The sequence below is a fragment of the Plasmodium coatneyi genome, chromosome 3 (assembly GCF_001680005.1).
Source record: "Plasmodium coatneyi strain Hackeri chromosome 3, complete sequence".
NCBI classification, from domain to species: Eukaryota; Apicomplexa; class Aconoidasida; order Haemosporida; family Plasmodiidae; genus Plasmodium; species Plasmodium coatneyi.
In genome coordinates, this window is record NC_033558.1 from 1,086,154 (window position 1) to 1,147,333 (window position 61,180).

Genomic DNA, 61,180 nt, shown 5'->3' on the forward strand with positions numbered 1-61,180 from the left:
TGGATGGATTAAAGCAAGAACACGAAGCGATATTACCAGCCAGTGTAAGGTACACCTATTGGGTAAAAAGAGGGAATGAGCGCACACCAGAAAAGGAGATTCTGCAGTCCTATTATAGATGCCTGTTGGGTAATGTGACTATGCTAAACATGTTAGGAAAGCATTGTAGTTTTAACGAAGTAGTACAAACAGCTAAAAGTGGTGCGGAAAGTATAAGGCTAAGTGTTGGGGATACAGGGCCTGGGAATGTATTATGTAAGGGAGTAGATGTCGGAAGCTTAAATTTAGCGGGAAAGTTAATATGGGAACAGGTTAGTCAATGGATAAATGAATATAAGTGGGAAGGGAACAAGTCCCTGGGGTTGTTGGAAGTAATAAGAGGACACAGCAGACTGCACAGAGTAATGCGCAGAGGGAATAGTTGCCCAGGGCAGAGAGAAAAAAGGGAAATTAGGAGAGGAACCTTAAAAACTTTAGAAATAAAAGCAAACGACGGGGAAGGCGTCAATCTGCAGGATGAACGACAATCTGGCGGAATGGAAGAGTTGAATAAAGTATTGGAGGGTGTGGAAGGAAAGAAAAAGGGAGAAAATGAGAATGTCTTTGTACAACGGGTAATGAAATTATTAGAGGAAAGACTCGAACAACATATGCCAGATGTTCAAAGGAACAAAGCAAAATCAACAAATGAACGAACTCAAGTTTTAAATCAGCCAAGGAGCGAACCAACAGCAGAGGATTTTGGTCTTCCTAAAGTACAATCACTCCAAACCCCATCCGAACCAAAAGGTAAGAAACACATTTAAGAAAAAGAAAAAAAAAAAAAAAAGAAAGAGAAAGAAAGGGATGAATATTAAAGAAGAGAAAGAAAAGAAGAAGGGAAGAAAAAAATATTTATGGGAGGAATGATTCTACCCTACTGTTTATGCTCATCCCTCTATTTTTCCTTTTACAGGTATTGACTGCATCAAGGGTGAATTTTGCAATCGTATAAAATGTGTAGCGAGGAAGTGGTGGTGGAACAGGGAAAAGAATAAAGTTTCATTCAACGGAAATTGGGTAAAGATTCCTACAAATGATTGTAGTCCAAAACAATATAATGAATAATATACCTTATAAGTAAGAACGACCGAGGGCCTAACATAAATGTTGTACGTGTACTGAGTAAATATATATGTTCGTTGCTTTCTTTTTATTAGCTAGGAAAATTTTGGGATACGGACGTCAAGGGTGAATTAGGAAGGCTTTCTGGGGATATACTTAAAGAAAGGGAACATATGGAACAGTATTGTAGTGACTTCAGTGATGCTAATAAGAAGGCCTGCGAGTTTATTACTGCTGGTTTAAAGCATATTTACAGTATTAAACAGGAAAGCGGTGACAAGGACAAAGAAGACAAGCAATCGCCAGATAATAAAATATTCAAACAAACCATGTCTTGTGTCTTATTAAATGCATTTGCGGATAAAATTATCGAACTAACTAAGGGTCAACCATGTGGTATCACAGAGGAAATTATAACAAAAGCATTTAGTAAAGGAAATGGACAAATTTATAAATGGTGTACTGATAAGAGTAAGGGTGATTGTGTTGAGTGTAAAAGAGATAAGAATTATGCAACTTGCACAGTGGAAGATAGTAGAAATCAAACCAATGTAAAGGGGAAGGCGAATGAACTCCTCAATGGAAAGCATCCCAACTTAACAAAAACTCTGTCTACTATAAATACTACACTTAACTCCTCCTTATGTGAACGCGCACAATGTGTAACAGTAAAATGGTTCGCAAACAGAATGGAGAAGGGTGGGAGACAGAACTGGGTAAGAAGTATTAATTATCTCTACGGTCAACGTCATTTCAATGGACCATGTGCTTTCTACATATGACAAAAAGAGAGGGGGAGCGAAGGACCATAAATCATGCACATAATTTAAATGTATACATATATATTCCATTCCTCTTTTTTCTTTTCTGCACAGTGCACATTTTGGAAGGAGAAGGACGTCGGAAAAGTATTGAGGGATCTGTCTAAGGCTATGACCAGTAAGAGCACGAGCGTCGATAATCTATGCGAAGACATTAAAGTGGCAGATCAAACAAAGAAGGATGCAAACAAAAAGGTTTGTGAATTCATTGTTAGAGGTTTAAAACATACTTATGAAATTAATGAATATGGGACTTGGAAGGACGCAGGTGCTCCGAAAAAAAAGAAGGACAACCAACAATTTTATCGAACTATCGGATGCGCCTTCCTCAATGTGTACGCTGATAGAATAAAGTACAAATGCCAAGCAGCAGAGGCGGGCATAAATTTTGCCTTTAGCAAAAGTGAACAAATTAAGAATGAAACAGATCCATGTAAAAGTGATGGTAATTGTGTTACTTGCACAAGGGAAAAAAATTTTAAGTGCACACTAAACGTGAAGGATGATCTGTTGAATAAGGGAAAAAGTGCAAGGTGCGAAGGGGACAGACAAAATATACATAAGAAGTTGGGTGAAATGCTCGACCCAACGACGAACAGGGATGGACAAGTACAAGACGCTCTCCCAAAATTAAATAAAATATGTCCAGACCAACCAGCTGCCACTAAAACACCTACCTCAGCAAAACCAGCAACACCATCACCAGGTAAGAGTGCACCACCTTCTAAAAAGAAACCTACTGAGGAGGAGTGCGAGAATAGAATGGTGGACGATGGTGTAGATATTACTGCATGCTTAGATATGCCTGACGATCTTCCAACAGTACCACCCGTTACTAATCTGAATGAAAAGCACGAGGCCGACCACATGGGGTTCACTGTTGGTGAGCGAGGTAGTAAAATAGGTGAGATTAATATAACTAAAGGTACAACACAACTATCTTCGGAACCCACCACTCCTACAGATCCAGATTCCCAAGCTCAAACTCCAAGCACAGGAAGAGAACAAAACCAAACTTCTTCCAGCTCTACAGGCACTTCTCAAGGTAAGGACACAAAGGAAGAGAGGTACTTCCGGAAGGAAGGGAGGTGTAACCTTCCTTCCACATAACAACCAACCTACCACCAACAAGCACTAACAACCCACCTACCACCACCGTAACAACCTTCTTTCCCTCCAACATTCCATAGTAGTATGCACTCGGAAGGGTGCACCCACAACATCTTACGTAATGCCATTTATAATCATATTAAAAACACTTACCTTCTCTTCCTTCTAAACCTTTAGGTGTAGGTGGTCCCAAGGGAGACAAAGGTGATCCAGTTGTCCCAACAGTGCACAACAGCCTCGGGCCATCAACATCACTATCGGGGAGTACTACAACAAAAGGGAGAGGGGGTGCCGAAATCACCCCCCTTCTTCCTGCCCGACTCAGTCACACGGCAGACCACCCTAATTTTGCCCCATACCTTCCTACCATTCCTTTCTTCATTGGTATTTCTGCTATGAGCTACCTCCTTTGGAAGGTAAGAACAAGAAAGAAAAAGAAAGAAAAAGAAAGAAAAGAAGAAAAGAAGAAAAGAAGAAAACAAGAAAACAAGAAAAGAAGGAAAAAGAAAGGAAAGAAAAAAAGAAGAAAAAAAAAAAAAAAAGAAATTAATATTAGAAGAAAAAAGGAAAAAAGAAAGAGAAGGAACGAAAGAAATAAAAGAGAAAAAGGAAAGAGGAAATTAAATGAAAAGAGTGAACGAATGAGTGAGTGCGTAAGGGTGTACAGGATTTCATATTTATGGTGCGACACTTAACATTTAGGCTGTGTAGGATTTCGCATTTTAGGGGGTGTGTAGGATTTCACATTTTTAGGGGGTGTGTAGGATTTCGCAGTTTAGGGATGTGTGTATAGAATTTCGCATTTTAGGGGTGTCTGTATAGGATTTCACATTTTAGGGTGTAAGACTTCACACTTAAGATTAAGGTTCAATGGTGTAGGAACAACAATGTGGCTTGGTACTTTAGCTGTTTTAGGGTACAAGGACAACAATGAGGCTTGGTGTTCAGCTGTTATAGGGTGTACGGACAACAATATGACCTAGTATTTAGCTGTTTTCGGGAGGGGTATAAACCTAATGCGTGAATGCAATAAGGAGAAAAAATAATAAAAGAAGAAAGAAGGACGCACCTTGCTTTTTGTTCATACGTTAAATGTACAATTCGCCCTTGTTTTATGCTGATGGTTCTGGTTTTAATTGGCAGTTTTTCGCACCCTAAAAATTACTTACGCCCCTTTTCTTTTTTTCCTTCTTTTTTTTAGTATTTTTTCTTCGGTAAAAGAAGAAAACGTCACAGAAGAGCTCACCAAGTATCTGGTCCTCCAACTTTGGAAGAACAACTCCTTGCTCATATGGATCAGCACGATGGTCCACATGAATATGTCTTAGTAAAGGAACGTAAACAACTAAGATCAACACCAAAGAGAAGGAGGAAAAAACGTGCTGTTCGTCGTTGTGGTTGTGTACGTCGCCGCATGATTATTGATATTCATTTAGAAGTCTTAGACGAATGTCAAAAAGGGGACACCAAACTGGTTCAGGAAGACTTTTTTGAAATTTTGGTTCAAGAATTCATGGGAAGCAAATTTATAAAAGAAGAAAATATTCCTAAGGAACAAGTTTCTATGGTTGATGTTCCTAAGGAACATGTTCTATGTTCAGATTCCGGGTTTCTGGAAGGAAGACTTTCTTCCTATAGAAGTTGTTCCTGAGGAAGGTGTTCCTAAGGAACAGGTCCAACGTTCATGTTCAGATTCCATGTTTAGGGTGTAGTATAAATATTTTTCTTTTTTTTTTTTTTTTTTTTCGTTTTGTGTATTAAATTGTTTACATTCATTTGTAATTAGTATAAGTGGAAGTGAAGAATTTTTTTCACTTCGTTCTTATTTGTTAGCAGCTTGCTTATTGAAGTTCCAATATGTCCATTAAATTTTTTTGTCATAGGTTTTTACCTTTATAAATTTTTTTGTTTTAATAATTTTATTTTCCTAATTCCAATTATGAACATTTGAAAAGTGTTCCCCAGTTGCGCGGCTTTGCGAAGTTTCAGAAAAAAAAGTGTGTTCTTACAAAAAAAAAAAAAAAAAAAAAAAAAAGGAACTGTGTACAATTACACAAATTTTGAACCATGTAACTGTGTATGTATACGAAAGAACCAAAATTATAAGGACAAATTGGAACAACAAAAAAAAAGAAAAAAAAAAAAAAATTGAATTAATTCCTAATATTAAAAAAAAAAGGAAAATAATAAGTCTACCCCTCTAAAATTTAAAAAAAAAAAGAAGTGTAAGTAGGCGTAAGATTCCACACTTAAGGGTGCATGATTTCGCACTTAAGATTAAGGTTTTAGGGTATAGAAACAGGAATATGGCCTGCTACTTTAGCCACCGCAGGGGGGAACTACACCCGAAGGGTGTATAGAAAAAAAAAAAAAAAACCATCAATTGAATCGATGTTTCGAACAAAAAATTAAAAATTAGACGCGCAAAAAAAGAAGTTTGAAAAAAAAAGAAATGGAAAAGTGTACACACAAAATAAAAAAGGGGGTGGGAAGCACAAGAACCAAATAAGGACAACCCAAATAAGGACAACCCAAATAAGGAGCAACCAAATAAGGTGGAACAATCAAAAAAATAAAAAGGGGGGGCTTGGCTTACTGCTTTTTTTTTTGCGGACAAAGTTGTCGATTTCTAGCGCCCCACCAGCACATCACATGCATCACATCACACATGTGGGCTTCTTCTTCTCCTTGCAAATATAAGAAGTGTTCTTACAAAAAAAAAAAAGAAAGAAAAAGAACTGTGTACAAATTTTTACCATGTCCCATGTGTGTTTATGCAAAAAAAATAAAAATTATAAAAGACAAACTGGTCAACAAAAAAAAAAAAAAAAAAAAAAAGAAAAATTGAATTGAATTAAATTGGATTAATTCATAATATTAAAAAAGAAGAAAGCGGAAAAAGATCAAAAAAGAAAATAAATGCTATCCTTGCCTTTTCTTTCCTCTCCATTTTGTTGCAAAAATGGCAAAGGTAACTTAAAATTGGACAGCGCCTCTTCCAATATTGGAAAAGAGGAAAGAAATTCAACGCGATCGTTTTTTGAACATCCATTTTGACTTTCTAACGGAAAAACTGTCAGCAGTTTGCTCTTCTTTTTTTTTTTTTTTTCTCCTGCCACCAATTTTTTCCAAACACTTCCCACCCAGTTTCTGCCATTCGCTTTGCCCATCGATCTATTGAAGCACAGTGGGCGTAAATTGAAAGGACCCTTTTTTAGGGGAACTGTAGAGAGGTCCCTTCGCAAAAGTACAATCATTGGTACGTAGGCATTTAATATGTTTTGCAAACGATCCACGTCACAAATCGCGACAAAGAGAAGCATGTCGCTTAAGATATGTGTGATGCCTCCCTTCTGGGAGGCCGTTTGACCTTAACACAATTGGTACATTACTTTCATGGACCATTTCGAAAGGGCAACGAACATGAAGACATGAGCACTTGCTTATGTACACATCTGCAGGCTTACTCCGGTTGATTTAACTTTTTCAAGCCGGGTCGAACGCTCCGCAATTGTGATAAGACCTGCTGGCAATTTTTCTTTTCCCTCCTTTCGCAAATATAGTCGCCCTGTGGACATGTCAATAGTGCAGTGCGTGAGAAAAAAGGCAAAACAGTTGACTTTGATGTTAGAAGTTTAGGATTCCCCCTTTTCACTGGTACGGAGTTTAACTGTACGCCCTGCGCATCTCCCCTCCTGGTAGTGGTGAATTATGAAAGTGGCTTCTTTCCTTTTTTCTCATGAAACCAAGCAAAAGGTTAAAAAAAATAATTATAAAATAAAGTTATAACGTAATAACATGGTAGGCGGAGGGAATTAGCATAGGGTTAGCGTTGCTCAAAATGGAGACGCCCCCACAGGCGTGTGTAGAACGGGGTTCCCCTTTCACGACGTTATCATCCTGTAAACATCCAAATGGCAATTTTTTAACCTTTCAGTAATGCCATTATCGCAGAAGCTCAGGCGAAATGAATGCTTAAAGCATTTGTACAGCTCTTCCGTGTGCGGTAGGCATTCCCGAGAGATCCTGTAATGAGGGGAAGACAAGGGAGGTTTTTTTTATTATTGGGGTGGTGAGGTATGCAAAGGTGTGGCATAGAACATGCTGCTGCCATGTCCGTTCGTTTGGTTTGTTTTTTGTTCATTTATTAATTTTTGCTTATTTATTTTTGTTTATTTTATTTTTTTTTTTTCGCTGTTTACATTTGCGTTGTCGTGTTTATCGCCCTGTCCACGTCACTGGTGCACATTTCCTTCGCGTTGTTGCTGCGCCAGTTCGCCTTCATGCACATTTTGTAATCGTTGTAATCTCTGCGAGCTGTCAACGTGTTCTGCGGACAGCAAAAAAAAGAAAACGAAAAGGAGAGGAAAAAAAAACAATATGAGCATACGTTTTATAGCATGTGGGGGCGATGTCGCCGACTTGAAGATGGACGTACACACAGTCGCCCCAGATCGAACGTATGCCATTCATTTTTTGTTGCAAACCTATACAGAGGTACGCTGTCCCTTCTTGAAAAGCTGTCAACAAATGTGCGTAAGCCTCCAGAGGCATGAATACATGTGCGCCTGTTACGTTCATTCAGAAATTCAATTTTTTACGCATGCCCTATTTCGCAATTTTCAAATTTGTACCAATACGCTGCGTACTTACCACACTCATATTTCCTCTGTTTCTCTGAACAATCACACGCGCAGGGTAAAAATGACCAAATGATTGCTCGTTAGTATATGCACTGGTTAGCCTATTCGTCCAAGCGCTAACTGCTGGACGTTTAGGAGATCACAATCCCCACAAATATCAATCCCTTTTTTTACGTGAAAAATGGGGAGTGGGTTTTTAATTTTTTTTTTTTTTTTTTTTTTTTTGCGTTTTCGCTGAGCTGTTATAGCGCCGTGGTGGTTAAAAGTGTTCATTTGAGAGTTACACACATGCAGTCGAGGCGGTAAAAAATGTTACATCAAAGACGAATTTTTTAGGACAACTTTTGCCACTTCAATTGTGGGGGCATGCTTATCCATTGTTCCTGTTGAGGCAACACCCAAGCGGAAAGGAAGGGAGCCCAGAAGTCTCCTCTCCCCTGTATTAAAGCAAAAGGGGGCATTTGCCTGCGTGGAGAGGAGTAAGTTCAAATGAAAACGTGAAAAATGTTCCTATTTCCGCAGCTGCCACTCCAATTTGAAAATTATTTTCCCCTTTATTTCCCACAATTCATGATTGGGAGGGTCTATCACGAGAGGGGCATCTCGTTGGATATTTTGAGGCACTTTTTCCACCTATTTTGTGACAATTTCATACATGTTGGAGGTATCAAAAAGACGGGATTCTGTTTCGGCTCACGTGGCACAGCAGGGTAAGCACGTGCGTGCCTGTGCATATGTGCACACATGTATATTTTGTTCGGAGGGGGGGCCAAAGTTATGCCATCTGCAGGGGGTCATAATGTGGCAGTGCTTGAGAGTCACATGGCCCCCCACACCGGTTGACCATTCACACATGGTGATCTCACGAGACGACCGTGTATGCGAAGTGAACTTTTCTTTTTGAAGACGCGGGTGCTATTTATTCCCTCCAGTTGAGAGGCCCTCTTAGCAGCGTTCACCACAATGTTTAAAAAAAGAGTGTCTCTATCTTAGGGGAGCTTCCTCATGTTAGTATACTATCATTTGATGGGCATTTTTATAGCTTTCCAAGCTCCGCCATGCTTTACACCGTTGCCATAATGAACCAAACGTTTTTTTTTTCCTTTTCTGATGAATCGGCCGCGTTGCACATTTAGTACGCCACGCCGTAAGGACAGATCCACGTAACGGGAGTTCCACACCGTTTGACATGCTTGTCATGATGGGAAAAAAAAAAAAGAAACTATGCTTATCTGGTGAACAGTAAAAAAAAAAAAAAGGGGGGGGGGAACTTTTCCTTGCAGCCCCAATGGGTAAATTCTTTTGGGGCGTCCATTCTTGAAGGACGTTTTGGATAATAATAATCGTAGTTGTAGGACACCCTGAAGCTGCACGACAGTCTAATGGAGTTATAGTTTGCTTTTCATTCCCTCCAAGTTGTCCTCAATTTCACGGATCACATAATTTCGCTCAACCATGTGAATAGCATCGTCGTTTAGGATGACTCTGCGGAGATGATAATTTAGGAGCCTCTTATAACGATAAAAAAGCGAAGCATTCGTGACTATTTGTCCAGTGTATCTCATGCGGGTTGCTTCCCTCATGGCAGCTGACAGTACAGTCCTCACAATGGAATTTCCTTGAACAAAAAAACTGTCCTTTATAATATTTCTGGAAGGAATGGGGATATGTTCATACGTTTTAAAATTGCAGGAATTTATCATATCGTTGAATAGGTACATAAATTTATTTTTCATTGTTCCATTTTTCTTTATCAAATGGATGGAAGATTTTTCGAAAAATAAAAATTTCAAGGAGCTATAAATTGAGAAGAGGAGCCCATACGTGGTGACATCAAATTGTAGTTTGTAAATCAACCTATTGAAGACGAAGAGAGTTACTAAGTAATTTCTGTGGCGCATGTCCTTTATGTAGTATATGTAGTCATAGATAGTGTTGTGTGTATTTTTGTTTTTCATATCTTCAATGGATAGGTAATGTATGAAGGGATTGTACACGACATTTATTTTCAAATTTAGGATGGATCGGAACAGATTTTGTATTTGGTAGTAGATGATTTTTTTTTCATGCAATTCTTTGAAGTAGTAGTAACTTTTTTCGATATAGAAATAATTATGCTTTAGGAGTTTAATCCACTTGTCTTTTTTTTTCATATCCTTAACTGCTTTGAGTGAGAGTAGTGTAGACATGGACATGATGTGTTGTGTGCATGTTTCGTTCGCGTCTGCGAGGGTGATGCCCATTTCGAGGGAGCTCAGAATTTGGTTTAGATTCCCCACCGTGCGGAAGATTATATGCTTTACCAGCATGTTGCACCTGGTGTTGCGAATCATTTGGGTGAGCTGCTCATCCAGATTTTCAGCATGCAGGGTGTGGTCACTCAATTTGGCGTCATCTAGAAACGGCTCACCTGAGATGGTAGCACCCATGCAAGGTTCCCCCCTATCCACCCAATAACTGCCGAGGCGCGCTCTAATCAGCATAGCAAACGCGTCACCATTCCGTTTGAAGAACTTCCTCTTTAGTTTGTTAATTTTTTTAACCGCATTGATCTTTTTGATAGTGTGCGGGGTCATAATGTCAGGGTTGATGTTATCGCTTGGGGGGGTTCCACCAGTGGGCTCTGCTTTCGCCAGAACCTGCTCAAGTTCCTTCACCTTGTGTGAAATTTTCTTAAATTTCGTGTGCACCTCTTGGATAACGTCACTTATGAGCAGCAGAAACGGGTAAAAAGTGTCGAGATAATCTAAAAGAGAGATAATGCACTTCTTGTAGGTGCACATAATGTCTTGCACCTCTTTCGGAGTAAAAGGCAAAGAATTATCATTAACGTACATGTGATCCACGAAGTAATGATATCTGTTCAGGACAAAGATGATGAAGTGCACTTCGTTCGAGTGGTACAGAAAAGATGAATTTATAAACCCCGTTAGGTATAAAGAAAAGCGAAAATATGTCAAGAAGAAAATGAAAAAAAACTCCACTTCGTAGTAATCCATTTTTATTTTTACATCATATTGGTTTTTATTTAGTTTGTTAAAGAAGTAGGTGCTGAGTAATTCATCGTTTGGGAAGTTCCCATCGGTGGGACCATCACTACAGGGCGTTGCACATTCGCGGATTTTACAGAAGGTTTGGAAACACTGGACTTTTAGGTTATCCCCGTCCGCTTCGTCCTTCACTTTGTTTAACTGGAAGTAGTCCCATATGGCTTCTATGAAGATGCGCTTCTTAAAGAAGGGGAGTATGATGAGCATTTTTTTGGACAGGACGTTCTGCGTGATCAGTTTTTCTGCCTCGTTTGTTGCTTTGGTGGGACCGTCGCACTTGGTGGCGTGGTTACCAGCAAGACCATCAACTGGGTCAGCATGCTGATTAGAATTCTGGTCAATGCCTCGGTTAGAAATCTGGCTAGGGTGCCAATTAGGTGCTCCCCCTGTTCGCTCCCTATAAGCGTCCCCCTCATTTTCAAACACATCATAAACATTGAACGTTTCCAGGACGTCCCAATTTCTGCGCAAATCTTCATTTTCCCCTGAACAGACACTCCCTGCATAATCGATGCGCTCAAATATTTGAACTAATGTGTCATCCTGGTTGTAAGCGTCGTCTGTGTGAGCACTCAGATCGCTAATGGTGTTATTCGATGTAGTGCTCTTGACGTCGAACTCGCTTGTGCTTTGATATATCTGCGATTCGTTGGATTCGAAAATTTTGGAAGTTTCAGAGGAGTCGCTACTGTTGCGTAGTGAGTCTTCACAAATATCTGCATGCGTTTCGTTGTACCTGCTTTGGTTGATTAGCAGTTCGGTTCCTTGTTGTGACGCCTTCATAGAACTTTTACTTTTCTGGTCGCATTGGAAATTGTTATTATTTTGATAATGTCCCTTTGTTTGATGGATCCCCCTGCCATTCCGCCCTTCACAGTGGGTATCGCCTCTACGGTTGAATACCAATTTCTTTCTGTTTCTCAATTTTTTTTTTCTCTCGTCTATTCCTTCACTTTGTTGTCGAAGGTGGCACTTCCTCTTTTTCATCTTGTGTTGTTTATTTTATGGGGAGAGCGCATCTTACGAGTAATCACCATAGGAATTAGTTCATTCTTCTCTATGCCGTCATTGCCTACCACCAATGTGGTTGGGAGTCTCGTTGGAGAAATTGATGCAGTTCGGGGGTAGAGGTGTACATGTGTGTATAGGTTTATATAATCATATCATCCCTTTTTGGATGTTGGGATATTTTTCTTATTCGAAAATTGGGAGGTGCTTCTATGATGAGAGGGTGTGTGTGTATCCCGAGTGTACAAAATGTATTTACTAATTTGTACACACAGGTGTAAAAAGGAATGGGGATCTTCAATTTGGGCCAGCGTGAAATGGGAAAAATTAGAGCATCCCATGGGGGGAAAATTCGATTTGTACTTCTACAATGCAATGCAAAGGGGGAAAAGTAGAGCGTCATTCGAAAGTTAGTCTTATTAGGGACTGTTATTAGAATGTGTAGAAGGGGGTGGGGATATCAAAAGTTTCATATTTCTCAATTTTATTTTTTTTTTTTTGACAAAATGTTATTTATGAAATTTAGGAGAGCACACACATTTTTAGGAGATTAGAGAAAAAGTGAAAGTTTCCAAAAAAATTAATTCACTCCGCTTTTAAGATATAAAAAAAGGCATAGACTTATGAATACAGAAATGTGTAATAAAATATAAAGAATGCACAAATGGGCGTTTTTATCAATTTTTAAGATGCTTAACGTTACTAATAGGAAAACATTTTAGACCCCCACTGTGTTTCTCTTAGCTGGAATGTTTAATCATGTTGTCCTTGATTGGCCAACTAGTATGTAGAGAAATAAAATGTGAATGGTTAGTTTTTTCGAATAAGCACTAGGGAGGTAATAAATTGGAGTGTGCACATGGAGGGGTCGCGACGGGACGGCATAATTTTCGATTCAAAAATGTGTATTCATGTGTTTTTATAAGAAAACATTGGTAGATGTGCTTTATTTATGGTGTGTATTTCCCTGGTACTACTGCTGGGTGTGTTATTTTATTTTATTTTATTTTTTTTTTTTCACATTAGGAGAAAATTTTTAAGTTAGGATTATTTAGTCATGTAGATATTTTTTTCTTTTTCCTTTTTTGGCACGCTTCTCCGTGGCGCATTCAGCTGTGCGTGGAGAGATATGTCTCGAAGCACGTTTAGCTGCAAGGTGGAAGGATCGCACCCAGTGTGGATGATCTTACCTGGTGGTACACTTCATTAACGAATAAAGCGGTTTTGCAAAACTAGCGCAAGTGGTGGGTGAATAGGAAAAGGTCTAGACAACTTGGTTGCCGCTGTAGTTTGTGGGGTGTTGGGCCCCAACCTCGTTTAATTTTTTAATTTTTTTTCTAGTTTTTAGGTTTTCTTTCTTTCGGAGGTACACATCCGCGAGGTGTTGAAGCAAATCCTCGTGAAAAAGATCCCCCAAAATTTGAAAATTTGCCCATTATTCTTTTTTTAATGGAACGAAAGTTGGGCATATTAAACCGTTCTTATTTTTGCCTTTCATTTAGGCTGGTTATATGTGCATTTTGTAGAATGCTCCATTTTGTTCTCGCTCACACGTCTGAATTGTCCTTTTTTGCAAAATTGAAGAAAGTTGGTGGAAGATGGAAGGGGAGAAATCAAACGGCGTGATAACAAACGATTGGGCAGACAAACAAACAAACGAGCATACGAATGAACATGTGGGAACACGCTGCTGCTAATTATTTCTGGCAAAGCGGGTGCCTTTTTTGCGTATCCTCCTTTTCGTCACCACCCCCTTTTGTAAAAAATGAGGGGGAACACATTTTTGTAGCACTTAGAAAAAACACAAAAAAATTGTGCTACTTTTGGAGAGGCGCTTTAAATGTCTCATTTTTTTTTTTTTTTTCTCTCATTCCAGATGTAAATATGAACATTGAAAGGAAATTAAAAAAAAAAAAAAAAATGTATACCTGCCGATTCGTCCTAAAGTAAACACTTGTCAAAATGGGAAATAATCGGGGTGTTAAAAAAAGGCCTTTGAAGTGTTTTGCCATCTCCCCGGGTAATCGGCGTGGATATGTGTAGATAGGCACATTGAAGGAAAAAAGTGGACGCAATCGGCATCCAATTTGTGCTTATCCGGTCGGGTGTTATGCAGAACGGGGTATTTTGTTGACCCACTGGGTGAGTTACTCTTCCTATGTGAACCTTCACGATGTGCCTTAGGGGCGGTACAATCGGCCTACTATAGGGTGTTCGTAGCCACATGTAAAATGTAGAATATAAGCTAATGCAGTTATAGTTGAAGGATATAACTGGTGTTATGTACAGTTTTTCGCTGTTTTGTGGAAACATGTGGCACATTTGTTGATAGCTGCGTTTACGTTCTCATTTGGGGGCGCCCCTCCTGTTAGGTAACTCTCCTGAGTAGGAGCAGGTAAATGTCGCTAATATTTTCAGGATTAAAGGGGTTACTAAGTTTTTTCATTTTTTCATCATTGCATTTGTAGAATCCATCGGTATGTTTAACGACGGCTGTATAGTGACCGTTGTAACTGTTGCCGCTGTGGCAAATGAAGCTCTCGATGAGATATTTCGAGTTGGATAAAGATTCATGGTTGGACATGTAAGCAAAGGAAGTAAAATCAATTAATCCATCCCATGGGAGTAGAACAGTTGTGTCAATTTTTTTCACTCTACTTTTGAAATAATTGGTGCACTCGTAACTCCACTTAAATCGCTTGATATAAATAATCATATACAAATTGGGCATTCTGTAGAGGCCTTTTTTAATGGAGCTATTTTGTTTGGATTTACAAATGGGGCAAAATAAGAGGCAGAAATCATCGCTCTTCATTATATTACTCCTTAACAAATCAATGAGTGATGTACTTTGTATGTGCTCACTTTGGAACTCTAACCCTAAGTCTAGGCAGAATTCAAAACTGTGTCTTGTATGTCCACAATGTGTGCAAGTTATGCTGGAGACGTTTTGGAACCCTAAAAGGTCTGTTATTATGCTGTTATCTTTATATAGATATTTTACCCAGTACTTTTCTGATGCCTTTTCTTTGCTATCTTTATCGTCCAGGGTTATTTCGAAATTTGGTGGAAAGTTAGAATCTCGGTTACACTCAACGTTTATATAGTTGAGTAGCATTAACAGAAATTCGTGTGCATCATTTTGTGCGTTGATCACTATGCTGCTATTATATTTTCTCATTTTTTTTAAAAGATTAATATGTTTGTCTGTGCATAAATATCCTTTTTCGACTTTGTACGTTTCTTCAATAATGTAAAAGAGTGCCTTCAGTATGTCTCCCTTATACTTGGATTTTGATTTCGTTCTTCCGTATATTTTTTCAAACTTGCTTAGCAGGTATATGCACAACGGTTTTATCGACAGTAACAGTTGGAGGGAGGCGTTGCAGTAGCACACGTTTCCATTGTTCTGGAAGGACGTGTGTCTCCTTTGGAAACTTCCGTAGTTATCATACTTGGCGTAATATTTGTAATTCTTCGCATAGAACAAATCACGCAGTTTGTGTTCAGGGAGGTTCATCTTGTCTCATTTTGGGGGGAGTTGTGTCAGGTGTTTGGAAACATGTGACCTCTGTTGAAGGTGTGCCTTCCGCACAGTTATGAGGTTACCTTCACGGAGGGTAAACAACCCGACCATTCACTTGTGTGTATACGTGAATATACCTACTTTTACGGTGCCTTTCCTGGTCTGCATTACGTGCGCCCGTCTGGCAGGTGCTCCAGCAAATAAATATTTATCTCTTTCTTAATTGTGCACACGTTACGGTGGCAACTGCGGAAATTTTCATTGTTTTGCTTTAATTTAGCACTCCGATGTCGTCATTTGTTTGTGCCTCCTGTTCGCAGTGGAAAGGGAGCAGGATCGGTTCGCCTTTCCGTGTGCACGTCGGAGGTACCCTTTAAAATTGCCCATTAAAGTTGCCTGTTCTGCAGTTAAAAAAAAAAGAAGCGAAGACGGACGAATGAAAAAAAAGAGCATGCTCCAACCCCTTCCACTTCTCCTTGACGCTTTTTTGTTTTTTCAACCACGTCGACAGCAAAGTAGGAATTCCCTCAATGTGAACCAAAAAAATAGGAGGAATCAAAAAAAAGGGGACGGAAATTTATAAACATATTGGCGCAATCCAATCGAAGGCGAAACGTGCTGCTTCGCAGGAATGGGAATGAATTTTACTCATATGTATTATGGCCCATAAGTACACTGTATACGCACGCTGATATTTATGTAAGTATGCATTTGCGCTTCTATGCATGCATACATACACATGCGTACTTTTGCGTTGGTTCGTACATTTATGCAACATGCATTTTTCTCGCATGTATGCTGTCAGGGTGGGGGGTGAGAGGAAACAGTCGGGAAAAAATAATCGTTTGAAAAGGAAAAAAAATAAATAAATAAAATAAAATAACGGTGTGGGGAAAGGAAACACGGAACATTTGCATAGCGTAGCATGACGTTACATTTATTAGTGAAGCATCATTAGCGGGAAAAATCTCTGCTAACATGTTTCTTTTTTTTTTTTTTTTTTTTTCAGTTGCAGTGGCGTCTTCTTAATTTGTTGTGCACAGCAGGATGGTTCATTTTAAGGATATTAAATTCGTAAAAGGGGAATGTGTGCATGGTTTATGTTTAACAAAAAATAGGTTTTGGCGATGGTGATGGAGGCAGCGTGGGGAAGGTGTTGCATTACGCATGATGGGAAAGAAAAAAAAATATATATATAGAGGGGGACAGAATTGTACATGTTTCCCCCTTTTTGCGTACGTATATGATTATGCGCCTGGGGGTGGGGGATAAACGAGGAAGTAAATAAGCGGAACTTAGTGTCAAAATGTGCACGAAAATGCTACTGCTACGTCATTTTACATAAACACATTTTATAGGAAGCGGAGGAAAAAAGCACGATGATAAGGCTGTGTGCGTACAGTCATGGCGGATATATAAGCAGACATAGGATAAGAACATTAGTACGCAAACAGAGCACACACATTAATAAAGGGAAACATTTAGACTTTCGTGTGCGCGGAATTACAAACACCTTCCCCCCCCAGGTAACACCCCTTTCTCCCACAAATCAGCCCCATAAAGTACCGGCGTATTTTTCAAAAATGACCTCCTCATCGGCCACGTAATAAAGTTTCACCTTTTTGTACATCATTTTTTCAAGAAATGCGTTGTAATTGGAAGGGGCATAGTATCGTTCGCTTTTGAGAGTGAAGTTGTCATCCTCGGTGCTGCTTGTCCATTCATGTTTTGTCCAACTTGAAAAATTCGTGCTGTTTACTTTGTCTGTTCTTTTTTTTCTTGGTTTTCCTTTCTTCAAAATGTCATCATCATGTGAATCTTCCTCACCGGAGCTTGTGCTATTACCAAATATGTAGCAGCTCTTTTTCTTCCCTGGGGGGGCTAAGGATGCTCTATTTTTTTTCTTCTTATTTTTTTCGTTTAGTACCAAATTGTTGAAGTGGTTAACAATTTTGTAATTTTTCTTTAGCTTGTACATTTCGCTTCTCTTCGATATGTACATGAGTTTGAAAGAAATGAAGTTGTCTTGGCACATGCCTCTTAGGAGGAAGTTAAGGTCGCAGAAGTTCAGAACTTCGATACTCTTGTATATCTGTGAGGGGTGGAAGAGTGTGTGCAAAATCGGAAAATGTGAAATTAGGTAGTGAGAATGCAAGGAAGATGACTCTATAAGCATCAAGGTGTGTGTTCCTCCTTTGCACGTTTGGGGAAGGGACAGCGATGTGAAAAACTGGGTCACTCATTTTCAGGGGGTGCAAAATGGGGCCAAAGGAGAGATGACATCTTTCCGTTGCATATATTACTGCGCGGTTTGGCACCTTTGTCGAATTGGAAGTTGTTAACTCAACATGGCGTAATTCTGGGAAGCCCGCTTGGTAGACAAAAAATAATGCTTTTTTTTTTTTTTTTTTTTTTTTTTACACCCCCCTGAAATGTGTCCAGTTCCCCGTTTCGCTCTTTCCTTACGTCAAAGATGGAGGAAAACGGATTTGCCTTGAGATAAAAGAACACTTTTAAAATATAAAAAAAAATAAATTTGACGTTGGTGCTTCCATTCATGTAAGTAAAGTTATTTACATTTACGTAGTCATCATTAAAGTAGTAAAGTGTAACGGTTTTGCAAACTGGGGAATCATTTTTCCGTTTATATGAGAAGAGCATATACTCAAAATATTTACACGCCTTGTTAATAATCCTTTTTATATATCTTATAACGCGGGGGTAAGATTTATTTTCCATAAGGTACAGCAGTTTATCTCCCAGTTTGGTGCGATAAATATGATTCTCTTTAAATCCGCTTTGCGTTTCTTCCTCAAGGGTTTCTTTAATTTTACAAAAATATTCCAACAGGTAGAGGAAAAAATAATCATGAATGATGATGTAGCATGGGAGGTTGAACAACAGAATTAGTCTTGGAATGAAATTCGGTTTCCTGAGCGTGTTGTTATTTGTGTAATTTATGTATATGTAATCAGTATAGACTAGTTTTTTCTCCTTATAAATGACTTTTTCTTCAACGTTTTTCTTGCTCATGTATTTTTGGTCGGCGGCGTTTGTGTCTTTCTTTTGGCGGTTTAGCAGTGTCCCCTTTGGGAGTATTTCCCTCTGCAATAGGAACCTCTCGAACATATGCGTGTTACTCTCTGTGCTCTTCTTAAACTCCATTTTAAAATTAGCCAAGTGAAAATTTATCATATTCAAAAAGGGGTACTTCAAATTATGCTCATAAAACACATTTTTCCTTTTGCACGCATTATTCTCGCTATGATATTGCGGTAAAAATATCTTATGCGTATTCATGAGGGGGAATATATTTATAAGGTTTAATTTGTGTAGGAGGAAAAGAATAAAATCATATTCCTTTTTTACTTGTGTATACTTCCTATAAGTTGTATCTTTTAAAAATTCTTGTAAATACATTTTTTTTAAACTATCCATAAAACGTCCTTCTTTTTTTTTCTTCTTAACAGACAAAAGGATGAATATCATTTTGCGAATTATTTTGTTGAACAGGGAGGAGCTCTTTTGGGTGTTTGTTTTGTCCGTACTGGGGGTCTCCATGTGGGCAGCCACAGTATGTGCAGTGTTGCGTTTCTTCTCTTTTTGGCTGTTAAGTCGCCCCACAATTCTTATAGCTTCCAGTTCGTTCACCTTGAACTTGTTCAGGTTGTAATACTCTTCGTTGCTGTTGTTTGCCAATTCGGATGGAAGTTCGATTGGCAGTTCGCTAGGCAGGTCATCAAGTGGACCTTCCTCCTGGTCCGCTTCTTCAAGTTCCCCATTTGGGTTATCACTCCCATGTTTTGCACTATCTTCACAGATGGCAGGACAGTCCCCTATTACGCTATGATGCATAGCTTTATAGTTTTCGAGGCCTCTGTACATCTCGTTCAACTTTCCAGATGGAGCATTTTTCCTTTGTTTTTTTTCGGATGTGTCACTCTCACAGTTTGCACACTCCTCGTATGATTTTAGCATATCGCTCAGGTAGAAAACGTGATATAAAATTTGCGTAACGAAGGTGAATGACTCCTTAAAAGTGTTCATCTTTTTTTCTTTTCCTTTTTTAACCTTCACTTTTTTTACAAAAGGGTTTTTGCGTGCGTTATGGCGGTGAGGTGATTGTGCGTTTGTTTCCGTTCCCTGCTTAGGGTAGCCCCCCGTGGGTGTAATTTCTGACTCTTTCTGCATGTTCATCTGTTGAAATGGCTGTCTTTTCTTTGTCATAAGCGAAACAGAATGGGCACTTCTTTTTTTGCTCCCCAGGTTGCCCCCTTTATGGGTGTCTCTTTCGAGCCAATAAACGCTATTCTTCAGGTTGGTTACTTGGATATCCAGGAAAGAGTCGACTTTCTTGGGGGCATTCGAAATGTAGGCAATGTTATATAGGTGTATATTCTGAGGATAGCAGTCAAAATCGATGAAGGATTTTTTGCTAACATTATAAATTAGTACTTTGTTCTTACTATAAATAACGTTATTGTGAAAGTTATTTTGTTGTACATATTTAGCGAAAAGTTTTGCAAAGTTAACGCTATTCGTGTCATTAATGTTTAGGAGGAGCGCATTTTTAAACGACCCAGTTGGGACCGCACCTCTGATGAGATTCTCGTATATGTGTAAGCAATATTTTTTAAAATAAGTAAAGAGACTGTTGTTTTGCTGATCGGTGTGGTAGTATAACTGCCGAAGAGAGTTATTCAGTTTGGAACAATTTTTATCTTTACCGTTGGAGAAAATTTGGGACAATCTTTTTTCTATTTTTTTCTTCTCACAATCGTTTAGAATATAATAATTGGGAAAGTACTCACTAACGTGTTTCGTTAGACATTTTATATGCTTGGTTATTCCTCCGAGGACTTTCTTTTTTCCATCATTTGCATTTTCCAGAAGTTTGATAATTTCGAAATCATCAGAAAGGTTGTCAAATATATCTGAGTTGTTGGCACTGGATGACAAGTAACTCATGGCTTTTTCTTCCTCTTTGTAATATCCGCTTGGGTAGTCCACAACGTTTGTTTTGTTTCCCCTTTTGCTTCCATAACTGTGAGAGGAGGAATTGCTCGTTCTTTTTTTTCTGGTCCGTTTTGACTTTTGTGCGTAGCTTTTCCGTCTGTATTTTTTTTTACTTCCTTGTGGGTGGGTATCCTTTTCCGTGTAGCTCAGTTGGTAACCATGCTGAGAGGAGTCGCCCTCTTCGGGGTAGGAATCGTCCCCATAGGGATCATCCGCATATTGATCATCATCGTAGTGATCCTCCTCGAAGTTTTCAAAATCGTAGGGATCACCTTCCCCGTATTGGTTCCCTCCGATGGGGTCATGTCCAGTGTGGGCGTCCTCATCTCCCAGTATGTAGTTATTACACGCGTACAGGATCATTTCCCCTTTGAGGAATTTATGCACATAATAGTTTAAGTCGAAAATTGTTAGGTTCTTCTGGAAGTAGTGCTTCGTGCATTCTCCATTAGAACTTGCGTTCGTGAAGTTATCATTTTGCATGACGTGGTACGTGTCGTGGGAAGGGACCGGGCATTCCCTGTAATTATTAGTATGGCTGCTCAAATTGTTTAGCAAGGGGTATACATTCGACTGATCGTTGAACGTGCCATGTTTGTAACCGTTCTGCAGCGTGGAACTACTCGGAAAATTCTGAAAATGCGCTCCCCCCTCTTTTATACCATCTTCATCGTCATACACCGCATCGATGTGGCAGAGTAACTCCCCTAACTGACAGTTTAGGATGTTCTCCCTTCTGTGCAATGAACCTGCTTGGACATACTGCGAACTTTTTTTAGAGTGGTAAACCCCATACAGGTACATAATATCCACAACATTGTCCAGGAAACATTTCTTCAAAAATAGAGATAATTTCTTCTTGTAAAAAATGGATTTATAAATATGGTAAGAATACACATTGTCGCACACAAGGTCATTGGCAATGTAGTATGATAAGACGTAGGATGTATCCACGAGGTAATTTCTTTTTTTTATAAATCTGAGGGCATTTTTTATGTCCTTCATTTTTTGAAAATACAAGGGTTTTGTAATTTCCCTGTACAGTGCGTACTGATCCCCATAATTTATTATAAAAATTTTTAACAAATTTACAAGCGAAATAAATTTAAAGTGGAAAATATTTTTTATGTACTTATCGTAGTAATAATTGATGTTGCTGTAGGTAGAGTTGTATATGTGCGTTTCAAAGTAGTTCAGAATACACCTAGCCAAATTTTCATTCGACAAAATGAAAAAATAGTGAACAATGTTCTTCTTGAAATAGAGAAATAGCCTTTTCTGGATATACATGCAAACGTTTTGTTTGAATTTTCCGATCATCATATTGTTTGCCTTAATCCATATGCTCTTCCTGTACGGTTGGGAGTTCGTCCTATTTTTTAGATGGTATATTACGTGGAATTTTCTCAGCTGCATGGAGGCAAAATTGTTGGGATGGTCAGGCATTTCCGAAGGGGAGTGTACTAGTGCCACTCTTTGCTTGTTACGGCGTTTCAATTCGTTCTTTTTATGGTAAGGACTTGGGTGTGTTGTGGTGATGGTACTGCGCAGTCGCCCTTTTTTCCTTCGCTCCTTCGAATATTTGTTCTTCGCGTGGAATTTCTTTTTTTCGTTTGAGGAGGATGCCCCGGTTACTCCTCCTCCTTCGTTTGAAATATCACCTGGGATGTTCCTATCCATTTCGTCATTATCTTTGATCGATAATGTCCACCCGGATGGGGAATAATTTTCTCCATTTTGACGTTCCTTTTTTTTTTTCTCTTTTTCCAAATATATCTGTGACATGGCTAGCTTCACAATTACAGTTACGAAATAAATGTAGACTATTCGCAGGGAATATTTTACCTTCACATTTTCTATGAAATTGTTTAAATTTTTGGAGTTCCCCTTTTTACAGCTGCTTAGGGGAAGATTGGTAGGCTTCCCACAGTGTGTAGCGTCGGCCTTATCTCGCTTAGCAATAATTTCTGTATGTTCTCTCTTCATGTGCGCAGATTCTTGGTGCAGCAGCTTAATCTCTTCAGACGAATTGACTGCTCCCCTTTGGTGATTCATTTGTGGCCCCTTCTCCAACTGTTCTTTAAATGCATCGCGGGGGGCTGCAATTTGGGTTTTGCACATTTTGGCGGTTTGATCAATATAACGCAGAGGGTTGGATTCACCTATCCCTATGGTATTCTTCCCCCTAGGTGCGGTGGCCAGATTGAGGATATTCAAATGGTTGTCAAAATTGTTGGGCGAGAAGACGCTAGAGTTTCCTTTGACTCTATTTTTGATCTTCAAAAAATCGCTCAGCTTCTTATGTATCATTTGCTTCGAATTTGAAAAGAAGGAAATGAGGTCTGAAAAATTCCTGTTCACATTATGCACATTGGATATGTGGCTGAGCAAATCGTTTTTAAAAAAATATACGTTGTTGCAGAAGGGGCATGAAAAGGACAGGTCCCTCTGTGTCATGGTTGCACCCCCATTTTTTTCTTTACTGTACCAATCGTAAAAGATGGAAAAGTATTTTTCAATATTAACTCTAGACACGTTATATGATTCCCTAAATGTGTTGTATTCCCTGTAGGTTGTTAAATTTTCGGCTAGCTTAGAATTTGAAATATTTTTTTTTTTCACTTTTTTAACTAAGCTTATGAAAAGATTTCTGAGTTTCCTCGTTAGGAATAATTGGTTGGTGTATGCATTGTGCAGCAGGAGAAACTTCAGTCCTTTGTTTCTAATTTTGGAGCTCTTGAGAATGTCTTGCAGGGTCAGTTTTTCGCTCGCGTTTTTTTGCAGGTGTCCATCTACGAGGAATTTCTTGAATCGTTCAACGAGCAGCTGAAAGGGGGAAAACAAAAAGAGCGGCGAATGTGTACCTTATGGATATACACTTTTGCGATTATTTAATCAAACGTAGCACAAAAAGGTGGATGGCGAGCTCAACCCGAATGGACACCAATTAATGGAAACTTACATATACGTTGTAGTAGTATTCTTCGAAGTGGTTGTAGCGAAGCATGTTGTAGATGCGCAATTTCTTTTTACCCTTTTTGGACGCGAACAAATGAATGCTAACGTTTTGCTTGATAAGAATTTGCAAATTGTTTTTTTTTAAATCTACGAAGGATAAATTAAGTTCCCTACTTTTTGGATGTGAACCAACGCTCGGTTTCCATTTGTGAGGAAGATTTTTATTCATGTCTTTAAATTTGAGTTTTACTAAATTCATGTTACACAGAAATTTTAGCTTTCTGTAGAGGAAAAAGAACACGCATATTTTGTCATTGCTTTTGATAACGTTGATGTCGTCTTGGCACAAATGGTCACTGTTTATTTTTTCATCTGGCTTATCCCTGGATGGCGTGTTTTTCTGTACTCCATGCGTAGTGGTACTCTGTGTGGGTGTTTCCGCCTCGGTTGTGTATAGGGGTGGGGATGTCATATGGGTCGATGTTTTTCCCTTTGTTTCGAATGTGCTGATTGGTGAATTGAGGAAATGCGAATGATCATTCTTTTTTTGGAGAAAACTTTCGATCATGCGCTGCTTGTTACAATTTAGTGAAGAATAGGACGTCAAAAATTCGAACAAAATTGGGGGTAAATCTTTCATTCTCTTTTTTCGTTTTTCACGTAGGAGATAATTTTCGATATAATTGAGTTTGCATCCCACGCTGATGATTTTTAGGTATTCGTCTAGGTAGAGATTTTTCAAAATGTCCTTCACGGTTAGTGTGTTGCTGCTTCGTTTGGAGGCTACTTTATGGACCCTTTTAAGGGAAGATTTCCTTTTCATTTTTTGTATATATGATAATTTCCTCTTTTTTGGGTTATCCGGATTTGGAGTTAGTACAGCCTGTGCGTTACAATCGTTTGCCTTTTCTGCAGTGTGCGTTTTTATTGCCCTTTTCCTTTTCCTCTTTAATATCCTTATTAAGCATTTATGGAAATATTTATATCTGGTCATTTTTGAAAAGATGTACCCGTTGAAGTAGTTTATGCTGTAGGAGAATTCCTGGGTGGTTTTAAAATTTTGAAAAACATTGCTGGTTTTTATTTTTTTGCTAATAATTTGATTTTCCTTACACTTAAAGGCTGATTCGTTTAGAATGTCAATATAGAGCACGTTGCTGGCCATTCCTTTTTTGTTTAAACTTATGGCAGCGTTGTTGTTGCGACTGAGTTGTTTACAGGTTTTGTTATCTTGTGCTTCTCCTATGGGCTGTCCCCCTCTGGAAATCTCGTTTGTATCATTCAGTGTGTAATTTATGCCACTTTTATTGAAGTGGTAGGGAATTACTTCCCCATTTTCGCCACTAGGTTGTTTGTTTGCAATCTGACATATTTGGTGCGACTGATCCATTTTTCCTCTTTTATGAATCGATTGCGTTGAAGGTGTGTCCATTTTTCGTTTGCTGCTTCGGTTCGCTACTTCCACAGATGCGAATGAATTTATCATGGTGCTATTCGGAATTGAGGCGGACAGGCTAGAACACGTTTGGTCATATATACCTTTTGTCCCATGGAGGTTATTATTGGGGGCACTTATATTCGCTTCTCCATTGCAGAGTGTGGTGTGCCACATATTGGGGTCTTCACATGTAGCTGAAAAATTGTTCGATGTCACTCCCCCCTGGTGACCATTTTCAGGATACTTCGTCAGATCGATGAAATCATCTTGCATTGACTTTTCCCGGTTGGAGGAAAAATAAGCAGGATCGACCTCGTTACTATACACCTGTGCCGTCAAGTCGGGATCATCCTTCGTGGGGACGCCCCCCTGCTGCGTAGAATCTGTAGCACTTTTCGCTTTCTCGTTGAAAATATTAACGGTGTATTTAAACTTTTTACTAATAACGTTACCACTGGATATGTTATAATATTCTGTTTTCTCCTTGTTCGTTTTATCATTAGGGTTGGCGTGCTTGTACGACGAAATGGCATAGTCCTGTTGAATTTTTGCATACAAATCGTTGGATTGCTTTTCAGACAATACATTCGAATCGTAGAAGTAGTACTTAACCGTTTTGCTGTTAAGAAGGGTGTATTTTTTAAAAAAGGCATTAATTTTGGTGGAGTAATTAAAAAGCCTTTGAACGGATTTTCTGTCAATCGTCCTTCCATTGTTTTCTATGGTGATAAATAAATCTTGGAGATACCGAAATGTAGTCACCTTGGAACTTAGCAAAAAGTGGCAAAAAATGAACAGCCTCTTAATAAAGAGGTTACTTTTTAACTTGGTCGTATCTTCCATGAAGTATTTAATAAAATTGATGTCTTTTTCGGATGAGTCTACCTTATTCAAGGTTGTTTCTCCCATTGCGCACATTTCATCCTTTGCCGATTCATTTGCAGTGATACCTTGACTCTTCTGCTTCCTCCCCTTTGCACTGTTGCATTTTGGGGTGGAATTACTGATGTTCCGTTGAAGAACAAATTTTAAGTAGTAAAAGAAATGAAAACTGCACGTGTATAAATCATACTTATCTTCAAAAGTTTTGAAGTTCTTCACATAATGGTCAAAAAAATCTTTATAGTTTCCGAAATTGTCCACTGAGTTCTCCTTCTTCGGTATGATGTAGGTCAGCACGTTTATGTCTATTTCGTTCACGGTGTTTATATAGTTTAACACATTTAAGGACTCGTTTAATTTGTTAAATTGTATGTGACTAAAATTTTCTTGTGTGACGTTGTTATTGTTTAATTTTTCGATCGATTGGTGGATACATACAGTGTGGTCATCCATCGGGAGGGCACTTCTGTTTTGGTCTAGTGAGGCGTTCACCATTTGGTCAATTTTAGGAAATTTTCTGTTCCCTTTTAAGGATAAATCATCTATCATTTTTTCCCCCCCCGGAACTGCTTCGTCATTTTTTACTACACCTTGCAACGTTTGATTACCCTTGTAGGCAAGGGCTTGCGGCTTTTTCTGCACATATTGGTAAATGTAATTGTCAATAAATCGGTACATAAAGCTTTTGTCCTTCCTTTCTGGAATTTTTACAACTTCCTTATTTCGAACCAGCTTGCTAAGGAAGGTGTTCGTTTTTTTAATGGACATGAGGAGTACCTGTGATATTTCCTTGGTTGTCATTCCCTTTATCCCTTTGCTCATAATTAGGTACTTAATTTTGTTATATAGTGAGAGGTGGTTCAAGAGTAAATTCTTATTCTTAACAGAGTGGTTGGTGTAGGTGTTGTTATCCGAATCGCTGTCTGTGGAAGAGGCAGACGATTGTGAGGAGGACGATTTATTGTTTCCATCTTCAATCGTTTTGTTAATTTCTTCGGTTTGCTTCGGCAAATCCTCATCTTTTTTATTTCCATAGAGAAAGGAAAATTCCGAATCGCTTGATTCTTCTTTCCCGTTATGCGAGCTGGAGTAATAATCCGTGTCGTTAAGTCTATGGTGGATGTTTAAATCCATGTAGCTTTTAAACTCGTTTATTTGCAAATTGCTGTTTTTTTCATTCACGAAGATGTTTTCTTCGTCCCCCAAGGTGCTGTCTCTGGTTTGTGGCGCGTCCACGGTACTTTCGTTTGGATAGACCCGCGTGGGGAAGTGGCTCATGGAGGTTGAATCTCCATTTGGTGCACTTTGGTTTGTTGGGAGGCATGCCGTTCTCCGTATGGTGTAACCTTCCGAGCTGTTGGACGTCCCATGAAGGTCACTCTTCGCAGGGAGGTGCTGTGCCGACTGGGTGGAGGTGTTCCCCCTTTTTAGGTGTATCCCCAGTTGGTCCCACGCATTCGCTTTGGTAACGTTACTCCCGAAGAACTCATTTTTGAATTCAATTTTCTGGACATAATCTTCGCACATCAAGTAGCAAGATTTGTTTATAAATTTGATGAGGTAATCATAGTTGTAGTAAAACAAAATGAGAAAGTTAATTATATTGTCGTAATTTATTTTATCTTTATTTTCATAATTTAAATAGCAATTTTCGTACGATGAGTGGATTTTAATTTTGCACATTATTATTTTTTTTTTGCAAATTAGGTGGGACAAAATAGAGTTGAATATCTTCAGCGCCTTTTTAATTTGTATATAATAGTACGGGTTGTACACAATTAGCAGTTTGAAAAATATGAGGGATAGAATTTTCTGTGGTATTATAATAAACTTGTTTAGGAGGTGCAAAATAATTTTATTTATCGAAAGGACATTCTGAGAGTATAGCAAGTTCTTTATAAATATGGGGAGCAAATTGTATATAAAATAAATGTTAAAGTAAAGGATGTAGGAGGGGTTTAACTTTATGGTATTGTTGCTGCTGCTAGTGTGGGTGTTGTGGTTGCTATAATCTAGGGTTTTCTCCAAATTGTTTATGTTGATGCTTATTTTTTTTATTAGTAAATACTGGAATAAAACTTTTAGGTGGTAGTGCACCATCTTGACATCCATGTTGAGGTATTTGGCCAGAGAGCTTTGAATGAGTCCGTTATACTTGCCAGAAATGATGTACAGGAGGATCAATATTTTCTCTTTACACTCTTTAATTCTTTCGTAGTAAAACAGATTGTGCTTGTTGTATATGTAGATGTTGTTTATGTAGAGGCTAAACTGAGTGGCTGTATTTAGGATGACATTTGGGTCTTCTTCCGGGGGAAATTCAATATTGTTGTTGTATTGATCTAGGTGGACTCTACAATTGTCTACCCGCGGATTGTCAGGTTCCCCAGGCGTGGGTACCTTCTTCCCCTGTTGTGATATGCTTACATCATTGCAGTAGTACAAAAGACGCACTACTTCTCTCTTCATGTGCACATCCATGGGTACGTTTTTATTTCTCTCCAAATTTTCGAATAACTCCTGCAGCGTTATGCAGTAGTCAACTTGATTCTGACTGTTATTATCACTGTCCTCTTTTTTTTTACTATAAGAGGTTCTTTCCTTTTTGTTGAAACTCGTGCAGAGTTCATCAAAAATGTATTTCAACAAAACTCGATCCATTGTGCAGTTTGGTATTATGCGGTGAGCAAAGCATTAAGTCGAAGATTTGCAGAACGGAGGATATTCCTTCGATATGGGATAGAAGCAGTGGCACATTTAAACTGTCCACTAGTTAGGCACATAAACATGTCTTAAACAAACATATGGGAAGGAGTGAGCCAAATTTAAAAAAACAATTCACGTTACGAGAAACAAAAAATTATAATGGGAGAATGGAAGCTACTCTAGACAAACACGCTTGAGCACAAACTGAAGAGACCTTTTGGTGTGGCATCCCCGTGGGGCGTACCTCTCATTGATTGACAAACTAGATGCATTGAAAGAGTGGCAAAAAAAAAAATAAATAAACGACATGGACACAAAATGAGCGAAAAATGACAAAACAAAGAGGTAATTTCCCTCACAAATGGGGGTCAAACTAGCTGAACTAATTTAACCTTAAAAAAAAAGGCACACGGGTTGTATGCAACCATTTCGGATGAAATAGGGGACTGAACAAAAAAAAAAAAAAAAATATATTCAAATTGCTTCAAAATTACAGAGTGGGAGATATTCCCATTTTTAAATTATGTTGTTATTAGGTAAGCACTGTGTACGTGGGATAATTAGCGGCGCTTTGTTCTGCCCCCTTTGCAAATGCAGGGGGGAGAAATGGAAAATAGGAGCATACGCCATTACGTAAGGGGTGGCAGAAGTAGTGTGATGCGTTGTTACATCAGCGGCGATATAAATACGGCCATGCGTTGCCACATATATGTCCTATTATATGGGACACAAACTGAGTTATATAAGGCATAAATGGCAACATAACGCGGAAATGTCATATAAGTAGCTAATGGACGTTTCCATCCATTTTGCCATACATTCGTGTGGTACAGTTTGGAGTTTTTTTCTCAGTTTATTATTTTTTTTTTTCTATTAATATGCTCTGGCACGCGCGAGAAAAACCAAGGGGATGGTTTCTTAAAGTGCGATTTGCATGGCCGGCGTGAGCATTTACATGAACACGTACGTGCGCGCGATGTGCGAATGTACGTGTGGGACATATGTAACATTTATATGCACGTGTTTATGCAAACATTTTTTGGAGTGTTTTTTTTTTTTTTTCCATTTTTGGAATGTAGTGCGTCACTATTTTGTTTTATGTGCTTTTTATTTAACTTCACATTTAACCCAAATTTTTGCGAACCACTATTTTTGTGCTGCCGAACCTGTGGCAGCATAGGAGAAGAGTATGTAAAGAAAGATGCTGCGTGATTGGAAATAATTTTCCACCTGTAATTTTTTTTTTTTCCCCATCCTTTTGCGGGGCTTCACATAAGGCATATGATACGACTCCAAGCAGCATCCAGCGGGATGTAATACGGGCAGTCATTTTAGCCGCCCACCATTTTGTCCCTACTTAAGTATCGACGCCTGTGAAAAAGTGGGACATGGAAAATCTTGCTTTATTTTGTGCGAATACGTTTGAAGTTACATAAATATGCATCATACGAATGGTTGGCAAAAATATTTGTGGTTGTGTGCCCCCCGAAATTGGCCTTTAATGGGAATATATCCCTATATTGTGGCCCCAATAAAGGCCAGTAGGAACCCATATGGTTGCACGTGCATATATATATATATATATATATATATATATTACACTTATGAGATCGTAATGGTACTGGCACCACCTCCGACTGTATCCACACTCGCGACGCGAAACTTATAACCTGTTCAGCCACTCCCCCTGTGGGGAATACGTTTCCCGTGCAAACAGTTCGATTTTTCAAAAAGGGAAATCGCACAAACTGGGAATACTGATTTAGGCTTGTGTAAAACGGTGATATAAACTGCTATAATATGGTTGTATTGTAAGAATGTGCTCTTTTTCATTTTTTTTTTTCTGTCACATTTCGCCCATTTTGTCTGAAGTATGGAATTAAGAGTTATTGCGTTATTGCTTTTCCTATTTTCCATTCATCCTGTTGAGAGCTATGCTTTGAAAAAAAAATTTGCATTTTTGTTCGGCCGTAAGTGGGCGCCCCAGAGGAACACGCAGCTACGGCTTAAAATTAACGATTTCATTAATTTTAAAGGTAAACAAAGAAAAATAAATGAGAAAAATGCGAACAATGCAGTGGCAAGTGTGTGTCTATGCACGTAAAGTTGTGTGTACCTACTAAATGGAACATCCATAAATATCCCACCTGCCTGCGACACATAATAAAATTGGCGTTTTTTTGTTGACAAAGTAGACAAGGAGGAGCTGAAAAAGGAAATTGTGACTCATGCGAGGAGAATATCCTTAGATTTGAGTGACGAACAGGTAAAAATAACGGAAAATAACGAAAGAAAAGAAGAAAAATGATTGTGCCTTCGCAAAATGATCACATCGAAAATGCGATGCGAATCTCTTACGTTTCATTTTTGCAGATAAATAATATAGGAAACAATTTATATGAGTTTTTTTCCTTTCTGAAGTTGAAGGATATAAGAATAGTAAACAAAAAAAATCGGCAAAAAAATGTCCAAAAGGAGAATACACATGACAAACACGTGCGTGGATATGTATACATTCATGGACGTGTAGTGATGCATGTGTTGTTGTGCACTTATGAGTAGGTATGTGCACGCGGATTGGGAAAAAATTTCCCCGTGAAAAAATTACATTCTCGTTTCACCTCTTTAAAGGGAGTACGACAGGGAAGGAGTGAACGAAGCGGGAAGCCATTGCCACTAAGTTGGGAGGACAACAAATATGAAGAAGTAGGGTGGAGGGTTTTCACCTCCATTTAAAGCTCTCTCTGTATAGAACAAATAGGGGCTTGCATATAAGTACATATGTATATGTAATTATATGTGCGCAGTTTTTCGTTTAATTGTAACAACTAAAAAATTTTTAACATGTCTTTTATTTTTTTTTTTTTTTTCCCAGTTTCACACACAAAATATGAGAAAGGAAGGAGATTATTATGTTGAGGATTCGAACAGTTACTCCAATTAAGCAAAGCCATTTTTTTGATGGACATTTTCTTGATTTCTTTGTAAAATAAGAATGTAATATTTGAAAAAGGTTCATATATTTGGAATACATGCTAGCGTACGCTGTGGAAATATTGAAGGCTCATTATTTGGGGTCTTGTACAAACATCACAATTTAAACACCCCCATATTTTGTACTATCATCGTCGATGAATTCATTTCTGCATACTTTTTCATTCTGAATTGGTTTGATTTAATGGCGTTTTTTTAATGTGTGCATCCCCATATGCGGTGCAATTGCGCCCAATGATGTTTAAACATAATCGCATCAGTTTATAAAATATGTTGTAAATTTTGGTACTTCTGCGTGTTTTACTTTTATGTAGAACTTTTTTCCTATGGGTTACTTTCAATTCGGAAATTTTTCAACACTTTCGTTCCCCCATCTGTACGTTATCATTTCGTTTTGAAATACACAAAAAAAAAAAAAGAAAGAGAGTTCGACGAGACATTATATATTATTTTTTTTCCTATAAATTTTATTTTATTTTTGCATAAGTGCTTGGATGTTTTGGTTCCTGAGTCAGCGCTCATTTCTCCACCTTTTTCTTTTGCGTTCGCTATCACTTCGCCTGTCTCTACCTTCATCTATTTCTCGCGGCTGTTCCCATCGCCGTCGCTTCTCTCGCTCTGGTTCCATTCGCCGCTGATTTTCTCCTTTCCCACTTCGCCCATTGCTAACGTCACTTCTACTACCACTGCTATATTCATTGTCACTTTTTTCTTTCCTCTTCTTTTTCGACTTTGAAATCCTAGAACGATGACGACCACTGCCACTGTCGCTTTCGCTTCTAATTCCGCTATCACGTCCGCTGTCAGTTTCACTTCCGCGTTCAGTGCTCTCCCCTCTTCTTCTTTTCCCATGCCGACGTGCATCCCAAACTCTTTCCTTGACTGATTCATCACTTCTCCCGCGATCCCTCTTTCTCGATTTTCTCATTCTCCTTTCCTCTTCCGATTCGGACTCTGCATCTGAGTTGACCTGTCTTTCTTTCCTTTCCTTTTTATGTTTTTTTTTTTCTTTTCGTTCCTTTTCTCTTTTTCTTTCCCTTTTTTCCTTACTCTTTTCTTTCCTTCTTTTTTTCACTCGTCTTTTTTCCATTTTTTTTTCTTCCCTCCTTCTTTTCTTCCTGTCTTTCTCCTTTTCTCTTGATCGCACGACGTCCTCCTCACTTGACGAGCTGTTGCCTGATTTGCCGCTTTGTCTATTAAGCGCATTATCTTCGGGCATTTCCCTATTGCGCTGCAACTGCAAGAGTCTCTTTTGTTCATCCATCATTTTTTTCTTTTGAAATTCCATTTTTTTAATAATAGTTAGTGGATCTTCTCTGATTTTATTCAAATGGTCTACATTATTTTTTTGTTTTACGATTTCCTTTTTGGCTTCTTCTTCTTGTTCGATTAACTTTTGCATATCAATTTTTTTCCCCAATAAATATTCTTCCTGTTCCTTGGCCTCCTTCTCTTCCTTCGTTTCGTACATCCATAGTATGTCTTCATCTACTACATCATTAATGTTGTTCGCTTTCTTTTCTCTTTTTTGTTTTTTCTCGGTGTACAGTTGGCATATTTTGCCATATTCTTCCATGTCATTGTAAAGGTTCTCCATTGTGTTGAATGGCTTGTTCGTGAGCGGTGGTTGCAGTGGTTGCGGTGACTGTGGCGTGGAATAAAATGGGCGCTCCACAGGTTGTCAGTCAGATTGGTCCAAAAAATTACGACAGGGCGCTTTTCAACATGCTTTCTATTTTTGTCAAGTCCCCTTTTTCATGCTCACTACTCATCCTGCATATTTGCTAATTCACACTTGGCTGCTCTGGAAAATGGTCCATTCGTTAGTTCTGACCCGTCAGCATTTTCCCCTTGTTTGTACGGCACGAAAAATGGGTTATTTTGTGTGGTTCCTATTGTAACACGTTGGGAGAAAGCGCAGGGGAGAAACGAAAAAAAAGGAGGAGGAGCGATAAAACTGACAACAAAAGGAGAATAGGTAAATGAGAAAGAAGCATTACTGCCGTACTTTGGAGTAAAAGTAAAATTCGTCGGTTATGGGACGAGTGTCATGGTGAGGTGACATGGCGCCCTCAACGTAAACGTCCAATGATGAGGTTCCCTGGAAATACAGAACTGTCGCATTCTCTGCGTGCTCACTTTTGTATTTTCTGCCTTTTCTGCCTTTTCTGACTTTTCATCAAGTTTCTCGGGGGGGAAAAGGCAAATTTTGTTATCCCCCATGCTAAGTGCACAATTAAAATAATGCGGCACAATGGCAAATGCAAAATGGGAATACAAAAACGCAGAGGTAGAAGTTATGATTGACAGGAAAAAATACACATGGGGCGTAAAGAAGGCATTTAAAAAATTTTGTAGGAACAACTTAGCCATTACGCCGCAATTTTTTTTCACTGGAGGGACGAAAAAAAGCAGTTAAGGTAGCCTTTTTCCACGGTAATTTCCTATGTGCACGCACGGTTTTAATGTACAAGGCTGATGCAAGTTTTTGCGGGAAGATGAAGTATGACGAGTATATATTAATTTCTCGAATGATTCTTTCTGTGGGTAATTTTTCCCCCAATTGGCCCAAGCCGAGGACATCTATAACGTGCCTCCTTTAATCGGCTTTCCACATGCTTCCCGTGTAATTTGTACATTCTGTGGAAAGCTAACCCTTTTGGAAATGCGAAAGGGGAAAAGAAAGCAACATGAAATAGGAATAAAAAGGAGAACCCCCACTTGGAAGAATGATTGAAGATGCTTAAAAAGGACATTGAATTGTAAAATCAATCACCCACATTGTATCCCTCCACCACTGTCGCAACAAAATGACACTCCCTTTATCAAGATACTTTGCAGTTGCATTGAGCAGTTACTACTGTATAAATAGAAAAAAGAGTGTCTGTTATTGCGAAAATGGGAAGATAGAAGAAAGAGTGTTCCTTTTTGGCGATAGACGATCGTTGATGAAAGGAACAAAGCAAAATGGAGAGGTACCTTTTTTTTCGAAAAATAACATTAAGGTAAAAAAAATAACCTTTGGTAATGGCATAGGTAGCTGTATAACCGAGAATGATGACATTTACATATGGGGATCATATGAAGGTGATGAACACGAGGGACTGGTCTATACAACCCCAGTGAAACTTAACAAAGACGAAGGAATTACCGACATACAATTTTCGAATAATGATATATACCTTATGAGCAAAAAAGGAGAATTAAAAATTGTTCGAAGTTATAAAAACTGTTTAAAAAGAAACGAATTCATAGTTGAAGATTTTTACAAATGTAAGAATAGTTTTTTTTTTCAGAACGAACGAATAATCAAGTTAAGTGTGAATAAATATCACCTAGCTTTTGTTACAAATAAGGGAAATGTGTATTGCTCAGGCAATAATTTGTATGGACAGTGTGCAAAGGAACCATCGTTTAGGAATAACTTTAATATAAATTACAATTTCGAATTTGCCAACAGATTAAGTGGTACGCTACATATGTTTAGTAAAAACAACATTGGGGGGGTTGTTCAAAATGGGGGAGAAGACCCAAATGAACATACCCAAACGGGGAGTACTTCCAATGAGTACTCCTTCACGGTTCAGGATGAAGGAACTGCGGTTCCGTCCAAAAGTGCCGATTCGCATGATGGAATTATTTCCAGCCCATCGGATGGTAAGATTGAGGGAGGGGATACACCTCCATGTGGTACCAACGATGTGGACCAAACTCTCAGACAGTTTAACGATAGTAGTACTTCTTTAACGTACACCAATTTGCGTGGCGAAAGGACGGAAGAATACGAAGATGAGGAACGCCTGAACCATTTAATCACGAGTGATGAAAGCTACAAATGCGATAAAAATAATTATGTACATATTAATAAAGTACCATTTGAGGGGAAAACAAAAATTGTTGATGTGTCCTGTGGACTAAACCATACATTATGTCTGGACGAGGAGAATAATATTTACAGTTTTGGAGACGATAGTAAAATCCAACTAGGGTTGGGGGAAAGCAGAACAAATAAGAATTCCCTGTCAGGAACCAGCTGGAAAGATCAGTTAAAACTTGGCTATTCCACTGTAACAAAAAATTTGGCAAATTATTCCTTTTATGATAGGCATATTCAAAGTATTCCACAGAAGGTACTAAAAAAAATGAATGACAACGAAATGGTTGATGAGATTTACAAAATTAATGCAGGGTCGAATTTCTCCATGATACATTCAAATGATAAATTTGGAAAGCAATTGTTCTGTTTTGGTGATAATATGTATTTTCAGTGTGGACGACATATGGGCAAACATCAGCAGACATTATCTACTGTAAAGTTGCCTAACAACAGAATAAAAGATTTTTCCTGTGGTGATAAACATTGTTTGTTAATTCTGAATGATAAGCTTTACGGCTGGGGGTACAACAACAAGCATCAAATAACTCCATATAAAAATAAAGGAATAATTAACTATCCGGTACATGTATTGTCCGAAAAGTATTATCCTGACAATTTTAACATTAAGTATGTGAATGCCAGCTACAACAATTCGGCTGTTGTCATTACACAGGGTATAAAAGCGGGGTAGGGGTGGGAACACAAGTACATATATGACGCATGGCAACGTGTGCGCGCCTTTTTAATTTTGCCACTGTGTCGGTTTCTTTTTTAATGCGTTTTGTTTTTATTGTTCATACGATGTTTTCACGTGATTGGATCCCATTTGGGGGGTCATTTTAATGTGGAAAGAATTTGTTAACCATTTCGCGTCACGTATTCACGTAACTGGGGGAGGCATGCTGGAGGATTCGTTTTTTTATACATTAAGGAAAAAAAAAGAGAAAACTTAAAATGTTTTTAAATTTACATTTCCGCGCTCAACGCATAATTGTAGCATGAATAAAAGTGCTTCCCTGTAGGTTTGAAGTTTTTATGAGCAATAAAAAAGGAGTGCGTGCTTGCATTACGGAAATAAATTTATTTGGCGGTAAACATACCTCAATTGTTGGGATTCCATGGAATGGGAAAAATATGCCCGCAATTGCCTAACCATATGGAAATTATTGTTATGCGCACTTATTAATTTTTGTATAAACATTTAAACAGGAACACTATTACTAATTATTAGATTTTTTCACTCATGTGAGGAAAAAAAATTTTTTGAAGAAGCTCGGTACCGGCTGGGATCGAACCAGCGACCTTGCGGTTAACAGCCGCACGCTCTAACCAACTGAGCTACGGAACCTTAACATGAGTAGTAAAACATGTAACCCATTTTATAATTTAAGAGTGAATACTTTCAAAATGAGTATCTGCTGAATAACGCAATAATGTTTATATAGTGATGCATTCGACTTAAAATGGGGGCTTGCAAGAATACTGAGACGGCCCATCTTTGCAAATTTTTAAAATGTTCAATTTGTATATTTGATCATGTGACAAGAGGGGCGCGTAATTAGAAGAGCTAAAGGTATTACAGAAAAAAAAAAAAAAAAATATATATATAAAGAAAATAGAACAATCACATTGTAACTATATGTATATATATATGGAAAAAATAATGGCACTTTTTTCCCCTTGCAAAAATCGCGAGAACAATGCTTGAGACACTTTTCGCGTCAAGCAGCGAAATGTTTAAAAATCTTCTTCGTCTCTTGAATTGACGAATTTTAAAAGCATTCCGCCCACACTGAACGAAAGGAAAAATAAACAGAACGCAGAAAACACATTTTAGGAAAAATTTTTATCATTTATGTAGATCGAATTATTACTTTAAAAATATACAACCTCCAGGTAAGCAATTCTAAATTTTCTGCAACCATTTTGTAATGCAATTGGATGCGATGGATTTTCATATTTAAAGTTTCAGTGGAATATGTATTCGTACACAAATATTAGTGTTACAAATTATTTTGAACAGTCGCTATATGGGGGAAAAAAAAATATGGTATATAAACAAATAATATTGATAATATGTATACACAAAAAAAACGGAGCTGTCTTTTTGGAATTTTTTTTTTTTTTTTAAAAACATTCATTCAGGTTTATCATTCGAATGTTATTCTTTTTTTTAGGGACACATCATTTTTCATAGCTTTTATTTTTGATCCATTCGGTCAATAAATTGTTCCATTTATCCTTATTTTTCTCGATGATTTCGTTAGATAACTTCATTGTGTCTATTAATTTTGTGAATGTTGCATTGTTGTTACATTTTCCTTTTATATTAGTAAATAAATCCATGTGGTCTAAATGGTCGGTATCCATTAGTTTACTAAGGAGTTTTTATTACCAGGATATATACTAAATCTTCTGCTAACTTTGTTTATATAATTATCTGAATATTCATAAGGCGCTAATCACGTAACTTCTTTATACTGGTACACACTTGAAAATGAAAATAGTTATTGTAAAAGTGAAAAGTTGCTTGCGAAAAGTTCACGCATGACATAAATGAGGCTACTATGTCTGTAATTAAATAAGAGATAGGGGGAAATAGCACCAAGTGGATTAGAGAAAGGAGGAGATAGTTGTGCCCGTTAGGTATATATTTTTATGGAAACATTCGAATGTGTAGATGCACTATATTCGGCGCAAATCAAGAAAGGGTATTATAAAATTGCGATGTTCACAACTATATATGTTATTAACACTGTTAATGTTAAGGCTGTCTTCTGCTGTTCCCTATGCGTGAAATGGTTAATGCACACGAAGGGGGAAAACTTAAAAATGCATAACATTTAATATCCTACCGGCTTGCATAAAAATAACAAATATTGTGACTTTCGCATTCGCTATTTTCATGATTATTTGTTACGTTTTTCTCCAGCACCCTAGCATTGGGTTATCTTCTAACTCGTCTGTCGACAGGTGCTTGGGGGACATCAATTCGTGAGGTACATTTTGGTTGTGTCCATATTTGAAAGGTTTACGGGAGTTACATAAATGAGGAAAAGAAAAAAAAGGGGTAGTAATTAATACAAACGTATATATATATATATCGGCACCTATACTGGAGTGTGCAAAATTAATAAACCAGACATGTTACATATGCATAAGAAAAAAGAAACGCATAAACTTGTTTGTAACATGTGCCGCACTGCTACAGGGCTTGACATAAACAAATTATAAGAGCAAATGAAATAATTTTTATCAAAAGGAGAGACTTAATTTTTTCTTTCATATGAAAATTAGTTCCATAATCTATTGGTTAATATAGAAAAGTGGTGACTTATATGTTTGTAGCGTCATGGGGGATGTTAGTATCGCTAGACGCTATGCTTAAACTGCTAACGAATTTTTATTATGTATATACTTTTTTTGTTACATCTTAAAAGTGTACTAAAGTGTACATATAGAAATCATTGTTATGATATTTAAGAATCAAAAAAAAAAAAAAAAAAAACAATTATATTTATACTTTTATATATATTTCATGTATATAACTTTATTAAAAGTGTACAATAAAATGTGGTGAAACAAAAAATTCAGTAATCATATAAAGAAAATATTTAATTAATAAATATATAACAATGTTTCCATATGATAACAGAGTCATATGGTTAATGATTTATGCGGATACTTTTTTAGGGTATAATATTTTTGCAAGAAATTATTTACTAAAAAAACCTCTATTAATTTTATTATTTTACTGAGGACATATTTATATTATTACTACAAAAAAAAAAAAAAAAAAGGTATATATATAATATTATATATTGTTATCTAATTACCTTTTAATAATGTGTGCTACGAAGCATGAAATATTAAATTACAAACAATGCCAATGCCGCAACACCCATGCTAATAAAAACATTTCGTGCTGCCAAATGTAGAAAGAAAAGGATTATTAATATATTAATTTGTGTAAATAAAAGAATGTAATCATGAACTGATTCACTATTCCACTTCAAATTGTTAATATATGCAATAAATTTATTCATAATTTCCAAATATTTCCGTTTAAACGTACTCATTCCTTCTTCATAGATTCCATCAAGTGCCGTTAGCTCTTTGTCGTCCATGTCTATATCCAAGTCAACATATTCCTCAAGATAATCTGCTTCTTCAATGGGTTCTGCTTCAATCAAAATTTCGAATTCTTCATATTCATCCTCGTCCTCGAGATTACTGTCTACTTCGTCATATCCATATGATCTTTCGGGTTCTGAAGGATATTGTGGCACATGTTCTTTTCCATTAGATGCATAAGTTCCTGCAAGTGGTAATTCTGGATTTTTTATTTTAATAATTTTGTCTTTGGTGTTAAGTTCTGGGTAATAATTTAAGAACACATTATAATAGGATATCAATTCTCGTAAGCGTTCTTCTCTTTCGTCATCTTCCATATCCTCTAAGGAATCTAGACTTGAGTAACTTCCGCTCTCATAGCCATTATACTCGGTTAGAACTCTAAACTTTTTAACACTGAAAATGCTTCGCTCACAGTTTTTTTCATCACATGACTTAATACATAAACTCTATAAAATTAGAAAACATTGACAATGAATAAAAATATGCATCACCAAGTTATAGTACAATAATGCTAGTCCATACATACAGGGGAAGGCATAAAATCTGAGTAAACTATTTTAACATTTTTTACATAATCATTTTAATATTACATCATTAGAATTTGAAGAATTCCAGAAGAAGAAGCTAAATATTAGCACTTTAGCATAAGAAGGCAACATATTTGTTCTGCCTATTTGTGGGAATTTCTTAATAATCCCCGTGCTTATGATGGGTAAATTGTTTTTAAGAAGCATTCTTATATTCTTTCTTACATATATACAAAAGTGTACAGTAATATATATAATTTCATGTTTTTCTCATTGGCACCTATTTCCTAAGTTATCAACAAAATGGTACAAATAAAAATTAACTTGAAAATTTTGAAACATAATTAAAAGCAGAAACTTACGAAGAATGATGAACAGAGAGGATTAGGGAAGCACATATTAGTTACGAAATATTAAACCTAAGGAAGTTATAAAATTATTCCTCCTTAATATAAGGAAGAACATAATTACTGAATTATTCTTCACGTAAGAGTGTTATAAATTAAATTATTTTAAGAAAAAGAAAGAATACGAAAAAAAATAAAATAAAACGTGGGTTAATATAAATATGGTCGCATTAATTATTCTTTTTATTGGGCATATGTACTGTACGCAAAAAAAAAAAAAAAAAAAAAAAAAAAAAAAAAAAGGGGAAAATATATTTTGCCGGCGCCCAATATAGAAACACGGACGACCCCGCTGTGAATTTACATACACCAGTTTCGTGAAATATATATATATAAATTATATTTATTATGTTGTATGATTATTTTATGATAAAAATATTATACAGGGACAATTTTTTTTTTACGCATGATAAATCCTATGAATTAGAATTTACATCTGTATTACATATGTGTTTTAGAGCGTCTTTCCTAACATTATATAATTAAAAGTGGCAGTGTATATGGTAAGTCATTTTTGTTTTTTAATTCATATACCAAAAATATTTTTGACAGCAACCTAAAAGGTCAAAGAAAAAAGAAGAGGGTTTTTTTTTATAAAGAGTTTAATAAATTGGATATGAATTTATCGCTATGGTCCAATTTCTGTTACGCTGTGTTGATGATAATTTATAAGCAATAGGAAATATATAATCATATATGGTAATGAACATTGTACCATCTTTAATAGTGTACAATTTTTCACCCTTAATTTTTTGCTTATATAAGGTGGATGAAATTTTTGTATTGTTGAGGAAATATTTTTGAAGAAAGGGAAAAAATATATAACCGAAAGATGAAAAAAGAATATATAAAAAAAGAAAAAAGGGGGGAAAAAAGTACACAGGTATTATAGCAATTCTCCTTAGATATAACGAATGTAGCTACCCTAATGTCTTAGTGAGCATTCTGCAGATACGTGGTGCAATATGTGTAATAGGAACTGTACATATTAAAACAGTGCTCTAATAAGGAAATTCGTCCATTGTGTAACTTACGGGGTAATGTGAAAAGTTTTAAAGTTGCTGCAGGTAACATTGCAAATGGTAGTTCATACCTTATATTGGAATGCAAATACATGTCAGGCGAACATTGTATTCAATAAAATTGGTACATATGTGTGAATCCTGTTTTATGCTTTTAATATAGATGCACACATTTGTTCGGAACAGGAGCCTAATAAATTATTTAGTTGATATCGTGTAATAAAGTGCACGTGTTTATGCTAGTGAGGAGCATCTATTCTATGAAAGCGCACAGGTCTATATCCAACGTGTTACTTATAGTGCTTATAAATAATTGGAACAGCGAGGATGGCAGTACTTTTGAATATCATGGAAGGGTGCACAGGAAAAGGGGCGGAATATACCTTTCAGAGTATTTTACTTTATCCTTCAATTGTTATAATGGGCGCCGCGTATATTTGAGGATAGTCATATTTCGGTTCAAGGTGCACACTGCGCATGCGTTGATATTATTATATACCGTTAAAAATATTAACTGCGTAGGTACTTTAACAAATTAAAACAATTACAGTGGGATGCGAATAAATGGTTAAGGGCATATTATATATAAAATAATAGAATAATTTTTTAATTTGTAAAATGTAATGAACGTCAAATTTAAAATAAGCGCAAAGGAAGTGAAGTGTGGAAATGAACATTTTATTCGCATAAATTGAACTACTCTTCAAGGAATGTCAAGTAACATGTGTTTGTAGCACTGGAGAAATATATTTAGCAGGAGTACTAATTCTTATGAATTGTATAGTTTCATTGACGAAATAATAACACATCGGAAAATGGGTCAGCCCTGTGTGACGGAGAAATTATTTGTTGCTCACTCCCTTCTAAATCCTATAGCGGAAACACTATTATTCAGAGGAAAAAACGTCGAATGCGCCCCCCAAAAAAGGGGGGGTCATCTATAGTTTGTGTAGATTTTTTTTATTCCCTGTTGCTTCAAAATAATAATGACTCACAGGATGCTATACGAATAAATATATATTGTTGATCAGTTCCTTATTTAATTTTATCCTCAAATTACCAGAAAATTAGGAAAAGGGGACGAATGATAGCATCTCCTATTGAGACATTTACTACTTTTAGGGAAAATATATTTTAATGTACCTAACAGAGTACAGCGCTACCAACATGTTATACGACTATGGAGATAATTCTTATGGGACAATTGTTTTTACAATTAGGTATTCATTATGAATAAATGATCCGAGTATGCAATGGAACATGCACTAGGGTAGTAGCGCCGGGACATTAGTACCATTTCCTATATTTAATGGGGAAACAGCAAAATTAAATAATGAACTGAGGGAGCAATTTATTCTTCCTTCGGCTCACAAATTTATAATATGAATAAATTGTGGAAATAAAATAGGATGGAAGGAGGCATGGAAGGGGAGGGGAAGGAAAAATGAAGAATACATTTTTTTACAGATAAGTATAATGGGAAAGTATGAAGCGTAGAGGCATATCTGCATCCAAGGGGAAAGACACAATGTATACTTGACCTGAATAATTTACCACAACTTTGTTTTCTTATATTTTGAAATGGGGGAATTCGTGTGAATGTATGAACACGAATTATGTTTGTGTAACATACTGCTATAGGAATTATTCAGTGGTATGTTCTTTTTATTCGCACAATATAGCACAATTCTACTAATGCGGAGAATGACACGTTTCCATATGACCCAGAAGTGCGGAGCCGAATTAATATTCAAGTGAGCGCGCTCCCAATGAGGTCGCGCCCATGATATGGCGTAACATTTAGAACAACCTCCTTAACTGAAGGAAGGATACAATTTTAGAAGGAAAGAATCGTAAGCATATGCAGTATGAGAAAAAGCAAAACAAAGGGCACCTACTACCTGCTTTAATTCCGTATGTTTTCCATTTTAGCGACCTCATAGAAAAAATATTTGGAAGAAGTATTCATTGAAAAATTAAATTTAATATCTTCTACGTTAAATATTTTTACATTAATATTTGCTTCATGTTGAACTACTTCGGGGGGTTGGTTGCATGATGAGAATTTTTTGATATTTAAATAAACCTATCGTTTCGCATAGAAAAACATATCTAGTGCACCTTAAAACCCTAAAATTCTGGAACACTGAACCCTAAAACCTAACACCTAAAACATCAAGCATAGACCAAAAAAATGAAGTTATTCTACTTTTTTTTAAATTTGATTTTATTTTTATTCTTTCTAATCCCCATTAGTTAATTGAAAATTGGCAGTATAACTTATTAAATTTTTTTTTATAATAAAAATTTAAATGTAAATTAAAAAAATTAATCGAAATGAAGTGGAAAATTAGAATATTATATTTTTAATGTTCTTTTATTTAAAGATTAGAGATTTTTTCAAATATTTTTAGTCATCTTAAAGGAGTAAATTTTTACATGTTTGTTTTAATTTATATTTATCTTTTACAATAAAATGTCTTTTTATGTTTTAATGAACCACTCTTGGGAATTGTACTATTTTGTAAAAAAAAAATAATTAGTACCACCAAAGCATGATTAAATAAGCGTATATATAATATATGTATATTTGCCCCATCATATTTAATATTCCTTTTCTTTTGTGGAAGATGTAATTTTAATATAAGTAGAATATATATTTTTCCTTTACATATTACGAAGAATATTATACTCAGAAAAAGAAAATGAAACCGTCCGCTAGATAGATCTTTATATATAGAGAATGCGTATCAACATGGCACATTCGAACAGAAAAACAATGTGCGATACTCCACAGAGGATTGTACCGGCCAGGAGTGGTGGGACACACCAAAATAACAGAAGCCAAATTGCACAAGCTAGTAGGGAAAAAAAAATGGACGAAAAGAAGGGTGCACGTGGATCATCCTTCTTCACCAAGAAAGTTGCTCTCCTCTTTGTTGTTTATGCTTATATTTTTATAAAGGTGAGTCTGCCCCTACACACAAAAAAAGAAAAAAAGAGAAAGGCGCATTAGCACACATATATAGATGTAGATCCGACAGGATGTTGCAAGTGTTGTACACATGTTCCACACACACTGCATATACAGTTATATGCACATTTCATAGTTGTCCTACTTTTTTTTCCTTGTGACACTTTGAACTGTGCATAGAACTGTTTGTTTTGTTCTTCCTTTTTCCTTTTTTTTTCTTTGATCCTTTTTACTATTGTCTTTCTTCTTTTAATTTACACTTCCATCTACCAACCTAACAACCTTCCTTCCACCCTACCACCACCCTAAAAACATTCCTTCCCTTCCTTCTACAGTATCATAATGATTATAGAAGACAAGATGCTGGTGATCCTGCGAATGTACAAATAAGGAACGGAGTTGCTAAAAATTTAGCTGCAAAAAAGGATGGAACTCCATCACAAGATAAACTTCTAATTGAAAGGGTGTTACATAATCTTGAAGAAGAGGAAGACTATAAGTCTAAGCAACAAGTAGCTCAGGCCAAGAAAGAAGACGCAGATGAAGCTAAGAAAAAATCCGATCAGGCTAAGAGAAGAGCTGATGAGGCTAAGAAAAAAGCCGATGAAGCTAAGAAAAAATCCGATAAGGCTAAGAAAAAAGCAGAAAAGAAAAAAAAAAAAGAAGAAGATAAGGCTAAGAAAAAAGCCGAAAAGAAAAAAAAAAAAGAAGAAGATAAGGCTAAGAAAAAAGCAGAAAAGAAAAAAAAAAAAGAAGAAGATAAGGCTAAGAAAAAAGCCGAAAAGAAAAAAAAAAAAGAAGAAGATAAGGCTAAGAAAAAAGCCGAAAAGAAAAAAAAAAAAGAAGAAGATAAGGCTAAGAAAAAAGCCGAAAAGAAAAAAAAAAAAGAAGAAGATAAGGCTAAGAAAAAAGCAGAAAAGAAAAAAAAAAAAAGAAGAAGATAAGGCTAAGAAAAAAGCCGAAAAGAAAAAAAAAAAAGAAGAAGATAAGGCTAAGAAAAAAGCCGAAAAGAAAAAAAAAAAAGAAGAAGATAAGGCTAAGAAAAAAGCCGAAAAGAAAAAAAAAAAAGAAGAAGATAAGGCTAAGAAAAAAGCCGAAAAGAAAAAAAAAAAAGAAGAAGCTAAGGCTAAGAAAAAAGCCAAAAAAACTGAAAAGAAAGAAGAAGCTAAGGCTAAGAAAAAAACCAAAAAAACTGAAAAGAAAGAAGAAGCTAAGGTTAAGAAGTGTGAGTTCCCATCAGATGTGTTGTTACAACAGGAGGGAGCGCAGGAAGGAAGGCCGGAAGGGGTACGAAAAAATCATCTCAAAGAATAAAGAAGAAAAAAGATTCTACGGAAAAGGGAGCTCAAAAACCAACTGAGCAACAAGTCCAAGAGAAAAAAGATTAGGGGCTAAGGTTTCAGGGTTCCGAATTTCGAACCTAGGGTTTAGGGGTTCGGGGTTAAGATTTCCAGATTCCAGATTCCAAATTCCGCCTTCAGGGTTTAAGGTTCAGCTTCCTAGTTTTAGGTTTCGGGTGTACGCTGCAGGATGCACTAAATATGTTCCTTTGTGTGAAACCCTAATCCGGGACCGAGGAGAATTGAACTTCTATTTTATACGAATGAAATTCTTCCCTTTGTCCAATTATAACATAATTCAAAATTTCTCTTTCTGTTTATATTATTTTTACCACGAATAATCCTATTTATAACCTTAACGAATATTATATATAATGGCATATAAGACAGGCTTTACGTTGGTAGGAAGCAAATATTTTTGAATTAAAAATATTATGGACGCTTTATGTGTTTTTTTTTTTTGTTTTTTTTTAATTAGATTGGCACTTTTGAACGTTGAATTTTTAATTTTTTTCTTTTTGCAACAGTAATTTCATTGATGGGTTTTTTTTTCTTTCTTTACTTCTTTTTTGTGTGTTGAATTATTAATTTTTTTTTTTCGCAACATGAATTTCATTGATAGTTTTTTTTCTTTTTCTTTTTTTGGTAAATATTACGGGGTGTAATTTTGCTTCGCGCGCTAGCTGGTGCACGTTGTACTTTTTTCCCGCGGAACTCTGTTTTTTGGATTTGCCATAAAATTGTTTCATCTGTGCAAAAAAAAAAAAAAAAAAATTGTGTGTGCTTGCTTCCCCTGTTCTCATAATATAAACAAATAAAAAAAAAAAAAAAGAGGGGATGGGAGAACTATTTTCATGGAACATAATTTTATATTTATTCACTAAAAATGTAATCATCCGAATGTGAGACATTATTTAACGCGGAAAAATTGTGTTACACCTTTCATTCCTGCGCATTCCTTATAAATGTCCTTCTTCCTTTTTTTTCCTTCTTTTTTTCCTTCCTTCCTTTTCTTCATATTTCATTACTTTTTTTCCTTCCTACATATTTGTATATTTTTGAATAACAACTTGAGATAAGGGTATTTCCAAAAAGGGACGCGCAAAAAGGAAAAAGGTTGCCGACCCTGTTCAGAAAGAGTATTCAAAAATGGTGATAAAAACATTATAAACATAAAAACCTATAACAAAAAAATTTAATGAACATATTACATGTTCAATAAAAAAATTATCCCAAACAAATCAAAATAAAGTGGGGAAGAAAATTTTTTCTTTTTCACTTCCATTTATATCAGGTACACATCAACGTAAACAATTTAATACACAAAACAACAAAAAAATAAAAAAATAAAAAAATATTTACTTACACCCTAAAACCCGGAATCTAAACTTGGAACCTGTTCCCTTGGAACACCTTCCTTAGGAACAACTTCCATACGAACATCAACCTCAGAAAGTTGTTCTTCAGGAACAAAGTCTTCCTCCCTAAACCCGGAATCTGAATTTGGAACCTGTTCCATAGGAACACCTTCCTTAGGGAACTAAACCCTAAACCCTGAACCCTAAACTCTAGACTCTGAACCCTAAACCCTAAACACTAAACCCTGAAGACCTGAATGCTAAATTCTAAAACCTGAAGGACCATACTATTTTTTATACATTTAGTCTAAATTCAGACAGAGGAATTATTTAGGTTTTTTCAACAGTTTTTATTTCGATATAGTGCAAGATATATATTTTGACGATTAAGGGTTAAAATATATGACACTTGAAAATTTCATTTTTATATAAATATTTTTAGCACAAAGCATGTGAATTTCTTTTCTAAAGACCCCATAGTAAATTTTTCTACCATTAAGAAAATATTTTTAATGGATATATGGTATAATCAGTTCTGTACAACACATAAAAAAGTGTTATTAAAATGGTGGTTACACTACAGAAAAAAACGATTCATTTGTTTCCAGTATATCTATATTAATGCCTTGATAATTTTTATGTGCTAATGTTGATGAGGGGCACAAAGGATCGCTGACTATTTCTGCTGTTTTAATTAATTAGTTTTTTACTGGGTTAATTGATTAACTCAATTGTTTAGTTGTTTAACCCCAGTGAATTTTTTGTCTAAATAACCACCGAGTTGCACCTTTTTTTTAGTAGAAAAGGAAAAAAACAAGCATCCATGCATTGTTGAATGTTTCTACGTGGCCCAAAGAAACAATTCTTATTTTTACTCATTCAGATATCATTTCACGTTTTAATTAAAAATCGATAATTTGATCATCCAGTAAGTATAACTATGTATAATATGAGTCAAATGTCACACATGTGTGATGTGATTAAAATAGAATTGTAATATAAATTTAATTTTTGAATTATTGCGAAAATGTGTTTAGTAACTTTTTGGTATTTATTCTTATGTATATATGATATATAGGTTATATACTTGCCCGCCTCGCAGCGGTTGTCCCATTCTCTTTCACTTTTCCTTTTAGCTCTCGTTTTTTAATGCTCGTTTGTTTACTTATTTCATGTTATATTAATTATATATAGTGTTGATCGTTCATAGATGAAAAAAAAACAAGAAAAAAAAGAATAAACATGTGAACTTTTTATGACAATATATTAGCTCTTCAAGTTGAAGTTTCTCTATGTAGGTTATTACGTAATAACACGCCCTCTCAGAATAGCAAGTAGTATATAACACTAATTCGTCTTCATTTTTTAAAGAAGAAGCTATATATAGGAACAAGTTTTAAGAACAACTTGCTATATTTTATTAATACCGCATAAACCAAATAATATAATAATTTTTTATAGTGCTATATATAGCCCCTCGGAATGGATTCATTAGAAAAAAAAGCATTAATGAATAAAATATAAAATATGTACATGTACTAAGAATTAAAAAAAAAAAAAAAAAAAAAAAAAAGGGGGCCAGCAGCTAGCTATTATTAACATAATTCACGAAATTCATAACACGGACCTTTCGTTATACATATACATTATCTATTATTATATCGCCCTTTAATATTTTTTATTTTTTTTTCCTATTAATCTCTATCCAATTATACAATACATAAGAGCAATCATCTTCCCTTTCAAACGACTTTTCATCCTTATAAATCTGTTCATTTCTAACCAAAATGGTGATACAACAGATTGACTCTATATGCTTCTTAAAAGGCGGCTATTTATAGATCTGTTTATTCTTAGTTTTTTTTTTTTTTTTTCTTTTCCTACCACTCAGCATATAATATAACTTTTTAATTTTTTGAAAAAAATTATTTTTTTAAATATAAATTATAAATTTTTTTCTTTCCTTTTTTACAATATTTTTTATAATATTTAGGTTTAATCATAATTTTGTATTAACTTTTGTACAAAACTTACATTTTATAATTTGTAAACTTTTAATATATAGTAATTTTTTGACCTTATGTATTTTTTACATTTTTTCAATAATAATATTTTTTCTTTTTACTTGGAATTCTAGATTTTTGTTACTTTCACACTTTCAGATAGAAATATATAAATGGTTTAATAAATTTTGAAGAATACTTAGAGTATATTTCTTATTAAACATACCAGAAATAATTCGTTCCTTTCAACTAATATATTAATAGGCTTCTTTTCTTGTAGTATATATATCAACAAAATGCCTGTTACAACAAGGCAAAATAAGAAAGGGAAAAAGGGCGGCGCCGTTTTTCGCTTTTGCACCAAAGCTTCCGTGTACACGCTTCTCGTTTGGATTGTAAATTACTCCAATTCTGTAAGAAAAAAAAAAAAAAGAACGAAATGTGAAAAATAAGAAAAGAATGCATATTATCACCCAGCAAAAAAGAAAAGGGACCCATCTGAACGCACATATATATTCCTCTGTACACATGTCCAAGAGGGGGGAATAGTTCTTTTTTTTTCGTTTTATGCCTAAAAATGTTGTTTCTCCTTTTATTTTTTCTTTTTTTCAAATATGAAATATGATTTTTGTCTTTTTTTTGTTTTCTTTTTACACTATTATAACTATGCCGCCACCTTTTCACTACATGTTCACTGTCTTTTCATTAATGTAAATAGAAAAACTGCTTTTAACATTTTATCTAAATTTTATAAACAAAATTCATTTTACAGCAGCACCACCACTAACAACCTTCCTTTCTTTTTTTTTTTTTTTTAGAGCCAATATGGTGGTAATTCGTACAATGTGATGAACAATGGCCTTGGAAAGGCCATGGATTCAAGAACTCTGAGGTTATTAGCAGAAGCGTACGAGGAAGATATAGAACAAGATGGACCTATAGTGTACGACGAGGAAGATATAGAACAAGATGGACCTGCAGTATACGAGGAAGCTATTGAACAAGATGGACCTGCAGTATACGAGGAAGCTATTGAACAAGATGGACCCGTAGTGCACGAGGAAGATATTGAACAAGATGGACCCGTAGTGCACGAGGAAGATATTGAACAAGATGGACCCGTAGTGCACGAGGAAGATATTGAACAAGATGGACCCGTAGTGCACGAGGAAGATATAGAACAAGATGGACCCGTAGTGCACGAGGAAGATATAGAAGAAGATGGAGAAACTACAGGAGTAGTTGGATCAGAAGAACAAGTTGTACAGAAAGCTCCTTCTCTATCCTCACTAGAAGAAGAAGTTGTGCAGAAAGCTCCAAAGAATTCAGCGGAGGAAGGAAAAGTTGAACATAGGGATGACGAATACGCACAAGTACAATCTCCATATAAAAATAGAGAACAGAAGATAAAAGAGTATTATGAAAAAAGGAAGATAGATGTGCACGATAATTTTAAACCAACAATAACATACAATTTTGAAGAGGCACTAAAACGTTGTATTGCATTCGACGCACGAATACACGACAGAGATCAAGACTGCTTGAATGTTGGTTCATATCCAGAAGGATACCATGAACCACAAATGGAATTAGAGAAAATGCTCAATGCAAAAAAACCAAAACAAGAAGGATATTTGAGAATGCATCAAAACTATTTTCGAAATGTTCCATTAATAGATGATATAGATTATAATAAAAAACAAAAAGGACCATACTTCGAAAGAGAATACGGACGCCTAGATCTAAGCCCTGCTCGACCAAGAACAACTGCTGTAACAAGAAACGTAGAAAGAAAAATAAATAAACCAAAAGTACAAGAAGTAGAAGAAGTAAAAGGAAAGAAAAAGAAAAAAAGAAGATTCTGCTGTTTCTAAAAAGTCTTATAACAGAACGAGTAATAAAAAGAGCAAAGGAAGTTATTTATTCTGCTGTTACGTAGGAGTCCAAAAGGTGTAATGAACATGCTACCTGATAGTGTGATTTATATGTGTACATATACGAATTAAGAACCATGGAACCAAGCTTTCTTTTTTTCACCATTTGAAAATAAAGGAGAAGGGGGCATTTCACCCCCAAAATTCGGAAGAGTCGAGTGATAGTATAGGAAAAGTGTGTAAAATGGGAATTATTTTCTACGGGAATATTAATGTACCAAAAGAGGAAGAGTTACTTTTTTGTTCATATATGCCCTTTACGTACTAATCAGTAAGTGTATATGTAATTAGTTCACCATGAAAATTATGTATTCCACAAATTTTTGTATTAAATAATACGTGCTGACTAGAAATTGTTCTTTATTTCTGTACAAACAGTTTTGTGCGCTATATTTCTCGATTTTTTCTGTAATTTGTTTTTATATATCCATATACAAAATGGCATTTTTATTATTTTACCATGGACTTAGAACAAGAATATAGAATTTAATAGGGAATATTTTTTGGAAAATAAACTTTTAATGGTAATAATTATATATTTTTGCAAAAATCAAAGGGCTCTAATTTGTGCATGAGAAAGAGAGTCTTCTTATTTCTCTACCTAGGTTTGACAAATATACAGAGCAGCATATTTGCAAGTCAAAAGAATTAGCCTTTAAAAATCTTCAACTTTTTTTTGCATGCCACCCCTCATCCGCCATATATATTGTATAATATAATTAAAAACACACCAACTATTGGTTCTGGAATAAAAAGGAGCACAGGAAAATATATAACCTCTGTTTTTTCATTTTAATGCTATCATTTTTTTTCTTTCCTTTAAATATTTTTTTGAAAAGGTCGGCACTTTTCTTTTTTTCTTTTCGCGCCTGTTTTCAGAGTATCTTTCCTCATGCAATTATTCATACATACAAATGTAGGAAGGAAAAAAAGGATGAATTAAGTCTACCTCTAAAATTTTAAAAAAAGAATGGGGCGAGTACACACAATAAAAAGGGGGAAGCACAACAACCCAAAAAAAAGAAATGGTTTTTACTGCTCCATTTTTGCGCAAAGTTGTCCATTTCTAGCCCCCACCAGCATCGCATGCACATTACAATGCGCTTCTCCTCCGCAAAAAAAAAGTGCGTTCTTACAAAAAAAAAAAAAAAAAGCAACTGTGTACAATTACACAAATTTTTACACCATGTCACACATGTGTGTATACTAAAAAAAATAAAATTATAAGGACAAGAACTGACACAACAAAAAAAAATAAGAAAAAAAAAAATTTTTTAGTTCATCATAAAATGAAAAAATAAAGTAACAAAAAGTGGACAGAAAAAAATAAAAGAATTGCTACTTAGTATAACGTCTCAAGGAGATAGTTCATCAAGGGAGCTTGTCAAAGGAATGTATATACTTAATACAATAGTGATACTTCAAAAAAAGAGGGGGGGTAAGGGGAACTTTTCTAACTTCTCCTTTTAACTGTACCACATTAAGCCTATCCATAAAATGGGCAATTCATCCCCTTCCTTCACAGTTTTGGCTTAATTCGGCAAAAACCTTATTAATCCACCCCCCCATGGAATTTGGACAACATATAACAATATTTCCTTATTGGATCGTACCCGCACATGGCTCCTCTTTTTTACAAAGAAATTATTCTATCTCTTCTTCTTCCTTTTCCTTTTCCTTTTCCTTTTCCTTTTCCTTTTCCCCTTTTCCTTTTCCTTTTCCTTTTCCTTTTCCTTTTCCTTTTCCTTTTCCTTTTCCTTTTCCTTTTCCTTTTCCTTTTCCTTTTTTCCTTTTCCTTTTCCTTTTCCTTTTCCTTTTCCTTTTCCTTTTCCTTTTCCTTTTCCTTTTCCTTTTCCTTTTCCTTTTCCTTTTTTTTTTTTTTCCTTTTCCTTTTCCTTTTCCTTTTCCTTTTCCTTTTCCTTTTCCTTTTTTTTTTTTTTTTTTTTTCCTTTTCTTTTTTTTTTCCTTTTCCTTTTTTTTTTTTTTTTTTTTTTTTTTTTTTTTTCTTTTTTTGGTATTGTACGGAAGTGCTTACCCTCATGTGTAATGAATATAAATGGAAAAATTCCTTTATTCCATTCTTGTTTTCAACTTCCTTACTGATGATCCAAAATGTTCATTTTCTTTTTTTAAAAAATTTTTATCTTTGTAATTTCTTTCAACTTAACAATTTGTTTTTCTTTATTTCCAATTATGGACATTTAAAAAGTGCTACCAGTTGCGAGAATTTGCGCGGGGGTTCCCGAAGGTGATTCGTCTCCACCCTTCTTTCTTACATTATAGACATCTTAGATATGCAGTTTCATATAAAATGCAAAATTACACAATGTCTTCAAAGAAGAAAGAGGGAATGTTGCGTCCTTTCCCTTCTTTTTTACCTTGATTATTTAAGTATAATATTAGTCAAAAAGAACTGCCAAATAAAAAAGAAGCGGCACTAATTTTGTTCCCCTCGGAAAATTAATGGGTACAACACTGCGCAAAGTGTAACATCCATTTTTGTGTTCGTACCCCCCTTTTTTTATTCCGCATTTTGAGTTCGCTCTTTTGTTGTACAATAAATGAGCTTAAACACAAAGCGCGCAGATATAAATTTGATTAATAAAATGAGGTGTGTACACGTAAACACACGCAACGGACTCGTTCTGTTTCCTTTTCCGTGTGCGCATACTAGCTATGTTTTTACACTTTTTGTCATTATCACAATTTAAGCGATGAATAATTCATATGTTATGGATATGAATAGAATGAATGTGTAAAGAAGTGTCCCTTTCACAGTTCTTCTGTTACATACGGTAATTCATAATGGCGAAATTTTGTATATAAGCAATGCCTCCCCCCCCACCCAAGGGAAAAAAAAAAGAAAATAAAGCGGAATGGCACAATTTAGGTCTTATAAGATGGAATAAATGGGCTCAGTAGAACCATTTGCTCCTGTAATTTTGTAAAAAGAGTAAAATCCCCCCCCTTTGTATAACTTGTTCTTATGCTTCCGTCCTGAATGGGGCGCTGACAACTTCCTTCTTTTACTATATTATTCAAGTAGCTTTAATAAATTGTTCATATTTCAAGTTCATTTGTATGCATAAAATAAGGAGGGGAGGTTGTTACCTTAATGAGAAGGATGGACTAGGAATTATTTATGCTCATACAGAACAGAATATACACTATTTGCTCGTATTGCATATTATTCTTGCAATGTGCGCAATACACGAGGTTTTATAGCATATTTCCAGGTTTCGCTTTTATACAGTGCTATGTATGTGAACATGGAATTTATATCAAAAAAAAATTAATTTTTTAGAGCAGTACACCCAGGAACCTCACACAAATTATAATAATATAAGGAGAAGTAAAGAAGGAAGGAGAAAATCAAAAAAGAGAGAAATATGTACCGCATAACCGACGCGTTTCCTATCACTAACTTACAAACTTGTCAATTTACCATCATTGTATTCGTCATCCTCATCGTCGTCATCATCATCATCTTCCCTTCCGCCTTCCCACCTTATGTATATATTCAATAAATTAATATACGTCCCAGGCAAGTTACATATAAATAATAATATGTACATATTCGTATAGTCTAAATTTTCCAGTGAATTATACTTCATAAAAAGCAAGGTGAGAAGAAATACATAAATATTTAAATAAGGAGGAGGAATAGAAATTCCGAATGTGCGCTATTATAGAATGTAGTTATAGTGAAAAATTGAAGTAGTATACTCATTTTATATTCATTCCGAAATAGGGGAAGAAAACAGAGAAAATACAGGTGTAAGAGTGACTATATATTATATATGGGAGAATATACACATATAAATTAAGGAGGAGAATCTATACCAAAAATTTAGGAAAGAAGAAAATGTCAACGGTAAGAATAAATGTTATAAAACAATAAGAATAAATGTAGATTGTCTCATATATAAGTATATCATGTAAATATTATAATATATTATAGTACATATATGCGCAATATAACGCATATGTGCACTATTTATTCTAGGTACAGACAAACTGTTGGTGGGATGGAAGCTCCCAATCTCGATATCAGGAACTAGAGAAGGCAGCAGTGGATAATGGAGCATGTAAAGGTTGCAACCGCACAAAAAAAAGCGCCTTAGAGCATGCAGTGCAGAGATATGGGAATATGGAGAAGGAAGTTGGGAACATGATGAATGCCTGGTGTTATATACATACAAAAGAAGAAAGAGAAAGGTCTATGTACTGTGACCTCTTTTACTACTGGCTAGGGGAAATCCTCTTCCGTGAAGTGAAGAACGATGCATCCGTCCGCCGGGAAGCTATGGAAAAGATTTATGAGAAGTTGCAGGGATGGAAAAATATAGTCAATTGCACAAAGGCCTTCCCAAAGGTGACAGAAGATGAGTTCAAACGCCTAAAAGCTCTGTATCACTATACACAGGACTACAGTGAGGTGGAAAAAAGAATACGTGAGGAGAATAGTGCATGTGGTGAAGAATACAAAAAATTCCTGAAGGAGGCTAATGATACCTATCGAGACAGAGACTGGAACAACAGGTGTAAGGGCCCGAACAATCGTGGAAGAGAATACTGTACCAAAATTCAAGAGATATTACGTACCGCTGGTGGGGCACCTAAGGACCCATCAGAAATATTACCAGAGTTGAAAGGTAGGCTGACTCCTTTAGAAAGTGAAAAACTAAAGGATGCGACTGTAGAAACACCCTCAGGTCAAGGGAAAGAAGGAAGGAAGGGAAGTGTGCAGGATGGAACACCTAGGGGTGGAAGGAAGGGACTTCCTAAGGAAAGAAAGAAATACAAGGAGGTGCACTAAAGATTAACGCACCTTGCCCTCGGTTTCAATGATCCATGATTACATAAATGACTAATACCAATTATTCCCTTTTTCAGATAAGGAACAACCTCAAGAGGAAATTCCACCTGCAGAAACAACACAAGACGAAGCAGTACCATTAACGGCACCCACACCACCAACAACAATAACACCAACGTCGACCCCTGCAGCACCGCCACATGTAGAAACAACATCTGAAGCAACAACACCTGCAGAAGGAACAACATCTGAAGGAACAACCCCATCAGCACCAGAACCTGAAGGAACAACACCTGAAGAAACTGCTACACCAGCTCCTGTAGAGAAAATTCCAGCTAAAACACCAGTGAACAGCTTCCATGGTAAAGGTGATTCCAGGGGAAACCAAAATGGTGCAGAACCACCCGTTTTGGCACCGGAAGTCCAAACAACACAGCGCGTTACTACGGAAGCTCAAACAACACAACTCGAAGTAACGGAAACTTGGACATCTGAAGAGAGTAGTAACACTGCTGTAGATCTAAGCATAGGTGTTACGGAGGGTATAACTATCCCAACCACTCCTATTTTATTTGCTACATGGGTTGTGACAGTATTTATCTCAATTGTCGTTCTCCTGTGCAAGGTAAAATTGCTATTGTACAAATTCCTGTATGAATAGTACCATATAATTACATTATTCTCTTTAAAAAAGGGGGGGGAAGATGCAAAAAATAAGTTATTATTCGTGCGTAATACATGCTTACCACCTCTTCCTTTTACCCCCATTCTTTCTTTTTTCTTCAGTATACTTCTTTATTCTGTGGAAAGAAGAAACAGTCCCCTAAAAGTAAAAGAAGAAAGAGAAGATCTACCATCGAAGATGAATTAAACACATCATTAGCGTGCAGTGATTCAGCAACAGAATATTTCACAGAAGGCAGCTCCATAGCGTCTTCCACAACAGTGGACGGCTCCGCGGTAGAGGTCGATTCAATGGAGGACAACGATATGGAGGACGTTTCTTCCTCTTCTTTATACAGTACAGCATCATAAGGCGGGAAGAGAAAGGAAGGAAAGAATGTTCCATACAATGTGCATATGTAATATTTGATGTGCCTCATCCCAGTTGAGAAAATACACATCAGCGGTTAAAAGAACAAAGAGGAGGAAGGAGTAGTTTGACCGTTTTTTTTTTTGTTTGCTTCCACGTCAAGAATATACCCATACCCCCGCTTCCCGTAAGGGGTACGGGAATCGCGTAGCAACCCGATCGTTGCGTAATCTATCGCATCCCCACCATGGACATTACACCTTATGGGTTTGCGTAACAACCTGACCGGAGCGCAACTTAGGTCGCAACCTCGTTGGCTGAGGAATCATCGAACGACGAAACTGTGTGTGTACTTTCATGGACACGCATTTCTTGCATTAAAAAAAGGCAGCGATTAAATTTTATACCTACTACACAGTTATGGAGTAACAATATCAAACATTGTTTAATCATGTATGAAAGTTCTTAAAATGTGTACACAAAAACAGCGCAGGAATTTTTCTTTTTTTTTTCTTTCCTTCTTCTTTTCTTCTTATTCCTTTTCTTTATATTCCTTCTTTTTTTTCCCCCCTCCATTTGTATGTATGAATAACTCTGCATGAAAGGGAAACGAATACTCCCCAAAAAAGGGGGGCGCGAAGAAGAAAAAGTACTGACCTTTGAAAAAGTGTTTTATGCATATTAAAGAACGAAAAAAAAAGGAAAAAAAAAAAAAATATATATACCAACACTTAAGCTCTTGTGTGTCATTTTAGCTAGATCTCATCGCGCACACACGCACGCGCAGCCATACAAAATGGGACAATACTTTGCTCAACTTTGAATTGACAAGGTTGCAACGCTTTTCTCGTCCCCCGTAAGCGACTTCGCGAGGTGCATAGTTGTGGCAACTGCAGGGGGGTGGGTGAAAAGCTGATCGGTTGCGCAGTTACGCGGTTACGCGGCTGAGCAGGCCAGAACGGCGAACGCAATCGTCGTGAAAAGTTCGCAGGCCCAGTCCCTTGGGGTCACACACCGTGCGGTGAATGTACCTTCGCTGTGGCACCTCCAACAGGTGAACAAGAACACAGAGAAAAAAAAAAAAAGAATAAAATAAAATAAATAAAAAAAATATATATATATAAATACCTGTTTTTGTAAGATGCCCAGGCGACTAGCAGTCGTGTTCTTCTTGCCTTTAGGTCTCATTAAATGGCGGCTGCGCCCCATGGGGGGGAAGATCCCAGGAAAGGAAGAAAAAAAGAAAAAAAAATTAAAAGAGCATACAGAAATGTACCAAATGATTAAAACATTGTAAGAAAGGAAGGAAAAAAAGTAGGAAGTAGTACAAACATTATGGTAAATTATACATATCGCTTAATAGGAAAATGAAATATTCTTATTACATTTTATTTCTACGTATATGCCGCTATAGCAGTTGTTTCAAACATTTTGTAATAAATGATCTAAATATACAATTCCTTTATCACATACACACACACACATATATATATATATATATATTTTCTCTTCCCTATTTCGCACACACTCCTCAAACAACAACAATGCTAAAGGATTAGCATTCACACTCTCCATAACACTTACTAGGGATCAGGAACGTCATATATATCCCCGATGTCCTTTACCCACATATGTTCTATTTACATCTTTCATTACAGTTGTGTATTATAGTATAGACCTTAACTTATACATCGGCTAATCGCCGTGATTCCTACAAGGAATAGGACAGAGCGACCCCATATTATAGGACACCGTTCAACCCTGCCATCGAACTCTTCCTTGCAGTATTGTCCCTGTGAGCAAGTGTACCGCACACTTGGCGTTCTTAGAACCCGTCCTGGCCGCATGATCCACATGAACCGTAGAATTATATATGTACGTTTAAAATGAGCAACGACAGACCTAGGAAAATTCATAATCTGCAATTAGACAGTTCTCTGTGCTCTGTATGAGCTAAGTGGCTTATATATACCCTATATAGATAGTGCATAACTGTAACAATTCCAGTATGGGGGGTTGTATATAATAATCTGTCGGGGGACAACCGACCGGTAGGGGACACCTCAACTGTGGCGTCATCCCCCTTAGGGTGGCTTTCCCTATTTGTAGCTCCCCTTTGGGGTCTTCCCCGTTGGAGGCCCTTCCCCCCCCCCCGTAAAGTTATCATAACACCCTACCCAAAAGTGCAAAAAAAAAATAAAAGGGAAAGTTAAATTAGGAAACGTCCACGGAAACGCATCAGTGGGAGTGGAATGCTAAACTGGTGGAGAAGGGGGGGAGAGAATGCGCTACATTCTTTGGTTGTATGCCAAGCCCAGCACATTCCACTGTTAGACGGGTAAAGGGGGGAAGTCTACATATGTGTGATGTCGTTTTTACTTTAGTTCAGTTAAAAAAAAGCGTTTTTTCACTATGGATACACACAACATGGAATCATACTTAGGTAATCTGCATGCTTGATGTAATTGTGGTTAAGTATTCGGCATAATTAAGAGGAGTGCAATACCATGGAGTAAAGGTTCTGTGGATATTATTATGGAGGAACCTAAAATTTTTATGTAGAAAATGCATAAAAGAATATAATAAATGAATAATTATTAGCACAACATCGAAGTTAACAGGGGAAAAATATGTAGAGGAAGGAACGCTGTTCTTTGAACATGTAGGAAGGGGGAGGTGGACAGGTGGTGGTTACACGATGAATATGTGCTCAAATTTGTTATGCCCCTTATAAAAAAAGTATCCTTCCTAATGAACTTCCTTCTGTGTATAAACCTGCATCATATTATAGGAGTATATACTTTCTGTGCTTAGGAATAAAAATGGACATAATAATTCAGTAGTAAATTCTATGGGAACTGGATCCATGAGCATAATTGAGCATTGCTCAATATTCAAAACATGTTGGAACTTCTCAACATGTTCAAAACTCTCGAACATGTGAGGAATGAAATGAACAACAATCCTAAAATATCTAAAGCACCCTGAACTTTGCAGAGTTTGAAAATGTAGAACACAGAAAAAGTAGAATGAATGTGAGAATCAGGAGTGTTAAAACCATTTTAAACCATCCCTTGAACCTTCTTTACCCCTCTGAACAACATGTATAAAATGCACATACTAAATGTAATGTGTACTTACCTGAACCTTCATAACCTTCCCCAACATTTTAAAGTGTTATATTCTTCTGAAATTTGAGAAATTTTTAAAAAAATGGAACAGCGGAAGGAGAACAATTATCTTTTGACATCCTAACACCCTACCAATCCTATTAACTTTTCTGAATCCTCTGAATTTTTAAACAACTAAATAGATGAGCAAGAATATGAACACTAAGCATTAATCCACCCAAACCCTCCTAACCCTCTCTAACCATACTGAACTTCTTAATACTATGTAATAGAGAAAAAAAGGAACTAAGAAAGCGAAGTATGTATTAATATGTAAAAAATATTATGTATTACAAGGGGAATAGCCCAAATAGTATGGTGCACACATTTTATGAAGGAGATATTTAACAATGTGCAAAATTAAGAGGGGAAAGTTGCTCTATGCGTTTGAACTGCACTGTGCATATTGACAATTTTTAATAATTCACCCCTCCTTCTAATTAACAATAAAATATAAATCAGTAATACATGCGATGCATTACTACTCACGGGAAAAATTATGTTTTTGTGTGCATAATGATGGATGCATATAAATCATAATGTGAATACTTCCGCTGATTATGTATAAGTCAATAATATAATAAATGTATAATGAATGTAGGGGGAATTTGGATATTTCTCTTTCCCATTTTATTCTTACAATATATTCGCCGTTCCTATTTTCGTCCCTATTAAAATATGTGTACAATGATTCTGATACGTACATGTGTACATGTTGCTGTTACTTAAGCATTGTGGAATATGTACCATTAGGAAGTATAGGTATTAGGGTTTAGGGTCAAGGGTTTAGGTTTCAGGGTTTAGGGTTTAGGGTTCAGGGTTTTAGGTTTTCAGGGTTTAGGTTTAGGTTTAGGGTTTAGGGTTCAGGGTTTAGGGTTTAGGGTTTCAGGGTTTTAGGGTTTTAGGGTTTAGGGTTCAGGGTTTAGGGTTTAGGGTTTAGGGTTCAGGGTTTAGGGTTTAGGGTTTAGGGGTTTAGGGTTTAGGGTTTAGGGTTTAGGGTTTAGGGTTCAGGGTTTAGGGGTTCAGGGTTTAGGGTTTAGGGTTCAGGGTTTAGGGTTTACAGGGGGTTTAGGGTTTTAGGGTTTTCAGGGTTTAGGGTTCAGGGTTTAGGGGGGTTCAGGGTTTTAGGGTTTTAGGGTTCAGGGTTTAGGGTTTAGGGTTTAGGGTTCAGGGTTTAGGGTTTTAGGGTTTAGGGTTTAGGGTTCAGGGTTCAGGGTTTAGGGTTTAGGGTTTTAGGGTTTAGGGTTTAGGGTTCAGGGTTTAGGGTTTAGGGTTTAGGGTTTAGGGTTGGGTTTTAGGGTTTAGGGTTTAGGGTTCAGGGTT

The 61,180-nt window shown here is 36.3% G+C and overlaps 12 protein-coding genes and 1 non-coding gene across 13 annotated transcripts; 6 read left to right on the forward strand and 7 right to left on the reverse strand.

Annotated features, from left to right (window-relative positions):
* Positions 1-4,449: 4,449 nt before the first annotated feature.
* PCOAH_00006150 (SICA antigen) lies at positions 4,450-4,686 on the forward strand (the record flags this gene model as incomplete). Its single annotated transcript, XM_020057426.1, has 1 exon — positions 4,450-4,686. The coding sequence occupies one exon, from the start codon at positions 4,450-4,452 to the stop codon at positions 4,684-4,686; it is 237 nt and encodes a 78-aa protein (XP_019912963.1).
* Positions 4,687-6,919: 2,233 nt separating this feature from the next.
* On the reverse strand, positions 6,920-7,365 carry PCOAH_00006160 (Uncharacterized protein; the record flags this gene model as incomplete). The annotated part of the gene is made up of 2 exons (XM_020057427.1): positions 6,920-7,061; positions 7,238-7,365. The coding sequence occupies 2 exons, from the start codon at positions 7,324-7,326 to the stop codon at positions 6,920-6,922; spliced, it is 231 nt and encodes a 76-aa protein (XP_019912826.1).
* Positions 7,366-9,066: 1,701 nt separating this feature from the next.
* Positions 9,067-11,715, reverse strand: PCOAH_00006170 (Uncharacterized protein; the record flags this gene model as incomplete). The annotated part of the gene is made up of 1 exon (XM_020057428.1): positions 9,067-11,715. The coding sequence occupies one exon, from the start codon at positions 11,713-11,715 to the stop codon at positions 9,067-9,069; it is 2,649 nt and encodes an 882-aa protein (XP_019912797.1).
* A 2,389-nt stretch (positions 11,716-14,104) lies between these two features.
* On the reverse strand, positions 14,105-15,256 carry PCOAH_00006180 (Ubiquitin specific protease; the record flags this gene model as incomplete). The annotated part of the gene is made up of 1 exon (XM_020057429.1): positions 14,105-15,256. The coding sequence occupies one exon, from the start codon at positions 15,254-15,256 to the stop codon at positions 14,105-14,107; it is 1,152 nt and encodes a 383-aa protein (XP_019912858.1).
* A 1,555-nt stretch (positions 15,257-16,811) lies between these two features.
* On the reverse strand, positions 16,812-28,217 carry PCOAH_00006190 (Uncharacterized protein; the record flags this gene model as incomplete). The annotated part of the gene is made up of 3 exons (XM_020057430.1): positions 16,812-17,354; positions 17,684-23,104; positions 23,241-28,217. 3 exons carry the CDS (start codon positions 28,215-28,217, stop codon positions 16,812-16,814), a joined length of 10,941 nt encoding a protein of 3,646 aa, XP_019912857.1.
* Positions 28,218-30,135: 1,918 nt separating this feature from the next.
* Positions 30,136-31,206, forward strand: PCOAH_00006200 (Uncharacterized protein; the record flags this gene model as incomplete). Its single annotated transcript, XM_020057431.1, has 5 exons — positions 30,136-30,298; positions 30,458-30,528; positions 30,636-30,701; positions 30,894-30,968; positions 31,138-31,206. 5 exons carry the CDS (start codon positions 30,136-30,138, stop codon positions 31,204-31,206), a joined length of 444 nt encoding a protein of 147 aa, XP_019912898.1.
* Positions 31,207-31,767: 561 nt separating this feature from the next.
* Positions 31,768-32,853, reverse strand: PCOAH_00006210 (Uncharacterized protein; the record flags this gene model as incomplete). Its single annotated transcript, XM_020057432.1, has 1 exon — positions 31,768-32,853. One exon carries the CDS (start codon positions 32,851-32,853, stop codon positions 31,768-31,770), a length of 1,086 nt encoding a protein of 361 aa, XP_019912923.1.
* Positions 32,854-34,066: 1,213 nt separating this feature from the next.
* Positions 34,067-35,824, forward strand: PCOAH_00006220 (Uncharacterized protein; the record flags this gene model as incomplete). Its single annotated transcript, XM_020057433.1, has 1 exon — positions 34,067-35,824. One exon carries the CDS (start codon positions 34,067-34,069, stop codon positions 35,822-35,824), a length of 1,758 nt encoding a protein of 585 aa, XP_019912941.1.
* Positions 35,825-36,407: 583 nt separating this feature from the next.
* Positions 36,408-36,481, reverse strand: Asn_GTT (the record flags this gene model as incomplete). Its single annotated transcript has 1 exon — positions 36,408-36,481. It is a non-coding gene; the product is annotated as a tRNA-Asn (tRNA).
* Positions 36,482-39,002: 2,521 nt separating this feature from the next.
* PCOAH_00006240 (Uncharacterized protein) lies at positions 39,003-40,241 on the reverse strand (the record flags this gene model as incomplete). The annotated part of the gene is made up of 2 exons (XM_020057434.1): positions 39,003-39,716; positions 39,861-40,241. 2 exons carry the CDS (start codon positions 40,002-40,004, stop codon positions 39,003-39,005), a joined length of 858 nt encoding a protein of 285 aa, XP_019912795.1.
* Positions 40,242-44,005: 3,764 nt separating this feature from the next.
* PCOAH_00006250 (Uncharacterized protein) lies at positions 44,006-45,144 on the forward strand (the record flags this gene model as incomplete). The annotated part of the gene is made up of 2 exons (XM_020057435.1): positions 44,006-44,191; positions 44,536-45,144. 2 exons carry the CDS (start codon positions 44,006-44,008, stop codon positions 45,142-45,144), a joined length of 795 nt encoding a protein of 264 aa, XP_019912824.1.
* A 4,053-nt stretch (positions 45,145-49,197) lies between these two features.
* On the forward strand, positions 49,198-50,775 carry PCOAH_00006260 (Uncharacterized protein; the record flags this gene model as incomplete). The annotated part of the gene is made up of 2 exons (XM_020057436.1): positions 49,198-49,314; positions 49,720-50,775. 2 exons carry the CDS (start codon positions 49,198-49,200, stop codon positions 50,773-50,775), a joined length of 1,173 nt encoding a protein of 390 aa, XP_019912847.1.
* A 3,925-nt stretch (positions 50,776-54,700) lies between these two features.
* On the forward strand, positions 54,701-56,689 carry PCOAH_00006270 (KIR-like protein; the record flags this gene model as incomplete). Its single annotated transcript, XM_020057437.1, has 4 exons — positions 54,701-54,709; positions 54,848-55,601; positions 55,732-56,279; positions 56,441-56,689. 4 exons carry the CDS (start codon positions 54,701-54,703, stop codon positions 56,687-56,689), a joined length of 1,560 nt encoding a protein of 519 aa, XP_019912913.1.
* Positions 56,690-61,180: the final 4,491 nt, after the last annotated feature.